The 72,089-nt window shown below is 33.2% G+C and overlaps 2 protein-coding genes and 1 long non-coding RNA gene across 3 annotated transcripts in view; 2 read left to right on the top strand and 1 right to left on the bottom strand.

Annotated features, from left to right (window-relative positions):
* Positions 1–26, bottom strand: part of LOC132742849 (uncharacterized) — a 6,258-nt gene extending 6,232 nt beyond the window's left edge. Inside the window, exon 1 of the mRNA XM_060731341.1 lies at positions 1–26. This exon is cut by the window's left edge and continues 147 nt beyond it. The gene's annotated coding sequence lies outside the window, so the exon portion shown is untranslated.
* Positions 27–27,603: 27,577 nt separating this feature from the next.
* LOC132742847 (uncharacterized) lies at positions 27,604–28,611 on the top strand. The gene is made up of 3 exons (XR_009627494.1): positions 27,604–27,725; positions 28,172–28,236; positions 28,531–28,611. It is a non-coding gene; the product is annotated as an uncharacterized LOC132742847 (long non-coding RNA).
* Positions 28,612–30,222: 1,611 nt separating this feature from the next.
* Positions 30,223–52,981, top strand: LOC132742846 (uncharacterized). Its single transcript, XM_060731340.1, has 5 exons — positions 30,223–30,338; positions 38,877–38,974; positions 39,420–39,493; positions 51,257–51,453; positions 51,679–52,981. The coding sequence occupies exons 2-5, from the start codon at positions 38,906–38,908 to the stop codon at positions 51,903–51,905; spliced, it is 567 nt and encodes a 188-aa protein (XP_060587323.1). The 5' UTR covers positions 30,223–30,338; positions 38,877–38,905; the 3' UTR covers positions 51,906–52,981.
* The last annotated feature ends 19,108 nt before the right edge of the window (positions 52,982–72,089 follow it).

Genomic DNA, 72,089 nt, shown 5'->3' with positions numbered 1-72,089 from the left:
CATCAATAACACTCTTTTGGGAAAACTGAAATTATATTTGCTTTTTTGTTTATTTTATTTTTATCGTCAACTTTTAACCATTACGAACCCTGCTGTTATAGAGAATATAAGATGTCCTTTGTGAAACAAGAAAGCTAAATGCAGCTTTGACGACTGAAGCATTCTTATTTATAAAGAATAAATATGCAGTCTAACCCTTTCAGGCCTGTCGGTCCCCAATCGGTCATTTAATTTGAAATTTACTCGCTGTCATGATCGGTTGTCATGCGTGATTTTATTTCTGTTTTTTTTTTGTGTAAACAGAAAGCAAACTCAAACGGGGTTGGATCAATGATAAAAATGCTGAAATACTATAGGTTTTTATAGTTTGTAAATCGGAGCTAAATCGGGCGTAACGCTGATAAATCGGTGTTTGATAGCTAGTCATCAGTGGTTGAACACTTTCCGTCAGATATGGCCGGTGATTCATATTTGGTTATCGTTGTCCGATCGGCGATATCGGTGATTAAGAACTTGCATATCTCATGACGTAGGTTGCTGTCGGTTATTTGTAGAAAAAATTCACCGATCGAGAATTTTAAACATGTTTAAAAATCCCAATCGGTAATTTTCTTCCACTTATCTTTCCCCAATAGCAGTTGATAGGTGGAAAACAGGTGACCAATAGGTGATATCGGTGTTAAATACGTTGTCATCGGTTCACTCCATAATTTGGCTAAAAAAAGCTATCGATCAATCACCGATGGCTCTGTGTAACTGGGGTGTTACATGTTGTCAAACGTGTATATTTGGTGAAAACGAGTATGCTATTAATGATTTCAGGTCAAAATCAAATAAGAAACAAGTCTTAATACTTCGATGATAAGCATCGTAAGAACACGTTTGCAGATGTTTCTAAATTCAAAATTTCACCAGTTTTATGTTGAAATCTTGAAGTCTGCTTAAACTGGAGAGGGGAAGGGGTTGTGGATGGTGGTGTGCAAATACCTTTGCCGTAAAAATCAAACTAACTTTGCAACATTTTTTAATTATGCCGTTTTGGGCGTTCTTTAGGGGTTCTGATTTTCTCAACTTGATCACATGTTATTGTTTATTTAGAAATTAAACATTAATATTGGAGCCGCGTTACCGCCGTAAACAGTTACCCGTTACCCGAGAGCTAGATATTCCGGTATGTACCAGCAGCCGGTGTAAGATTCTTATAATCTATCACATATATAAAATAAGAACGGTAAACTGTTATTAAGAGTCATTTTTCTTTGACGCGCCTGTAGTGTAACTCTAACTATGTTTATAACGCAAAATGACGTCATGTCAAAGTGTAAACTAGTGTAATATCATCAAGTGTAATATCGTTTTTTATTAAATGACTTTATTACACTCCTGCGCCGCGGTTTATGTGATTAAAAGGCGTAGTATTGCAAAAAGGCGGTATAACGAAAATCAAAAGGCGTAATTACGCGTATCAAAAGACGAAATAACGCGAAAAAGGCGTTATAACGCAAATCAAGAGGCGTAGTAACGCCTTTATTCGCATTATAACGCGAAACAAAAGGCGTTATAACGCGAATCAGTAGGCGTAGTAACGCGAATAAAGGCTTAGTAACGCGAACCAAAGGGCGTAATAACGCTAATTAAAACGCATTGTAATGCCAATTTAATACCATATTTATACTTATGAAATGGCCTAGTAACGTGAGGAAGAACAATATTGATCTAAATTTATTGCTCAAGATATAAACTCGTATAGAATAATATAATTTACTTTTACAATAGCTATTATTCCATTTGCGCAGTAATAATATTTGTCATACACTAATAAAGAATCTTTGATATTTGCCAATAAAAGGTGACTTGGTGACTTATAGGTCCATTGGGCGTGATGTAAATAAAGGATATTGAATGAGTGTAAGTTCAATACTGAATTTATTGCACGAGTAGAATAAAATTATATTATGCGAGCCTCTGGCTCTCCACAAAATTATGAACATAAAACAAGGCCATTATGCAAAAAGTACGGCCTTTATGAGAAAACTCGGCTTTTATGAGATGGGAGAATTTTGATTGGCTCTTCGACACAGCCATTATGAATCTGCTTTTTTTTTCATTACAAAAAAGTCGCCATTTTGAATTGCTGCAAGGTAGGTTTCCGAGACATTTTGAAACAAGAATCTCATTTGCAATACCTCACAACAACGGAATTTCAAATTAGTTACTTTGGTTCACTAAGTAATTAACTCTTTTACATTGTAAATAAAATCTAAAAAAGAGCGATGTAAAAGTTTACCATTGCTTAATGAACATCAAATGACTGCAATCTAGGTGGTATTTTCTTATCTTTGCAATATAAACCATACTGTATATATGTATGTATTTCCTTGTATAAGTTTATATTTATACACTATAATTCATAATGCAGGGCACCGAGATGCAGCGACTGCGATTAGATTTTTTACATTGATACATACGGAATGTTTGGATCATTAATGTTCATTTTTTATGACAGCCACACTTTATCCTTGCATATCGTGGCGGCTTCCTTAAAAAAAAAAAAACAAAAAAAAAAAACAACAACAACAAAAAACGGTTGCCTCGATTTGGATTTGAACCCCAGACGAGCGCATACCAAGAAAGCCTGAATAAAATCAAGTAATTCTAAATTTAAGATTTCCATTTAGGGTTTGTAATCCTTATTAATTTCGAGGTATTTTGTTCACGATAAATCTGTTGTTTAACACTGATGAAATAATTTAGCGAAAATTTTCTCGCCAAAACAGTCCGACATGTATATATCCACTACTCGACAGTCAGGTTTATTTGTGTTATACGCTCTGAAGTCTTCGGTAATCGACATCGCTAAAAATAGCATTTTGTTTACGTGGATTAAATTATCGGGTGTAGAAATTCATTATCAATCGTCAGCTGTCCTAAATTCGTCCCTGTGCTAAAGTCAACATAACGTCCTTTTTTATTTTTCAGAAAGTCTAAATACCAAATGTTCATTTAGTTTAATTCCGATCACAACAATCCGAAGCCTTACGGAAATAGCCGAGCAATCTTCATTGATTAAAATGATATTCATCTGCGTAATTTGTGATTGTGCATTTGTTGACAATTCTATAAGCCAAAGCTACTTTTAAACTTTGAATGCGTTGTAATTTGTTAGATACTTGTAACAAAATAAAAATATGTCTTTCTTTTACATTGCTAGGTGGATAGATCATTTTGAGTAGGAGCGCAGTGCACAAGAATAGCTCTACCCTGCATAATTTTTCAGTTATTGCCCTTGTTTTTTTTCATACTTAATTTTTCACCTGAGTGGAGCATTTCTCAAAACGTCTTTGAGATGGCAACATAAAACTTCATACGTGGATTTATCTAATTGAGAAAGAATGCTGTGCGCAAGAATGATAACTCTATCCTTCATAGTTTTTGAGTTATTGCCCTTTGTTATTTTACATTCTTTTTGTCCGGAGTTTATCTTAAAAAGTGTTAGAGGTATCAACTTGAAACTTCATAGATACATAGATCTCATTTAGGAAGAGTGTAGCACACAAGAATAGTAACTCTACCCTGCATTATCTTTTCAGTTATTGCCCTTTGTTATTTTCAGCCATCAGTATTCACATAGGTTTCATATCTGTAATCACTTCTGTCATCAGTTTTCATAACTAAAAGACCTCTTACAATTCAATTATTCTGCTCTTCTAGATATACATTCTTCCAATGAGCAAACACATTCGGCGAGGGATGGCTATGTTAACATGGCTCTTGTTTTAAAATGGTAAAAGTGTTTCAAACAAACCCTAAAACACTGCACAATGAGTCGTTTAATATGCTCAATTTATTGCTATCGTCCCTTTGTTTTTAATTACTAATTATGAACGCCCGAATGAAAATTTGTTTCAGTAATCCAAAAATGATCTGTCAATTAGAGAAGAGACCAATTTACGAAACTTCACCAACATGTTGTATCTTAATTTCCTTATTGTACTAGATAAACTCAAGGTAGGGGGAATTTTGACCCTTAGTGCATGATTTATAAATATATAATAGAGGACTACTAAGCATGCCAAATATAGCAATAAGCACTGTAGTTTTCCACAAAAAGATCCTTTTTGTTTTAAACTCAATCTACATAAAGTTTGACATCTCCAGTGCAGGGCAAATTTTGACATCAAGGTCATGGGTATTTAACCTTTGTAGAAGACTATTTATTGATGGTTCTGGCTTTTATAGTTTAGGAGTAAATGATTTTAGGACATGTTAATAAGTCCACATAAACTAACTGATCGGCAAGGAATGGGCTTATGGGAGTCATAATTTATGTAATTTTTTTTAAGGTCTACTAAGCAGTGCTACATGCCAAATATCTGAGCTCTGGGCATTGTTTCACTATATAAGGCTTATATGTGTTTTCCTATATAAAGCCTATGAAAATCAAGTGGCCCGGGGCGATGGCCAATAATGATCTGGACAGGCCAAACCTGAGTTCTGCACATCGTCTCTTTATTAGTAAAATGTCTTCACTGCAGTATTAATTTCCTTCAGTTCAAAGCGGATACGCTATAAATTTCAAACAGACGAGCGTAAAGACGGACTGCCAGGAACAACTAAAGAACCGACAGATTTATATCAAGCCCATTTAACCTACACAAGTCTGAATTAATCATGTACATTTGAAAAGCTTTATGAGATAAATCCTGCTAATTTGTGAAACAACAAAATTTTATCAATCGTTTCCCGAAATTTCTAGGTAGCTATGTTCATGCCGGAGAGTAAAAGCCAAAACCTGAAACATCAGTAGGAAAGAAAAGGACACAACAACAATTAAACACAAACTGCTTAGAGGAAAAAGCAAGGCATATCTTCATTGAAAAGTATTTACATTGTATTGTCTCATCGACAAGCAGTTATTCTTTTTCTGTTGTGGTATTGCTATGTTGACTGATTTTTGTTACATTATTGCCACCAAAATCCCCAAAATCAACAAGCCAAAATTTAGTTTTCCTTTATACGCGCGGCGTTCTTTCGCTGCCGTATAATAGAGTAAGTGAAAATCCCTGTAGACCTTTTTACGATACGATATTTCCAAAGGGCAAAAAGGCAATATCCAAAGAAAAGATATTTTTAGTTTTCATCCGCCACACTAAACATTTGATATAATCTTATGATAACCATTAGTTAGTTTAGAATAGCTTTTTTGATAAATAACAATACAATAGTGATTTTAAGTAATTTATTTGAACAGTTCTGCATTTACTCATTATTGCAGGGTCTTATATTTATGAATTCGATTCTGACAAAAAAAAAAAAAAAAAAAAAAAAAAAAAACAACAAAACAACAACACCAACAAAAAAAACAACAACAACAAAAAAAACAACAACAAAAAACAACAACAACAACAAAAAAGAACAACAACAAAAACAACAACAACAAACAAACACTTCGTATAGTACCAGAATTTAACCAGCTCTTGCATTCAAGTGTGCTGAAATCGGATATTTCTTCGGAAACGGTGTACGAAGGCTTGTTCATGTTATTATGACAGCGAACTACTTAATCAGATGTCGTAAATGCGAGATTAATGGTTAATTTTCTCTTTCTATTCTCGTATTTTAAAGGCTTTAATAAATGTTAATTCATGGAACGTCACCAGGCAAACAGTAATTTTGGCAAGCGGTTAGTACATACATGTATAAGTCTTGTCTTCTCCGTGCATTTATAACAAAATAATGACAATTTAATAATATTTCAATAATTTGACGTTGACGGTCAATGTCATTTAAAGGTCAAGGTCAAGATCAGTTCGACCTTTTAGAAGATCTCGTCCAAAAGGTTATTTTTGTCCAAATAATTATGAGGAAAATCCAATTAATTGCCAATATACAGTCAATTACAACAAAAAGCAGTGAAAAATCAATAACTTTACCTTTAAGGTCAAGTTATTAATGAGCCAAGGTCAATTTGTGTTTAAAGTATATGAAGGTCATATCCTAAAAATGATGTGTCTTAATATGAAGTAAATCCAGTCATAAATAACAAAGATAAAGCCAGTTACAGAAAAAACAAGAAAATTTCATTAACTTGACATTGACGGTCAAAGTCAATTTAAGGTTAAGCTGAATGTCACATCTTAATTATTCCATGTGTTTGTTTGGTAGAAAGTCTTGTTTTGTCCAAGGATAAATCGAATCCGTACAAATATAACAATATTATGACAAAAATTTAAAAAATGACACTGATGGTCAAATTACACTCAAGAACACGGTAGGTGCAACTTTATACAATGTCTGGTCAGTCTTTAGATAAAGGCTTTATAAGCCAATGTGTAAAAATCTATTTTAGCACCATTTACCTCAACCCACTGACCTCTAACTCAATTCAAAGGAAGAAGACCATGAAAGATACCTTCCTACCGAATTTGAAAGACTTATGTCAATAAAGGCTGTAAGGGCAATAGAGAAAAACAATCTTTTTTATGACTGGTGAAGTTGATCCAACTGACCCCTAACTCAATCCGAAGAATGCAAGTTATTATCCTTTCAAATATGAATAACATCAGTCAAAAAAGGCTTTTATGTAGAAATCTATTATTGGCACCCTTGACCTTGAGCCACTGACCCCAAACTCAATCGAAAGGAAAAATACCATTCAAGTTATCTTCGTACCAAATATGTAAGACATCTGTCCATAAATAAAAGCTGTATGGGCAACAGTGTAAAAATCTATTTTTAGCACTGGCGACATTAACCAAACTGATCCCTAACTCAATCCAAAGGAAGAAGACTACGCAACTTATCATCCTAACTAATATAAAACATTAAAGTAAAAAATGAAGGCTATATAAGCAAATGTGTAAAAACCTATTATTGGCACCCTTTAACTTGACCACCACTGACCCCAACTCAATCGAAAGATAGTATACCATGCACGTTATCTTCCTACCAAATATGAAAAACATCTGTCAATAAATATAGGCTGTTTGAGCCAAAGTGTAAAACTTTAATTTTTAACACTGGCGACCATGACCATAGACTCCATCCAAAGAAGAAGACCTCAATTTATGTTCGTACTAAATATAAAAGACATATGTCAATATAATAAGGCTAATACACCTGTAAAAGTGTAAAAATCTATTTTTGACAGTGGTGACCTTGATTTTGGACCCAAATGACCCCTAACTAAACACAAAGACAGAGGACCTTTCTTGTCACTTTGTATTAATTATGAAATACATCAATTAAAAAATAAAAGCTGTATGAGTAAAAAAAATTAAAAATCCTGTAATATTTCATACACGTTTAACCTTTTACCTCATAAAGACGTGTTTTGACGGCTTTTTGCACCCCCCTTATGAGGCCTCAAACAGTGAAAAACTGCCCTATTTAGGCTCCAAACACTGTTTTTCATTTGAAAACTTGTTAAAAAAGTGATTACTTTTCGGCGCCGCCCCCACCAGAATGGTACATCAAGGGGTTACAAGAAGGGGGATGTGCCCCCTTCTGTTTGGGGGACTTGAAGGGGGCGGTAGTCCCCCTCATCGCCAAGAAAAGTTTGGACATGTGACAGGCCAAAAATGGCCTCAGGTCGATCTTAAGATAACGTGTAACCAACGCTGAAAAGCGTTTTACTCTATCTCAATCCATTGAGAAGTTGCAGCACTTTGAAATCAGTATTGATGGAAAAAACAATACAAAATATTGACTTTTCGCAATTTTGAGACGTCCCCCGTTGCCATGGTAACATGTTGTTACAGAGGCTATTGTCCAGTTAACATTTGCGCCGTCTTTGACCATAAAATGATGACCACCTTTTTGAAATCATTTCACTCTAATTGTAAAAATAAATTGTACCTCTTTCTTTAAACTTTTCACATGCATGTAAAAAGCATGATAATAATCGAATTTACAAAATAGTATAAATCTCGCATAAAAAGATAAATGACTGAATAACTGGAAATTTTCTTACGTTTTCGCCGAAAGTTGCTTTTTCATCTTGTAAGGCTTTTGGAGAAGTGACTTTTCTACAAAACACAAAAAAACTCAGAAAACATTCTTGAAAAGTTTATTTTAGTATTTGTATATCTTTTTCTATATATAATCAGTTCATTAAAACAAACGCTTTTCTTAAGCTTTCGACGTTTAGTCTTCTTCAGAAAAAATTGACGTTTATAACATAACAAATGACAAATGACGCAACGTCCGTTTAACTATACGCTAAACAGAACGTGACGTTAACGCGGGAATAAAAACTTTGTCAAATAAATACAGAATCTTTCATGAATATAAATACAGCAATATACAATTAATTACACATTTAATGTGGATCTGCACATGTGATACAAAAATTCTCATAATTAATAATAATAAAAAAATAAAAAAACCTTGATATGAGAAAAAACATACTACATGCATATGTATACCGGCTCAATAATGACAAAGTTATATATTGTACACAACTTTTGCATTCATAACATTAGGAGATAATGTGTTAAGCTTATGAATCCAGTATGATTCTTGTAATAAGCGTTCCATATTATCGGAGACAATCTCTATGGGCATAAATTTAAAATCCTTAATACAATGATTAGTTTTATTGAAGTGTGTAGCGACATTGGTTGAAAATAACGGATCGGAAAAATTGTTGATATCAAACCTATGGCTATTCATGCGTTTAGACACTTTTTGCTTTGTTTGACCAACATATTGCTCTTTACATTTATCACAAGTGACAAGATATATAACATTTTTCGTAGAACAATCAGTATTGTTATTTACATGATAATTCTTACCAGGAATATTAGTACTACTAAATATATTGCTTTCAATAATAGAGCTGCAATGTGTACATCTACTTCTATTACATTTGGATGAACATTTCACATTTTTGTTACTAGACCTTACTTTAGAATTAACGAGAATGTCTTTTAGATTTTTAGGTCTTTTAAATGCAACCAAAGGTTTACTTTCATGAAGCTTTTGCACAGAACATTTACTTGAAAGTTTAAGTAAATCCCAATACTTTTTAATGATATTACTAATATTAGGTAAAGTTGGGTTATACTCAACAACAAAGGGAATTACACTGCCATCACTTGTTTTGTTGTTAGTTGTTAGTGTTTTTTTTTTTATTTTATTTTTTATCTTTTTCTATAATATGTGTTCCGAGACAAAAGGACCGTGTGAATATTATTCTCATATCAATATAAGTTAACAGCAAACAAAAGATATTATAGATTGTTTGACTAAACCAGCAAGAAAAAACAGCTGAAAACTCCATCTTCCTATTATTCCTGAAGGAAAAAATCTAATTAAAATATTTGGAATTTAAATTAAAATCAGTATTTGTTAAACGATTTACACGGCGAGGTTTAAACTACAATCAACTTGACTCTTAACCTTTATCATTAGCATTAAACTTATAATTAAAATCTGAAGTTGAGCATAGACACATCATTAAATGACATAACTGCACGTCCACTTCTGGAATGAGAATAGAGGGTTTATGCGCAAAAGATGCATGTTAGTACCCTAACACAATCAATAGAAGAAACTGTCAGACAAGTGCTTTTCGTGTGGATACCCTATGATCTCGTAGTGAAGACCTGTGTCCCAACTTTTAGCGAAAACTGGTAGTTCTCTTTAGTCAGGAAGGGCACTATGATACATCAATACGAGCTTTTATGCCTACTGTATCATTGTTTTGGATGTCTCATTTTGACGTCCCAATCATAGCGAAAGGACTTAGAAATACTAGGTCAATTTTCTCAATATGTTGACGACCTCAGTATGAACTGTTTTAAAATTATTTTACATTTTTCAGGTAAAAAATGATCGTTTATCTTGGAAGGTTGACAGGTGTGTGTGCAATGATTTATTTTTTTTGTTTAAGTCATGAAGAAAGAATATTTTAACAAACGGTCAATGAATGATCAGATTAAAATGTAACTAATGAGTGCGGTCAATGAAGGGGCTCTCGAAGGAGGAAGGGGGTGTAGGTCAACGTCTGATACTTTTTGCAAACGTTGATAAACAGCATCTTGTGCACTCACAAAATAAACAACGGAATAACTGTGCGAAAGGTTCAGAAAAAGAAATTATCTCTAATTAAAAGTTGTTATAAGTGCCCTAGCTGATCAGCGTACATAAAATTAGTCTTCGATAATTTTTAATATGATGAAGAACAAGTAACCAGATTTAACAAAACAATTACCAACTAAGGGCAAATGACATAACAGAGACGAGGAGAATCATAAAAGGTTGTTAAATGATATTCATAACTTGCAATGAAAAAATTTGGTCGTTAAATGCACTCAAAAGAGCTGCGAATTACGCAATGAACAACTCGCAGAGTGGGGATTTAGACATACATCTTGTCTCGGTGAGATAGATAATAGCCTTTTGAAATAAAATATCATATCTTGAACAAATGCAGAAGAAAAGCATATAAACCATGAAAAGTTTATTAACGTATAATGGCTATGTCGTTACGAGAATACTTAAAGTTTTTAATCCTCAAAACGCCAAAATACAAAAGATAGGTGATGCTGTTAATCATTTTCGTTTGGTTCATGATTAGGTGGTTTGAAATAAAAAAAATATTACTGTATTCATATGAAAACGATATAGGTGTCTCTAAAATTTATAATCCATTAACGTTGATATATGAATAAATTTGATTTAGGCAAATTCGTTCAATGTAAAGCTGAATTCATTGACTTAACAACATGAACCTATTAATCTGTAAGGACATACATGAAAAAGCGAGTCCCAATACGATTAAAGGGATACTCTGGCAAATATATGACAAAATATTAAATTTACCATATTTACTTTTCTTACGCTAAAATGAAGTTTTTAAAAGTGATTAAAACTCCCAGCATGTTTTTTTCTGTATAAATACTATATAATGTGAGTTTAAAACGTAAATAAGTCTACATATGTTGAACGAAATGACGACGCAGACAGACCTAACGAGTATTTTTAAAACAAGTCATTTAACAATTACAATCCCTAGAAGCTAAAAAAATATTGTGGATATTGTAAGATTAAAACAAGCTTAAGTCGCTCATTTGAAAGGTTCGTTTACGTTTTTATAGTTCACGGTGATAACAATGGTGAAATCTAAATGCTCTAACCTGACCTGCGTAGGTCAGGTTAGGAAAGTAACATTTCTTTCTTTATATGGAGAAAATTTTTCTTCCCTAGACTGCTTAGTCTATGCATTTCGATGACATTTATAGAATATTGGAAAGAAAATTAAAATTTAAAATATGAAAATTTTGCCTGTGTCTCCCTTTAAGATCAATCAAATACAAATTATTTTTAAAATTGGACGTTCGTATGAAATAGCAGACGTTGTCGTATTTCGAGCAAACCTAAAATATTTTTCGTGACTAACATACCAAAACAACAAAATAAATACTAGTTTTTAATATTACTTGTACCGTACTTAAGGTACTCAATATCGCTCTTATCTTTTAAAGTGAACAAGAATCGAAAACATAAATACTTAAAGCTAATAAAAGAGTTTTACTTAAAACCACAAAGTACTCCGTAGGTTATGATATCTTCTTTCGAAAACTTTACTAAAGTATTGAATCATATGACAATTATCAGCGTTCTAGATTTATTCTTTAATCGGATATTTGCGTTGGCGATGTTTATGAGGGGTACATAGGTTTTTTTCCCCAAATCGCTATAATTTCTTTCAAAGAATTAAGTGGTGAAATGATACATCCTATCATTTTGGTAAGAAATGTAAACATTTCGACTAACCACTGTTACAACAGTAAATAATTATTTAAGTAAATAATGTTTATATGAATATATATTCTTTCTCTATGAGCATCTCTTGCAATTAAGGTACTTACATAATAATCTTAACAGTTTTAAGAATAATTTTCATAATAAATCTTTTACTTCAGGTAGACAGAAATGACCTATTATGTTCTTATTATGGTTCCAATCCAAGAAGGCTGCTCATAATCGGATCAGTAAACTCGCAAGCGTATTGAAAGAATTATGTCAAATGGACAGCGTCTTAAATAAAATGTACCAAACGATGAGATTATGAACCAAAAAATTAAAACCAGTCGTGCGCCTAATAGCCTTGTTCAACCAGATAATGTCCTAGATAAAAATAGCCAATGAAACGGCGTTTCAACGGTAAAATTAGAATATCACAACAATAACAATAATGAAACAAGCATTTCCAATGATTGAATAAAAAATCCTTGAATTTGTATGACTAAAGTCATTATTTATGTCATAATTATGTTTTTAGAAAAGTTGTAAACTTGCAATAAATAGCACTGTCAGTGACGAAATATGACAGAAAGAACTGAAAAGAAATTAATTTACACAAATTGCATAGATCAATGTACTTCAATGAGCTTGCCACCACGTGATTTATACCTAGATTGGAAATGAATGATGCTCATTATTAATTCTAACACCCGCCCCAATAATAATCTTGAATACATCTTTACTAGATATATCTATTCTTCAATCATAACAATAAAAGAAAGTTCATTTAATGGTATATTTTAACTTCTATTTCCAATCAAGGGTCATGTTAAATGATATATAAATCACAATTATACTGAGGTCAATGATAAAATAAAGATGCTTATTAGGAAATAAGATTGATTCGTATTATAGCAATTTCAATGAGCTGAAAAAAAAACAACTTATAAACTAAGTTTTACTATCTAAACGTAACTATTTATCATCATATTAAACATATACAATGATACTTGAATACAAATAACTGTATTATTTTATCTAATTTGAAGCATTCTTTTAAATTACAAGTCTTTACAAAAAAGATAAAAAATATACCTTTAGTGTATCTCTATTGTAAAGAAGTAATTTCAAAATAAACTAACCAAAAATATACAGTAGTTTAATGACTCAATCCCAATTGCTGAAATTTAGCTCGTGGTTTGAGTTTCTTATGTTCTGCCCTGCTCATTATTGTTATCTGCCAATATGTATTTTGACAATCATAACTGGTTTTAGATGAAAATAGGGATTTTTTGCTTATTTCATAGCCTTTATTGGGTTATATACCAATTGAAAATTGTATATTATTTCCTAATCCACTGGAAAAAAAATCCAAATAAAAATATGGAATAAAAATTATAATCTTTGCAAATAAAGTCAAGATCTATAACTCTAACAAAACTGATAAAAAATCCACATGCAAAACTTCAGGTGCACAACTTCATTTGCTGAGAAACATTCCTGTGAAATTTCATGACTCTAGGTCAAATACTTTTCTAGTAATGTGCGACACAAGATGAAAATTGTAAATTGTTACTAAGTCAAAGGCAAAACTCTACAAATACTAAATAAATACCCAGGTGCACAACTTCACATGCTGATCAATATTCCTGTAACGTTTCATAACCCTAGGTAAAATTCTTTTTGAGCTAAATGCGACACATGTTGAAAATTGCAAAATTTTATTAAGTGAAGGGCAATAACTCTACAAATACTAAATAAATCCACAAGAAAATACCCAGGTGCACAACTACATATGCTGATCAATATTCCAGTAAAATTTAATGTCTCTTTGTCAAGTACTTTTGAGCTATGCACGAACAAGTTGAAAATTGAAAATTTTACTAAGTCAAGGACAATCACACTGTGACAAAACAGAAAAGAACTATAAGCAAAACCCTAGGTGCACAACTTCGTATGCTGAGCAGCATTCCTGTAAAGTTTCATGACCCTAGGTCAAATACTATTTGAGCTACGTGCAACACAAGTTAAAATTACAAATTTTCACTAAGTCAACAGCAATAACTCTGACAAAACAGAATAAATCCTCAAGCAAATCCCCTGTGCACAACCGCAACTACATATGCTGAGCAACATCCCTGGAAAATTTCATGACTCTACATCAAGTAAGTTTTGAGCTACGTGCGACACAAGCTTATAACTGCAAAGGTTTACTAAGTTAAGGACAATATCTCTACAAATACTGAATAAATCCACTCATAAATACCCAGGTGCACATCTACACATGCTGAGCAACATTCCTGTAAAGTGTCATGACTCTAGATCTTATACTTTTTGAGCAACGTACGACACAAAATGAGAACGAATGGACAAAGCTAAATCTAATTGCCCCTCTTAAAGTGGGGGTACAAAAAGAACTCTCGAACAGCAAATCAATACATTTTAACTGTTTCTACACCTTTTGAGAAAAATTAAAATGTTTTGACTTTTTTCTTTAATTGACAGATAATATGAGCATACATATTTTTAAATCTAAAAGAAATGTGACCGCCTCCGTTGTCGATGGGTTAGAGTCGATGACTTCTAACCAAGTTACCTCTCTGGCGTGGGTTCGATCCCCGGGAGATGCCTTGGTAGTTTAGCGCGGAGGAAGGTAGTCTAGTACTGGTGTAACTCTCCAGGAACGATGGTTAGGAGACTACCCGCCTATATGATTGAAATACTTTTGGGAAAAGGCGTAAAACAAACGAACAAACAAACAAACAAACAAACAAAACAAAAAACAAGTCATGTGTAACATAGTTCTTAAACTTTTAAACCCTTAGGATTTTTAGTGTTTACCACCTAAATAGAGGTTAACAGTTAACAACCAAGGTAATCCTACCCTAGAATTTGCAGACAAAGTCTCCTCTGTCGTTGAAGACATGTTCAAACAAGGATTCATCTCTGAGAGAGAGCAAAAAGTCCCTTAGCCTAAAGCTGGCAGATTTTACCTTCTTCCAAAATTATGCAAAGAAGCAACCCCAGGCCGTCCCATTGTATCTGCCAACGGTCACCTATCCGTTTCAGAATTTGTCGACCACCATCTCCGGTCATTTGTACAAGCTTTGCCTTCTCATTTTCAGGACCCCACTGATTTTCTAAGAAAATTAGAATCACAGAAAGATTTATCTGGCCAACTCCTGGTGTCTACCGATTTCATTGTATTTTACACTAACATCTCTCACGAAGATTGCATTACCGCGTGCAAAGAAGGGTGGGATTCTCGTACAATTAAAATTCCCCTACAGAAACACTGATCAAACTTCTCATGCTTTTCATGCTTATTCTGAAACGCAACAACTTTATCTTCACTTACATTTAGACACGAAAATGGTGAAAATTTTGAATTTGGAAACATTCGCAGATGTGTTCATACAGCGGTTATTATGGAACCTTCAATGTGATACTTGCTTACCATTCCATGAAAAGTGGCTTATAGTCCCCAAGTAAAAAAAGTATGCGTATGCCCTAAACAAGAAAACAATGGGCGAAACGAAACTAAACAAAATAGAATTTCGAAAGGGGATCAGAGGTTATAAAGCCTGCATATCACAGATAAGCTGTCAAACGACAAATTTAAAAAGCAGGCCACATATCGTCAGGGTGATTAAACAGTATTCAAGTGTGGAATACTGGAACCACCAATGTAGAAATGAGCCGAATAGAAAGAACTAAAAAAAACACGAGCATACAACAATAATGTCGTGCTGAACGATCTTTAAGGATCGGAAATATAGCACATCTTATTAAATTTGCGAGACGACTTTTTATAGCCTTCACACGGCAAAAACGATGTGGCGATAAAATAGAGCAAATGAAAACACTTGTAACTGTTTTGCATTTTTGTTTTTAAATTTCTGTCCTTTTTGTTACCATTTTTTGTTATAAAACTATTTAGATTAATTAACGCTAAATTTTGGGAGCTAAAACATAATTTAATGTAATAAAATTACCTTGGAATATTAATTAGCGTTGATAGTACGTCCCTCGGGCGCCCGGTGAATCAGTATCTTGCCCTGTCTGTCCATAAAGAAGACAAACATGTGCTTGCCAACAAATCGTGACACTCTGGCCCTCTAAGGAGGTGGCTTGACTGGTGTATTCCAAATGAACAACATTTTCCTTGTTCACGTCTTGGTCATTATGCAAAACCGCGGAACGGTTCCAAAATTCCAATGCGCTTGATCTTCTGGTCATCGATGAGACGTCAGGGTTCCAATCTAGCGCTCACCGTGCTCATGTTAAGATCTTTCAGCATCCAAAAAAACAACTGTATCCTGATACGAACCCAATCTTTAGGCTAAGCTTTTAACCTGTGGTTTATAGCAATCTGTTCTCTAATCTGCTTTACGAGTCCCAATTGCACACTAAAAGACAACCACCTCTCTGTTGGCCTTCTATAGATTGACAACCTTCCCTTCCCTAAACTCTTTCTGCCATCTAAACACAATTGAACAGCAGTGTTTATATTTGCAGGCATCCTAAGCCAAGTTATAGGTATGTGTTGGTGTATTCAAAAAACGCATGACAGAACAGAATAGCTTGACATCCACTGTTGACGTCATGATTTCTTTCACTACATAGACAATGACGAGTTCAATAGCGATGCCTTCTGTAAATGATATGGAAATTAACGTCACGATTTATGCACGCACAAACGTACCGTAATTACGTCTTTGCAAGGCTTTAAAAGGCAAATTTTCTCTCGGCGTCATATAATTTGATAAACAAGATCAACAAGGAAAGGCGGCGTTCAATGAACACAACCCCCTCACGACCCAGCAATAATAATATTGAGTGCGCCGCCCGTAACACATGTTACCTGGGAAACGATTCGATTATTTAGAGAGGTAGAAAGAATTTCGATGTAGAGCGTTTCAAAAGATGATATACATATTAAACTACCTGTATTTTAAGCAGAAGTATTAACTATACTGACTGTAAATAAAGCAGTTATAATAAAGTATCTTTACTTCTCTGACAACCCTTGTAAACGTCTTTTATATAAAACAATGAGCCCAAGATTTAAATAACTTACGATTACAACACAATATAAATTGCATCAAAATCAGGCACGCGAAATTATTTTGTTAACAACTCTAAAATACAGAATAAGTAACAAACATTCAACACAAATTATTAACTTAACAGCTTTTCATTAACATCACAAAACAATGCAAAAACAATCAATATTTACAAATATCATCAGAAACAAAGCATTAACTGTGAAACTATTGACAAGACAAAATCACCGAATACAACTCAACAAATATGTCTAATCCAACCGAACAAAATATGGATCAACTATCAAACATAATTCAACCACCAAATAATCAAATCAACCAATTAATCAAGATAAGTCAAGATCCCCACACTTTAACAAAACTAGACAAGTACAAAAATCTTCCTTCAAAACTACGATACTACGGCTTAAAAAAACAACAACAAAAAACAACGAAAACATACAAACAAAGAAACACACACACAAAAACAAGGAAAAGGGCAAAAAGACAGAAAGAAAATGATTAACACGCTTTCCTGAACAGACTTTTAAAATGCACTGAGAGTTTCTATAAACTGCGAGCAACTTTGTATCTGATTATAACCGTACATTGTAACTAATAAATATACTCCACAAAAACGTATCACCTTAGTAAAAATCAACAGATAAAACCGTTTTCTGACAGACAGTCAGATAAGAAGTCAATAAAATAGATTGAAAAAATAACTTGTAGCTTAAGAAAAAGAATAAGTTTTATAAGAAATTTTGGAATCCATTATATTTAAGGAAGTTTGACATGTTTTCATTAACACGAACAATAAAGTTAGAAATATTAGAAATATGATTGTCAGCAATGGCTTTTCCAGAAACAATGGTTTTAGACTATTTATTAATATTATAATTAGAGTGTTAGGTTAATTTAGAATTAAATAACGCATTCGTCATACGATATAAAGTGTTAATGACCGCCTGGTTTGCCGGAATAACACCCTTGAGAGTGGAAGATTTATATCCTTGAAAGTTGTTTTAAGAAAAGCCATGGTTGTTGAAGATGTCCATTCCTGGCATTAATTGAATATATGATTCAGTTATTGAAAAATATTATGCTTTCATGTATTTAGTGCATTATTGTCAACATTACAGACGGAATCAGAAGGAATCCTTTAAGAAATAAATTAATGACTCTCTTGTCGTTTATAACATTTTAAATTTGGCGTATTAGACTCAAAATGTAAATCGGAAAGAATTTTGTTGTAATTGAGTATAAAATAGTTTATTCGCTGCTATGTTTCGATTTTCTTAGAAATGTTTTTATAATTTTTTTTAGAGAACTTTCTGTTTTTCCTACATATTGAATGCTGGAACCGATGGCACTTCATGTTAAATATAATTATTTCTGTATCTGAGTTTCTTTCTTTAGCTGAATTAAAATGTTTATTTACTTCAAATGTTTTGCCATTAACTTTAGGATTAACACCACCTGTGTAAAAGAAAAAAATTCAAAATCCGCACCTCTTGGAAGTACACTTGTTAACAGAAGGATTAACTCTTGAGGTATGAGGAAATAGCCTGTAATTGTATTTCTACAATCGAAAGTTTAATAGTTGAACAAATAATGCGGTGTGAAATTAACCACTGATATTCAAGTCCTATTACTTACAATGAAAGTACCGTTAAGAAAATGCGCATGATATTACGTAAGAAGGTCTTTGATGAGTCAGTATATGTTTCTGTATGGTATATGCACCTTTACCAAACATTCATCACATTAACACACGGCTCGCTTTGTCATTTCTACTCTCTTGGGTGTGTTAAAAAGTCAAATTTTCATTCAAGACGAACATTACATTCATTATAAGGTGCCAATTGGCCCTTAAGCGGTCACCGAGGACTAGAGATATAAAGATTGAACGATTCAAGTCCCTGTGTAGCACTTTCCCTTTATAGCCCGCTGAATGTTTGATATATATATTAAGTCCTAGTGACCTTGACCAGAAGATATATGTGGTAGGTAGAACTCATCAAGATGTCTCCAAAAATGAAGTTTATACATGAAGTCCTATACAAGTCTATATAAATCAAGTACCCCTATCGGTAGGCCAAAAGTATAGGATTCCCTTTAAAGTGCATCATGTAAACTTCCATGTGCATGGTTTGTTTGTATAAAATGTACATGTGAAGCGGCATTATCCTCCAAAATAATGTTATATATCTTTACTTGCAAACTGCCGTAAACAACTGGTTTACAACTATTACATGAAAGCACTGTAGAATGTTTAAGGTGAAATCCTCTTTGAAGTCATTTTGCAAAGAAAGTAGGTTGGTTACCCCTATATAACCAGATTATTTTTATGTGTCAACCATTTCATTCATAGAAAAAATGATCTCTTTAACATGATAACTCAATTTAATGTAGAATTAGGGACCATTTCTCATAATGAAAGTCTATGGGAAAATCAGTTAGAGAGTCTGACCTCCTTCACGAAAAAATCGCGGGAACCCTATCTATCTATTGATCTATCATTGTAAACTGAATTTGTTCGAGGGTAAATATTACAAATTTACTGTTATTCGTTATTTCTACCACGAGAAATGATAAATTTGCTATTTATATTGAATATTCAACTGACTGATTGCTATATGAGAACCTTGGTGACATTCTTAATAAAATATATAACAGTACCATACCTATTGAAGATAATTTTCTTTGAGACTGAGTTTCTACCTTGTATTGTTCAGAGCAAATCTAAAAGCTTAAACTTGCAAGGTGTGATACTTATGTTCAAGCTTGGTTTGATAAAAATTGTAAGCTAAAAAACATAGTTGAGGGTCGGTACTAAATAAAGTTTTCTTAGTTATCACTGTTTTAAGGATAATTTGAGACTACAGCATGACTACACAAGTTTCATTTACCGAAAATAAAGATAAAATGGTATTAGACTTACATAAATTAGTAAATGTTGCAAACAATCCTAAGCCTTTTTTGAACAGAAATACCCAAGATTTCAAACAAGTCCATTGGCACCAAAATTTGTATAGATATTTGATATGCACATTTTAGTAAATTATTCACAGGGTTTGTTTCCGCATGATACCGACACCGAGACAAGCCTGAATTTAGAACATATTAAGGACACACTTTATAATGATCCATTTTTTGAAAACGAAGTTCAATAATCAACCTCATATTTGAACATTAATAAAACTAATGGTTTTTGCTTACGATATTGCATATGGTTCACATGTTTTAGTACCCTTGCTTTTATAATCGTTGAATTATCTATGCATATGTAATTTCATATGCGATAAAATAAATGCTTGGAGTTTGTTTGTTTGGATTTTTACGGCACGTCAACACATAACTGGCCATATCGTGCCGAATGCTATAATAGGCTTAAAATGTTATGCAAAACTTTGTAATTGACAATAGAAATGAACCAATTAGATCCTAGAATACAAGTTTATCTCTTTCAAATAATCAATTATGTTTTTTGATGGGATTGTATTAAAAAGATCTTTGAGTGAATTTACAGAATAAAATCTATTACGGGCCTGTGAAAAAACATGACATTCAAGAAGAAAATGCTTGACAGTAAAATTTTCATTACAACCTACACAGAAAGGAGCATTGTCATTTGTAAGGAGATAAGAATGGGTAATTTTAGTGTGTCCGATTCGGCATCGAAGAAGAACTGTTTGATCACGGCGGTTTGACAGAGACAGAGATGATGACACATCAAGAGATGTGTTTATATCGTGAAGTTTATTATAAACGGCATTGTCCCAATTTGCTTTCCATTCAGATGATACGAGTTTATTTATTGCCGGTCTAAAATCACAAGCAGGTAACAATAAGTCAGTTTTTTGAAAATTTAATGATTGTTTAGCTTAAGCATCTACTTTTTCATTTCCTCGTATTCCTACATGATTTGGAATCCAATATAATTTAACATATTTTGTTTTTAGTATATCATGAAATCGGTAATCGTTTCTTTACCATGATATTGTCAGATTTTTTATTTTTAATGGATATTAAAACAGAAAGCGAGTCAGAAAATATCACAAATTTATCGTGGGTATGCTGTGCTATGTATTACAATGCTAAATCGATAGCTTTTTCTTCAGCAGTAAAAATTGATGCATTATCTGGTAACCTTATACTAGATGTAAAATTATTTTCAAACACAGCCTTTGAACCTTTGCAACCTTCTTTTGAACCGTCCGTATAAATATGTATAAAATCTTCATGTTCTTCCTTAATTGCTAGAAACTTCTTTATGAAGTATTCAGGTGAATTTGATGACTTTTTTATATTTGAAAGGTTAATATTTATTTTCGGGGAATTATAAGTCCAAGGTGGAACATCCTCATCGTCATTTTGAAGGATACTGTCTGGATTAATTTTAAGATTATCTAAATCATCTTTTAAACGAAGTCCTAATGGTTTTATTTCCTTTGGTTTGTTAACAAATTCTTCAGTATAACTTGGTTTGAAAATAATATTTTAGCTGGATTTTTGCTATTAGATGAAATTCTAGATGCGTATTAAAGTGATAGCTTTTTTCGACGAAGATGAAGAGATGGTTCCCCAGCTTCCGCATATAGACTTTCTACAGGTGAAGTGCGAAAAGCAACTGAAGCTAAAAGTAAACCCTGGTGATGTATGGTATCTAGCATTTGAAGATATGATTTTCTTGCAGACCCATATACTACAGAACCATAATCTAATTTTGATCGGATAAGACTTCTGTATGATTTCAGTAATGTGGAAGAATTTGATCCCCAATTTGTACTTGATAAAACCTTAAGTAAATTTAAAGCTATAGGCATTTAGTTTTCAAATGTTTAATATGTGGTATAAAAGAGAGTTTTTATCAAATATAATTCCTAAAAACTTAGCTTCATGAACTACTGGAATTTTAGAACCAGATATGTAAAGTTCAGGGTCATTATGTTGTTTCCGCAATCTACAGAAATGAACACATTGAGTTTTTGACTTTGAAAATTTAAAACCATTTTCTATTGCCCACTTTTGAATTTTATCTAAATTTTGTTGAAGTTGCCGTTCAATTGTTCTCATACTTTTCGATCGATAGCAGATAAGAAAATCGTCTACATATAGAGAACAATCTATGCCTGGTGTAACAGCGCTAGCAATATTGTTTATTTTAAGGCCAAAAAGTGTAACAGAGAGTATGCTTCCTTGAGGAACACCTTGTTCTTGTTGGTGGTCCTGAGAAAAAGTTGAACCAAGTCTTACTTTAAAGTGCCTATCGTTTAAAAATCCAGAAATGAAAAGAGGAAGTCTGCCATTAAGTCCAGCATCCTTTAGATCTTTTAGGATACCATATTTCCAAGAAGTGTCGTAAGCCTTCTCAAGATCAAAGAAAATTGATACCAGGTGTTGTTTATTTACAAAGGTTTCTCTAATAAAAGTCTCAAGTCGTACAAGATGATCGTTTGTACTTCGCTGTTTACGAAAATCTGACTGAAAATTAGTGATAATTCCATTTTTTTCTAGATACCAAACTAACCGATTATTTATCATTCTCTCGAATGTTTTGCAGAGGCAACTTGTAAGTGAAATTGGACGATAATTTGTAGGGTCAGTTGAATCTTTTCCAGGTTTAGGGATAAGAATAACCAACGCATTTTTCCAAGTCTTGGGAAATTCACCAGATACCAAAATTTTGTTAAAAATTTTAAGAAGCAAGTCTAGGGATTGGGGTGGTAAATGTTTAAGAAACTGGTAGTAAATTTCGTCCGGGCCTGCAGCACTATCTTTTGCAGTTTTGATTGAATAAATTAAGTCATCAATAGAGAAAAGGGAATTATAATCTTCGTCGTTTGTTGAAGTAAAATTAATATGCACTTTCACAGCTTTACTTTTATGTTGTTGAAATTTATTTGAATAATAGCTTGAAGAAGAGTTCTTTTTAAACGTTTTAGCCAAAGTTTCTGCAATATCCGTTTTTGTTTTGGCATATTGGTCATCACCAGTTATTAAGTGAACAGTTGGACTCTTTCTATACTTACCACTTATTTTTCGTACTGCATCCCATACTTTCCTAATAGGAGTATTTGAATTTATATTTGAAACATAAGATTGCCACGATTGGCGTTTAGATTGACGCACTGATCTTCTAGCTTTGGCTCTAAATATTCTATAATGTTCAAGGTCTTCTGTTGTAGGGCTATGTTCAAACTTTTTGAGTGAAGCTTTACGTATACGAACGGCTTTTTTACATTCATCGTAAAACCATGGTTTTTTGATTTTGTTACTTTTATTATTTTTTTTAATGGAATAACTTTGCAGGCAATCGTATGTAATGGTGAAAAGAAAGTTTCAGCTATATCATCAGAGGTGAAATCAAATTCATTTTGTGTTAGATCAATAGAGCAGAGCCTAGTAAATGATTCCCAATCTGCTTTCTTAAATTTGAAAATTTGACGTCCTTCATCTGGTATAGGATCATTTGATGTTAGTAGCAATGGATAATGATCACTGCCGTACTGGTCATCTAAAACGTTCCAATCGAAGTCCAAGTATATAGCAGAGTGGACAATCGAACGTCGATGCAAGAAAACGTACCTGTAGCTGGATGTAAATATGTAGGTGACCGATTGTTTAATAAAGAAAGCTGAAAGTTATCTATAAATTTTTCAGTTATGTTACCCTTATTATTTGTAGATGTACTGCCCCACATAGGATTGTGAGCATTAAAGTCGCCTAACAAAGGAAAGTTGATGGTAATTGTCGAACAATTACTTCAAGTTTCATCACTTGTTACCGTTAAATTTGGAGGAAGGTATAAAGAACAAATTGTTAGTGGTCGATGTAAGGTCACCTGCACAGCTTAAGCTTGTAATCTTGTGTTAAGTTTTTAATTCTTTTTGAGGAATGCAATTTGCGATAGCAATGCTTGTACCACCTGATGTTCTGGCGTTACTAATGCATATATAATTATAAAGTGTATAATCTTTTATAGAGATATTATCTTTAGGAGATAAAAGTCTGAAGACATAATACATTTGGAGAGAAGTTTGATAATAGTAAAAGTAGATCATTATAATTTGACTTAAGACCTCGGCAATTCCATTGTAGGATAGAATGACTTCTATAATCCATATTAAAAAATATTTATATAAAGTAGGAAACTTTATTGGACTTCTGGCATTTGGAGTTCGAGGAAGGGAGAGGTATAAATCCTCATCCTCCATCAATTCGGTGTCGTGAAGTAGGTCGAACCGATTTTCTGTGTTGATCGGGTTCCGCATTGCTTTTTTTCACCCAATCTGTGATGACAATTCGCTCTTTAGGCGACTGTTTTTGATAAACTTTCTCAGACGATGCTATTTGATTGTTTGCAGTTTGCTTCTTTGTAGAAGTTTTTTATGTTGACTGAGTCTGCACAGAGGTAGACTGTTTACTTTGTGAAGCTGTTTGCTTTTTTGGTAATTGTAACTTAAGTGGCGTGCATTGGCATAAGCTTGGAGTAACTGTTTAATTTTATCATATGTAAAATGCCAAATGCGCAGTTTGATTGAGCCTGTTCAGAGGTAATAACAAGCTCCCGAAGACGTCCCCATCCCCAAGCACTAGCAGAATTCCATATCTAAACATGAATTTCTTTTAATATAAAAACACCAGTAGATGTTATTTACGGCAAATACCCTGCAATATTAATTGCTGCCGTTGAATATAAAGGAGAAATATATTTGTTCTAAATCAAAACATTAGGTTTTCATTTTCTCTTTGTGCGACAGACTGATACTTCTGCGATGGAAGAAACAGTATCTTGTTAAACGCATTAGTTTTGACCGAGACAAGGAGAATATTGCTTACGTCTTAAACAAGGGGGTCATACGATGCGCACGCATCCTCAAAACCCTGATCTCGCGAACCCTTTATCAACCGGTATTTTTAACAAAAAGGAACCATGTAAATTAATCAGATGCGATTTAAATTTAATTTCTTTTGGAAAGAAGATGTCCTTACTTCCAATTTTACTATACAAAATGCCTTGACACAACTCTTCACTTTCCCGTCAGTATTTTCCGTTGAATGCAATATGGATTCTGAATACTGCGTACACCCGACGTTGAAATGTTACAGAAATTGAGACATTGTCGAAACCTGAAAGTTTCAGACGACTGGAGGTGAGTTTATTATAGAACTTATTTTAAAAATATATTTCCAATCTTTGTTCTTTTCCTTTGTACGAAAAATGTATTAAAACGCACTATTTACAGAAAAAAGACATTTGATACTGCGTACACTCTAAAACATCATACTGCGTACACAGTTATGTGTTATTAATACTGAGTACACTTTCTCCGAATCAGTCTTTATTCATAACTTTATTTTAAGTTCAGTGTAGAACATTTTGGTATCTTCAGGCCCTTGATTAACAATTGCATACATTCGTCTTGTCGCAGATTATAATAACCACACACTTTCCTCCTATTTAGTCTATATCCCGTTTAGGTGAAAGGGTCGTTGACGATATTATTGACGTTTCTGCTCTGAGGGAGGACAGGATGTATTTATTTTTGTGTCGCCTCTACGGAGTAGTGGCGACATATAGGGATCACTTCTCCGTCGTCTGTCTGTCCGTCTGTCTGTCCGTCACAAAACTTGTCCGGACTACTCCTCATAGACTACTGGTGCAATTTCATCCAAACTTTACAGGAATGATCAGTACCAAGTCTAGTTGTGCATATTGTCAGCATGTTCCGATTCAATGATTTTTGGCAGAGTTATGGCCCTTTAATAATTTTTAATTTTAAAGTTTGTCCGGACTACTTCTCTTATACCACTTATGCAATTTCAATGAAAATTTACAGGATTGATCTGTAGCTCAAGTCCTTGCGCATATTGCAAGGGTTTTCCGGTTGAATGACTTTTGGCAGAGTTATGGCCCTTTGATAAAAAGGTGTTTTTTCTGTGTGTTGCCAGATACACAAAAGCTTGTCCGGACTACTCCTCATAAACTACTGGTGCAATTTCATCCACACTTTACAGGAATGATCAGTACCAAGTCTAGTTGTGCAAAATATCAGCATTTTCCGGTTCAATGATTTTTGTCAGAGTTATTGCCCTTTAATAATTTTTTTTTCAAAGGTTGTCCGGACTACTTCTCTTATACCACTAAAGCAATTTCAATGAAACTTTACAGGATTGATCTGTAGCTCAAGTCCTTGCGCATATTGCATGGGTTTTCCGGTTGAATGATTTTTTGCCGAGTTATGGCCCTTTGATAAAAAGGTGTTTTTTTCTGTGTGTTGCCAGATACGCAAAAGCTTGTCCGGACTACTCCTCATAAACTACTGGTGCAATTTTACAGGAATGATCAGTACCAAGTCTAGTTGTGCACTGTCCGTCTATCTGTCCGTCTGTAACAAACTTTGTCCCAATATGAAATTGGCTATCATGAGGCGACACATGTGATTACTGATCGCTCTTGTTTTTATATGGTTTGATTTTCTTTTGTGGCGGTACAAAGACACAGTTACTTCGGAAATTCAATTCGCTTGCATTTCCTTTACCGCGTCCTACATTTCCATTTATACAATCGAGAATTATTTGTTTATACACAGGTGCATTTATGATGAATCGAATATGCAGGAAAGAATTTTTACAGTTCAAGACGAAAACAAACCAGTTATAAATGCTCATTAATTATCATCATTACAGCAGATGAGGGGCGTGATTAAACATTAGAAAAGAACTCCCTCGGTACTTGTCATCGGTGATTATAATATTAAACGGAACTATAATTCTGTGCATGCAAACGACACTGATCATGATTACATGCATTTTGTGTTATATATGGATCACTTCTTCGTCGTCTGTCCGTCCGTCTGTTTGTTCATCCGTCGGCGCTTACATTACGAGTTAATGTAGCTATGTGAACAATAGACACGATTCTTATTTTGATCCTATTCATTAAAGTTTAATGTGGATTATTGGTTTTTTGTGGCTTTTTAGAACAATACAATATTCAAATAAAACCTAAACGTTAGAACGAGTGTCCGTTTTCCGTCTGTCAACAAACCTTTTCAGGATAATCCTTAATAACTTCTTATGTATTGTCACCCAAACGTTACTGGAATGATCAAGTCAAGTTGTGTATTTTGGGAAATAATCTTTAAAACTTTGCACTCAGCGTTATCAAGATATTTGGCTGCTCCGCACCGTAAAAAGCAATTTATTTAATGTATCTCGCAGAACCAGACAAGTGTTATGTGTTTTGTGAATGTTTCAAAATCTTACAGTGACTTTTTCAGGTCAACGGCAAAATACACTGCATCGCTAAGCAAGTTCTAAACAATTTATCACAGTCAAGTTTGTGTGCGGATGTGGGATACAGCATCAAAACATGAGTAAACAAGAATTTAAACATTGTTTTGTAAAGTCTAAAAAATAACGAATATTTTGAACCAGATATAACAGCAAATAGTAACAGCCACTGTTCACTTTCCTCATTCAGCGAATAGCGTGTGAATAGCGGTCTTATTTGCATATCATTATTTTCAAATTCGACAAAGAGGGTACAAGACGCAAAAAGGATTTTGGACATATTTCATCACCCTTTAGAAAAATACAACCAAGCGATTCAGAAGCAAATACAGGTGAAAGAAACCGTTAAGCAGCTTTTTAATGGAAGAGAATGATAATCAAGCCAATGAGCAAATGAAAATGGAAGATAACCCATTTGGTAACTGTCAACAGCACTAATAAATGGAGGGTAAGTTTGTTTTAGAGCCATCAGAATTGTGTACGACCTAGATAATATAATGTGTACCGGAACGGTGTAAACTTTAGCGATGCTGCTACTGGTTTTCACGCTTTGCAGAAATTACGTTCTCCGCCTTATTTTGCGGCAAATTAAATCTAATTTTTTCCCGCATCTCTTTGAGTTAGCGAGTAAGTTATGGCCTATTTTTGTATTATGTGATTGTTATAGTATATTTTCTTTCCTTTTCCATATAAAGATCACGTTAATTAAGCATGTAGAGTCCGTTGTGTGTGTAAAATCATAGGCGCTTTTTTGCCGTGCTAGCCGTTCCCATTCCGTACGGTTAGGTTAAGCACCACTATTTTCATTTGGGTAATATGCCACTAAATCATTGTGTGTGAAAGAAAAGATGGTTAAATAGATTTATGTTTTAACTGTTGATTTGTGACAATTTAAGTAATTTTTATACCAGTTGAGTGTTACGTTGGGCTATTTTGTAATGATGCTAATTGAGGTGTCATGCCCTTTTGTCTGAGACTAGAACCTTTTGAGATATTTGCAGTATTATTCACTGTATTGCTTTAAAACCTTTTGATATGTTAAGGTTGTTACAATTATAATTGTTTGTTTACAGAGATGAGTGTTAAGACAGGAAGCATACTGTCCAGTCATTTCAAGCCAAGTTAGACAGTGCATGACGTAGGTCATTTTTCATATGTAAAACAAATATGTTACTTACTACATTTTTGGATCATATATTTTGCTTACATACTTGAATAGACTTATAGACTATATTGGTTGTTGATAGAAAAATTCAATTCATACCTTTAACTTTCTAGTCAGTTGGTAAAACATTATTATTTTTGTGTAGCTTTATTAAATAATTTTAAGTACATCTTTTCTGGTCAACTAGTTATAACTTTGTCTCGACATATCAGAATGATAAATAACTCAAGACTTATTTACTTAATATGTATTTCTTGTTTGTTCCAGTTCTTACGAAATAAATCCATAAAGCAACTTGGGTCGTTTCGTTATCTATCTGTCAGCTAAGGACAGAACATAATGTTTTTGGACCAGGATGAAACTAATTTATTGTCTGTTAACAAAGTCCTTAAATGAGACGTATACGAAATGAAAAATACTTATTTTTGAACACTCACATATATGTATTCTATTTGTGCGCAATCCTTGGGTTCATTAATTTTTCCCCGTCATTCTGGGTCTCCACAACTTGAAATGTCTAGGGTAAATCTTTGTCAAATTCCATTCTCATTCTGACAATAATCCCTGGTAACTTAAGGTTAATAAAATAATACAATTTTAGAGTACATAACATTCATTCATATTATAAGATGAATAAGTATATATTTGTAGCATTTTAGTGAAATATCTGATACCTAATATTAACAGTTATTTATTTAATAAATTAAGCAAGATAGAAAATTTTTAAATTTAATGATTCTTGATAAAAATATCATTTGGCATATTATATATTCCCATGCCGATAAAAGTCGACAGATCTTTGTAAATTTTTGCGAAGCGATTTTCTTGAAATTCCATCGCGCAGTTTTGTATACAAGAGGTATTTATTTTTATAATTTTGCTACAACTACAATAAATCTACATGTACCTATTTTCATTGAATAGAGACACACAGTTCTACCATGAATGTGTCCTGTTTCCTTTGCAATAAAATGAAGTCTTTCCTTATATTTAATAACCCTATAATCATCCGTGTAGAGCCAAACTCTCAACATCAGAAAAAACTTAACTTGTATAACATGTGGCTCTAACATTTACTGGTTTTAGACACTCCTACTTTACGACACTTTACGACATTGTGCAGAACTAAAGAGGCATAGTTTTGCTCGTTGGTTCTTTTTATACGCTACCCATAGATTAACATCGCCTGGTTGCAACAATACATTTAACTTGATAAATAATAATAGTCTTACTTTTAAGTTTGTGAAAAAGTAATCTATCTTAAGAAGAAATACTTTTGCGCAATGTTCAAGAATGAAAGGGGCACATCTTTTATTGATAATATTAAGATTTTTACTGTACAATTTAGTTTGGAATGAGCATCACCGATATAAAAGTGATGAAAGAATTCAAATAAAACACGAAATGTTGACAATAAAGAGACTCGATTATATTCATGTACCATAAATTCATGACTATTCACAAGACTTAATATAAACGTTTAAACAAAGGTCTTATAGTGTTTCTTTTTCTAATGTTATAAAGTTACCAATGATAAGCAAACTCAACTTAAAGAGGTTATGTTAAACAATTTTTATGTAAATTAATATAATACATTGTATGGTTTTGATATTGTTGCCTTTAAACTGCACTTCGATTTACAGTAAGTGTGTTGAATATCTCTTCAAAAATACAACTGATTATCTTACAGCTGGTTATATTTGACATAATGCAAGTTTGGACATATTTGACCTTAATCTTGGATTACAGGTGATAGATCGCCTTAACAAACATGACCGAGTTTAAGAAATATATTTGAAATCCTCCATTACTACTTAATATCTCCTTAAAAATTACATAACAGGCACTAACTGCTTTAAAAATTGCAAAATTCATTCAAGTTGATTATCATTTGAAAGATATATAATCCATGGACTGTCTTACAATTTCATTTTCCGAACAGGTGAACATATTCTTGTAGTAAACAGTGTCAGTGATTAAGTGACACACATTTGATAAACTAAGTTGATATACATGCAATCACATAACATTATCTTCAAAGTGTTATTGTAGACGGAGTTAAAGTCAGGATTAAAGTAAGTTTTTTTTTCCAATGAACGTTTACCTTTCATAGCTGAGTCAATTAAATTGCACAAAGTTCTATAAGTGTATGTATTATTAAAAGAAAATTGCTTTTATGATAAAAGTTACGGACAATGTTCTGTAATGAAATACTTTAGATTGTTTTCTTTCAATTTTAAATTAAATGCTTATTGATCTTTGCAAATAGAGGGTAGAGTTTATCATAAATAGAAAATCTTAACATTCTGAATACATTTAATAAGCGAATTAAAGTGATTGAAAACTTTGTTTTTACCTGTCGAGAGTATTCGATCACTTTACCCCAACTCGTTTTATTAATTAAAAAAAAAACATGAGTGTGAGGTTGCTTTTATGAAATCAACCGAAAATACCGTTAGAAATATCCAGCATAAGTCCTATTGTAACAGAAAATGGGGTCAGTAAATTGAGCGTTACAGTTTATTATTTTGTCATTAATTAATATTTATCTAACTGTCTTAAAGGGACTCCACTGAGGTTTTTTGACACGACGGGACGAATAATTTTTTTAAGATTATTACTCCATCTGATGTAGGTCTATACCAACATTTTATGTGCAAAATGTCAGATCATTAGCTCGCTTTGTTTTTCCAAAATAATTGTTTTAATTGTCAAAAATGACCTAAAATTGAAAAGCGTTTAAACGCTTTTCACTCAAATCGGATCGAGAATAACACAAACATACAACTTTCAGTGTATTTCTCGGTAAATTTCTTAATTATCTTTTGTATATATTTCCGTTTTAGGTGCACCAGTTGATCTGTGTGAGATATTAAAATTTTATGGTTTAAATCTCTGTGGAGTTCCTTTAATATGAATCTGAGAACATTTACAAAACATTGCGATAATACGCAACAAAACAAAACAGAGGGCCATGATGGCCCTGAGCCGCTCACCAAAAACGACTGCTTTTCAGAGTTGGAAATTATCCATTGTCAATATTTTCTGATATTTAATTTGACCATAGAAAATGTTTAAACAATAATTTGAAGAAATGTCATGACCTGGGGCATTTAAGCTTTAGCTTAAACGGCGCCAATCCAATTAATATGCACAAACTTGATAAAAGACTACCTAATAATGCTACAAAGTTTGGTGATCATCTATAAATTATTTTAGTAGGAAATGTTTAAAGGTTTTTGGCTTTAGTGGCCCCTAAAAGGGGCCAATCACATTAATATGAGCAAACTTGATAAAAGCGTACCTAAGAATGCTACAGACAAAGTTTAGTGATCATCCATCAATTAGTTCTGTAGAAATAGACATTTGAAGGTATTTCTATTTTTAGCTTTAGCGGCCCCTACAAGGGGCCAATCAAATAAATCTGATCAAAATTGATAAAAGACTACCAAATAATGCTACAGACAAAGTTTAGTGATCATCCACCAAATATTTCTGTAGAAATAGACGTTTAAAGGTATTTCTATTTTTAGCTTTTAAATAGCTGCCCCTAAAAGGGGTCAATCACATTTATATGAGCAAACTTGATATCAGACTACACAAGAATGCTACAGACAAAGTTTGGTGATCATCCATCAATTATTTCTGTAGAAATAGACGTTTAAAGGTATTTCTATTTTTAGCTTCAGCTGCCCCTAAAAGAGGCCAATCACCTTTTTTATGAGCAAACTTGATATCAGACTACCCAAGAATGCTACTGACAAAGTTTGGTGATCATCCATCAATTAGTTCTGTAGAAGAAGACATTTATAGATTTTTTCTATTTTAAGCCCTAGAGACCCCTAAAAGGGACCAATCGAATTAATATGACCAAATTTGATGAAAGACTACCCAAGAATGCTACAGACAAAGTTTGGTGATCATCCATCAATTAGTTCTCTAGATATAGATGTTTAAAGGTTTTGTTTTGTTTGTTTGTTTGGATTTTTACGGCACGTCAACACATAACTGGCCATATCGTGCCGAATGCTATAATAGGCTGAAAATGGTATGTAAAACTTTGTAATGACAATAGAAATGAGCCAATTAGATCCTAAAATACAAGTTTATCTCTTTCAAATAATCAATTATGTCTTTTGATGGAATTGTATTAAAGAGTTCTTTGAGTGAATTTACAGAATAAAATCTATTACGGGCCTGTGAAAAATCATGACATTCAAGAAGAAAATGCTTGACAGTAAAATTTTCATTACAACCTACACAGAAAGGGGCATTGTCATTTGTGAGTAGATAAGAGTGGGTAATTTTAGTGTGTCCAATTCGGCATCGAAGAAGAACTGTTTGATCACGGCGGTTTGACAGAGATAGAGATGGTGACACATCAAGAGATGGGTAATTTTAGTGAAGTTTGTTAAAAACGGCATTTTCCCAATTTGCTTTCCATTCAGATGATACGAGTTTAATTATAGTCGGTCTAAAATCACAAGCAGGTAACAATAAGTCAGTTTTTTGAAAATTTAATGATTGTTTAGCTAAAGCATCTACTTTTTCATTTCCTCGTATACCTACATGACTTGGAATCCAATATAATTTAACATAGTTTGTTTTTAGTATATCATGGAATCGTAAAAGAAGTTTCTTTACCAAGATATTGTCAGATTTATTTATTTTTAATGGATATTAAAACAGAAAGCGAGTCAGAAAATAACACAAATTTATCGTGGGTATGCTGTGCTATGTATGGCAATGCTAAATCGATAGCATTTGCTTCAGCAGTAAAAATTGATGCATTATCTGGTAACCTCATACTAGATGTAAAATTATTTTCAAACACAGCCGCACCTACTTTGTAACATTCTCTTGAACCGTCCGTATAAATATGTATAAAATCTTCATGTTCTTCCTTAATTGCTAGAAACTTCTCTTTGAAATATTCAGATGAATTTGAAGACTTTTTATATTTGAAAGGTTAATATTTATTTTCGGGGAATTATAAGTACAAGGTGGAACTTCCTCATCGTCATTTTGAAGGATACTGTCTGGATTAATTTTAAGTTTATCTAAATCATCTTTTAAACGAAGGCCTAATAATTTAATTTCCTTTGGTTTGTTAACAAATTTTTCAGTATAACTTGGTTTGAAAATAATATTTTTAGCTGGATTTTTGCTATTAGATGAAATTGTAGTTGCATATTGAAGTGATAGCTTTTTTCGACGAAGATGAAGCGATGGTTTCCCAGCTTCTGCATATAGACTTTCTACAGGCGAAGTGCGAAAAGCACTTAAAGCTTAACGTAAACCCTGGTGATGTTTGGTATCTAGCATTTGAAGATATGATTTTCTTGCAGACCCATATACTACAGAACCATAATCTAATTTTGATTGGATAAGACTTCTGTATAATTTCAGTAATGTGGAAGAATTTGATCCCCAATTTGTAATTAATAAAACCTTAAGTAAATTTAAAGCTTTTAGGCATTTAGTTTACAAATGTTAAATATGTGGTATAAAAGAAAGTTTGTTATCAAATATAATTCCAGTATTTCTATTTTTAGCTTTAGCGGCCCCTAAAAGGGGCCAATCAAATAAATATGAGCAAACTTTATAAAAGACTACCCAAGAATGCTACAGACAAAGTTTGGTGATCATCCATCCATTATAGTTCTGTAGAAGAAGATGTCTTACGGTTTTTTCTATTTTTAGCCCTAGAGACCCCTAAAAGGGGCCAATCAAATAAATATGACCAAATTTGATAAAAGACTACACAAGAATGCTACAGACAAAGTTTGGTGATTATCTATCGATTAGTTCTGTAGTAGAAGATGTTGGAAGGTTTTTCTATTTTTAGCTCCGTCGACCCCTAAAAGGGGCCAATTGAAATAACTTGAGCAAATTCAAGTGTGATTGTCACAAGGATGCTACAGACCAAATTTGAAGTTAATCCGCCCAGCGGTTTCAGAGAAGAAGACGATGTTTGACGCATGACGACGGACGCCGGAGTATCCCCCTTTGATACTAATAGCTCACCCTGAGCCTTCGGTTCTGGTGAACTAAAAAGATAATGATAATTAAATAAAATTAAAGTACAACAAAAAAGAAACAACAAAAAACCCACACAACTTCAGAAATATAACCCAAAACCTAAACGCATAGCGGTTGTAATATGAATTTGAAATAAAACAACTGTACGATAAGCCTGACTCGCTGTTTGTTGCCTTCATTTTTGGTGCTCTTTCAATTAGCGATGTTTGCTGTATGGAGGCGTGCATTCAGTCGACGATGTCATATTTCTGAATTTCAACATCTTTTAGAAAGACATATGTGATTATAAAACGATATTTATTTGATATCCCTTTTTGTGGTTCCAGTTTTACGAATGAAATCCTGCATAATCACCCTCCGTAGGTTGTATGCTTTTATACCGCCACCAAAACTAAGCACATCATAGCAATATCATAATACGACTGATGATCGTTGCACAAAAAAAATAGAACAAAGATCAACAAGGCAAAGACAATGTTCACAGGACAACCCCCCCCCCTACACGCCCAGGTCATGTTTCACAACTCTTATAGTTCGTTTAAACTATTAAATTATACCCGGTCCCCTTATTAGAAAATATCCCAAACAGTGTACTTAAATGGCTAATTCATACTTGGACATAACGGGTATAACAATACGTTGGAATATTCCTTCATGATAATCAGATTGAAGTTTTGAAATAATTGTACTTCTTTTATCACGCAATATATCACAAAAATGTACCAAAGTGGCAAAAGCTTTGTTCTTTTTGAATGAATTCTCTTCATACTTACAATAATCACAACTAGACCTATCACTGAAGGTGATTAATACCCCCACCCGCAACTTTTTGAAAAATAAGTAGTCTGAAGAAAAATTTCAACACAAACTATCAACTGTGTACATTAATTGTAATCCCAACTGGGGTCTCCAAATAAGCTTGCTTTTCACAAAGTTTGATAACAATATCTCATTCCTAACTCTAGTTATTGTCCGGAAACCATTTTTCTATTTTTAGGAATGGTGACCTTGACCCCAGGGGGTCCAAATGCAATACCTACCCATGTCTTCATATAAGCTTGCTATACACCAAGTTTGATAACAATATCTCATTCCTAACTCTAGTTATTGTCCGGAAACCATTTTTCTATTTTTAGTAACGGTGACCTTGACCTTGAACCCAGGGGGTCCAAAAACAGTACCAACCCAGGTCTTCATATAAGCTTGCTATACACCAAGTTTGATTACAATATCTCATTCCTAACTCAAGTTATTGTCCGGAAACCATTTTTCTATTTTTAGTAACGGTGACCTTGACATTGACCCCAGGGGGTCCAAATGCAATACCAACCCAGGTCTTCATATAAGCTTGCTATACACCAAGTTTGATAACAATATCTCATTTCTAACTCTAGTTATTGTCCAGAAACCATTTTTCTATTTTTAGTAACGGTGACCTTGACCCCAGGGGGTCCAAATACAATACAAACCCAGGTCTTCATATAAGCTTGCTATACACCAAGTTTGATTACAATATCTCATTCCTAACTCAAGTTATTGTTCGGAAACCATTTTTCTATTTTTAGTAACCATGACCTTGACCCCAGGGGGCCTAAATGCAATAACAACCCAGGTCTTCATATAAGCTTGCTATACGCAAAGTTTGATAACAATATCTCATTCCTAACTCTAGTTATTGTCCGGAAACCATTTTTCTATTTTTAGTAACGGTGACCTTGACCTTTACCCCAGGGGGTCCAAATGCAATACCAACCGGAGTTTCCACATAAGGTTGCTATATTCCAAGTTTGATTACAATACCTCATTCCAAACTCTAGTTATCGTCCGGAAACCATGATGTGGACCGACGGACGGACGGACCGACCGACCGACCAACCGACCGACCGACAAGCTGACTCCTATATACCCCCCCCCTAAACTTCGTTTGTGGGGGAATAATAATCCTTGAGGATAAATCTTTAGGTTTATAAGAATTACATTGATCTTGAGTCATAATTGACATTTAATTTCAAAGTCAAGTATTTTTGTGTGCTGTACTGTAACCGACTTCCCCTCCCATCTTATGAAGTAGTTGACCAATTTTTACTTGAACTTGAAATATCAATGCAATAATACACTGAAACTGTGTGTTCAAAATTTGATAACACTGATAGGTAGTTCGACTTAATCTAATAACTTTATTCGATTTGGCTTTAGAATGCAATATTATTTTACTTTGATATCTACCCTTTTCCCTTTTGACAAAGTGGCTATAGCTTTGTTATTTATTAATGAATTCTCCTCATATATAGACACAACAGTCCTTGTGGATAGATCTTTAAATTGATTAATCTTACAATGATCTTGATTTATAAATGACATTTTCTCTCCCAGTCCAGTTATTGTTTTTCTTAACAATTTATGAGGTTACTGGCTACAACTTTATTATTATACACCTCATCATATCTCAAGAACCGGTAGATAAATTAACTTGAAATATTAATGCAAAATCACAACGCACGGTGTGTTTCAAGTTTGATAACTCTGATAGTTTGAATTGAATTAGCATTGTTAAATGCAAATTGACTTCAGAAGACTACTTGTTCTTACCCAATATACACGCCTTTTTCATCCCCCTTTTTTTATTGTCTTAAATGGTGACAAAATGCCTTATCATAGCCCCCAACACTTTCTTTTTTGTTAAAGAAATGTTGTTTAAAAATAGTAACCACTTTTTCGACACCGCCCCCTATCCAAAAATACATTAGGGGGTTGCCAGAAGGGGGATGTGCCCCCTTCTGTTAGGGGTTTGAAGGGGACGGCAGCCCCCTCATCAGAAAAGTTTGGACATGTTAGAGGCTAATAATAAGGTAACGTGTAACCAATGTGAAAAGCCTTTGACTCTATTCTATCTCAATCCATTGTTAAGTTGCAGCACTTTGAAATCAATTTTAATGGAAACAAAAACCAACGCAAATATTTTGGCATTTTTGTGATGTCCCCTCGTTGTCATGGTAACAGTAAATTTAAGACTGAGCATGTTGTTACAAAGGCAATGGCACAGTCAACATTTCAATGAAAACACCATTTTTCACAAAGTGCTCATGCAGTAATGGGTTAATAAGTTTCAAAACTTATAGTAAGCAGAATGATGTTTTACACTTTTTACATTGCAATTATTTACTTCTGACATTGTTATTAGTATTGTCACATATATGCAACATCATTAACTATAATTCAAGTGTTTAGGCTTCAGTGTTATTTGTGCCGTGTGGCGGCTGTAAAAAGTCTCCTCGTACATTTAATCAATGATGTTATATTTTCGATCCTTGAAGATCGTTCAGCACGACATTATTGTTGTGCTTCTGGTATTTTTAGTTTCAATTTTTCGGCATTTTCTAGTTGGGTGGTTCCAATATTCCTACTTGAATAATGTTGAATCACCCTTATGATATGTTGCCTGCTTTTTAACTTTGTCTTTTGACGTCTTATCTGTGATACGCAGGCTTCATAACCTCTGATCCCCTTTCAAAATTCCATTTTATTTAGTTCCGCTCATTGTTTTCTCGTTTAGGGCACACGCTTTTTATTTGGGGACCATACGCCGCTTTTCATGGAATGACACGGAAGTGTCACATTGAAGGTTCCATGATAACCGCCGTATGAACACATCTGCGGATGTTTCTAATTTTTACTATTTCATGTTTAAATGTTGAATTCTGCTTAAGCCGGTGCTAGGGGGCGTGGACGGTAACTTGCACTTTCAAGTACCGTCCATGAACAGGCTCAATCAAACCGAGCCTGCAACATTTTCAATTTTGCCGTGTTGGGCTTTCTTTAGGAATTCTGTTTTTATCTATTTCAGACAACTTCATTTAAAAATAAATAATATGGTCGGTTGGGGTTTGAATTTCTTAAGTTATAGTTCTAGTTAAATTTGTATTTCTTTCTGCCTGTCTTTGTATGCAGGTTTCTTAACCCCTGGTTTCCTTTCAAATTTCCATTTTAAGTAGTTCTGCACATTAATTATCCGGTTAAGGGACACCCGAATGTGTCACATTGAAGATTGCCTCATCACTGAACACATAGTATATAACAAATACACTTTATGTTTAAATGTTCAATGATGCGTAAGTCGGTTCTAGTTGTGTGTGTGTGTGTTGGTGTGTGTGTGTGTGTGGGGGGGGGGGGGGGTTAACAATGCCTTGCATTTACCACTGTCGTTGAACAGGCTCAATCAACGCAAACCTGAAGCATCTTAAAAATGCTTTTTGGCGTTCTCTACGTTTTATTTATAAAATGTTTTGTCTGCACTGATGTTTGTTTGATGGAGTGTATTAGTTAATTCTACCAATAGTGCTTCATTTTGCAAACTTTAGTTTTGTGTTTAACAGCGTAATAGCACTATGTGGCGTTGTCAATGCAATTATAACAGCTTTAGTTATAGTTCACTAGCGCACATGTTTACTGTTGTACACTTTATGCATTCGGCACGATATGGCCATTTATGTGTTGACGTGCCGTAAAATCCAAACAAACAAACAAGTACACTTTATGACATCAAATCGAAAAGTATTTTTATTTCATTGCAGGCATATGAAAAAGCACGTTTGAAACTACCATGGATTTGAACAGTAATATCTCTAATGGCATAGTATTTTTGACAAGATATCCGTGGCAATTCATCTGGGTATTTTTATCATTAACATTCTTGTAATGATAATAAATGTAAAGTTGTTCGTAACTGATAATGATTTTCACGTTACCGATTACGATTGCACCGCCTTAGATTGCGCCGTCTTAGACTGAAAAGAAACAATTCACAGATTACATAGAAAAATCAACAGAAAAATAACATGCGACTGTGTCTGGGCTTCAAATGTCCTCTCTAATATAAGGATGATAATACGAGAAATATTAAAGTTATAGAAGATGGAACTACTATTATACCCATCAACCAGGACAATGCAGATACAAGGCAAATATGCCTCACTCAAATTTAAGATCGGTCCTGAATAATGAAGATTTATTTTGATCATGGAGATATAATTTGGAAATGATTAAACTTTTAATGTTAAAGTTTTTATATGATATAAATATATTGATATCATTTGTCATATTGAATTTCATTTCAGCATTCTACTGCTCGTGTGTTGTATGGCTTTTATTGGGTCCTTTTTAAATGGTGGATCATACGACTTTTTTACAGGTATCATACCATAGAACCATATTTTATTATTGATCCAATTGCTATCAGAACAAATTTATATTCATACAGATAAAGATCTACGTCAAATATTATGGATGTAAATAGTTTGTATCTCTACATATATAATAGCTTATCAATTAAACGATCTTACTTTATAAGATAAACTTGATATGAAACCTGTTCAAACGTACGACAAAATGAGCATTGTATGCGACAAATGTCACATTAACTTTATTTTCGACAAGGTGCTCGGAAACGAGAGTTGCTCTTTCATTTTCTTAAAGCATTCGTCTAACGTTTCCCACCGTTCTTCATTATTTCTTAAACAATCCAAATCAACAAAGATGAGAACCAAACTTTAAATTGGTGATCCTCATGGCTCCCCGTTTCGATCTTCTGCACCATTATGTTTCTGGACTTAATCTTGTTTCTTATCTTAAACAGTACTTTTCCAAATAAAAGTGCCGAACGAACAAGAACAAGGGATTGCGAGAATGCCGTCACAAAGGGGCAAAACATCAGTCAAATCCTTGTCAATGTTTTATCTTAAAAGCTATGGTTAATGACATCGTAATATGTATAGCTAGCTAGACATTTTTTTTGAAAATTAATTTTGCACTAAAATTTTTCTTGTTTATAAAGGGTCATAATCTAATCAAACTCTATGCAAAACATGTCCTGGATTCTTATATTTTCGACGGTGTAAGAACATTTTGTGTGTCAAAAATGTAAAAAATGAAATAATGGCATATTTCAAATTTACCAATAACTTTAATCTCTTTCCTTTAAATTTGAAAATTTAAATACAAATTATAACAATTTACATTTTTACACTAGTTTTGTGGAGGCAGCCATTTTGGTTTCTTAGATTAATGCCATATTATTTGCTATATCCCTAAAGAATGTCCAACACAACAAAATTGAAAATGTTGCAGGCTCAGTTTGATTGAGCCTGTTCATGGACGGTACTAGAAAGTGCAAGTAACCGTCCACGCCCCCTAGCACCGGCTTAAGCAGAGTTCAACATTTAACACGAAAATGGTAAAATTTTGAATTTAGAAACATCCGCAGATGTGTTCATACGGGGGTTATCATGGAACCTTCAATGTGACACAGTAGTAACATTCCATGAAAAGCAGCATATGGTCCCCCCAAAAAAAGAATGTTTTTGCCCTAAACGAGAAAACAATGGGCGGAACTAAATAAAATGGAACTTTGAAAGGAGATCTGACATGAATTTCTTTTTCAGCAACAATGACATTGACCTTGCTCCCATATATCTAAGCGACATTTAAAAGCTGTCACACAAGTTTGGTCTCAAAAGGTCAAAACAAACTCAAGTTATTACGTAAAAACTGATTTGTTTTAAAGCAATAAAGACTTGAACTTGTTCACAGTTCACAGACACCTGAATTCCAAGTATTCCATCAAACAATCATCAGTGCAGACAAAACAATTTATAAATAAAACGTAAATAACGCCAAAAAAACATTTTTAAGATGCTTCAGGTTTGCATTGATTGAGCCTGTTCAACGACAGTGGTAAGTGCAAGGCATTGTTGACCCCCACACTAACACACACACACCACTTGCACCGACTTTCTCATAATTGAACATTTAAACATAAAATGTATTTGTTAAATGTTATGTATCCAAAGTATTGTTTTGATATAAGCTACCCACATACTAAATTTGGTGTCAATAGGTCTTAGCAAACTCAAGTTATTTTGACTGAATTTCTATTTTGAGCAGCATACACATAGACCTTCATCACATACACCTGGGTAGCAATCCCAAGTTTCGTCCTGATATAGGCTACCAATACACCAAATTTGCTGTCAATAGGTTACAACTTACTAAAGTTATTGAGCAAAAACTGAATGAATTTCTATGTTTAACAATTAAGTGATCTTAACCTTAATCAGTGTAACCGTATACCGTCAGTGATATACATCAAATATGATAAACAAGATCAACAAGGAAAGGCGGCGTTCAATGAACGCAACAAGTTTGGTCTTCGTAAATTCAAGTTATTGAGCTCAATGACCCAAGCTGCCACTTGATATAAGCTACCTACACACCAAGTTTGGTGTCATTAGGCCAAAGCAAACTCAAGTTATTGAGCGGTAACTGAATTTCTATTTTTAGTAATAGTGACCTTGTTTGTTTGTTTGTTTGGATTTTACGGCACGTCAACACATAAATGGCCATATCGTGCCGAATGCTATAATAAGCTTAAACTATTATGTAAAAAATTGTAAATGATAATAAAAGAGAGCCAATTAGATCCTTGAATACAAGTTTATCTCTTTCAAATAATCGATGATGTTTTTTGATGGAATTGTATTAAAGAGTTCTTTAAGTAAACTTACATTATAAAATCTATTACGGGCCTGTGAAAAATCATGACATTCCAGAAGAAAATGATTGACAGTAAAATTTTCATTGCAAGCTACACAGAAAGGGGCATTGTCATTCGTGAGGAGATAAGAATGGGTAACTTTAGTGTGTCCACTTCGGCATCGAAGAAGAACTGTTTGATCATGGCGGTTTGACAAAGACAGAGATGGTGACACATCAAAAGATGGGTTTGTATCATGAAGTTTATTAAAGACGGCATTGTCCCAATTTGCTTTCCATTCAGATGAAACGAGTTTATTTATAGCCGTTCTAAAATCACAAGCAGGTAACAATATGTCAGTTTTTTTAAAACTAAATGATTGTTTAGCTTAAGCATCTACTTTTTCATTTCCTCGTATACCTACATGACTTGGAATCCAATATAATTTAACAGATTTTATTTTAAGTATATCATGAAATCGTAAAAGAAGTTTCTTTATCATGATATTGTCAGATTTTTTATTTTTAATGGATATTAAAACAGAAAGCGAGTCAGAAAATATCACAAATTTATCATGGGTATGCTGTTCTATGTATGACAATGCTACATCTATAGCATTGGCTTCAGCAGAAAAAAAATGATGCATTATCTGGAAACCTCATACTAGATGTAAAATTACTTTGCAACCTTCCTTTGAACCGTCCGTATAAATATGTATAAAATCGTCATGTTCTTCCTTACTTGCTAGAAACTTCTCTTTGAAATGTTCATGTGAATTTGATGACTTTTTTTATTTGAAAGGTTAATATTTATTTCAGAGGGAATTATAAGTCCAAGGTGGAACATCCTCATCATCATTTTGAAGGATACTGTCTGGATTAATTTTAAGTTTATCTAAATCATCTTTTAAACGAAGGCCTAATGGTTTAATTTCCTTTGGTTTGTTAACAAATTTTTCAATATAACTTGGTTTGAAAATAATATTTTTGGCTGGATTTTTGCTATTTGGTGAAATTCTAGTTGCATATTGAAGTGATAGCTTTTTTCGACGAAGTTGAAGCGATAGTTCTCCAGCTTCCACATATAGACTTTCTACAGGTGAGGTGCGAAATGCACCTAAAGCTAACCGTAAACCCTGGTGATGTATGGTATCTAGCATTTGAAGATATGATTTTCTTGCAGACCCATATACAATAGAACCATAATCTAATTTTGATCGGATAAGACTTCTGTATAATTTCAGTAATGTGGAAGAATTTGATCCCCAATTTGTACTTAATAAAACCTTTAGTAAATTTAAAGCTTTAAGGCATTTAGTTTTCAAATATTTAATATGTGGTATAAAAGAAAGTTTTTTGTCAAATATAATTCCTTTAAACTTAGCTTCATCAACTATTGGAATTTTAGAACCAGATATGTAAATTTCAGGGTCATTATGGTGTTTCCGCAATCGACAAAAATGAACACATTGAGTTTTTGACTTTGAAAATTTAAAACCATTTTCTATTGCCCACTTTTGGATTTTATCTAAATTTTGTTGAAGTTGCCTTTCAATTGTTCTCATACTTTTCGATCGATAGCAAGAAAATCATCTACATATAGAGAACAATCTATGCCTGATGTAAGAGCGCTAGCAATATTGTTTATTTTAAGGCCGAAAAGTGTAACAGAAAGTATGCTTCCTTGTGGAACACCTTGTTCTTGTTGGTGATCCTCAGAAAAAGTTGAACCAAGTCTTACTTTAAAGTGCCTATCGTTTAAAAATCCAGAAATGAAAAGAGGAAGTCTGCCTTTAAGTCCAGCATCCTTTAGATCTTTTAGAATACCATATTTCCGAGTAGTTTCGTAAGCCTTCTCAAGATCGAAGAAAATTGATACCAGGTGTTGTTTATTTACAAAGGCTTCTCTAATAAAAGTTTCAAGGCGTACAAGATGATCGTTTGTACTTCGCTGTTTACGAAAACCTGACTGAAAATTAGTAATAATTCCATTATTTTCTAGATACCAAACTAATCGATTATTTATCATTCTCTCGAATGTTTTGCAGATGCAACTTGTTAGTGAAATTTGGCGATAATTTGTAGGGTCAGTTGAATCTTTTCCATGTTTAGGGATAGGAATAACCAACGCATTTTTCCAAGTGTTAGGAAATTCACCAGATTACCAAATTCTGTTAAAATAGTGACCTTGACCTGCATGACAGACACCTGAGTAACAATCCAAAGCTGCCTCTTGATATAAACTACCCACACATCAAGATTGGTGTCAATAGACCAAAGCAAACTCAAAACTTGAATACTGTTGAATCATCCTTAGGATATGTAGCCTGCTTTTTAAATTTGTCTTTTGACGTATTATCTGTGATATGCAGGCTTCATAACCTCTGATCCCCTTTCAACATTCCATTTTATTTAGTTCCGCACAGTGTTTTCTCGTTTAGGGCACACGCATTTTTTTAGTTTGGGACCATATGCCGCTTTCATGGAATGGCACTTACTGTCACATTGAAGGTTCCATGATAACCGCCATATGTACACATCTGCGGATCTTACAAAATTCAAAATTGTACTAATTCATTTTAAATGTTGAATTCTGCTTAAGCCGGTGCTAGGGGGCGTAGACGGTAGTTTGCACTTTACAGTACCGTCCATGAACAGGCTCAATCAAACCGAGCCTGCAACATTTTCAGAAATGTTGTGTTGGACTTTCTTTAGGAATTCTTGCTCTCTCGATTTCAAGTAATTAAGTTGAAACTGAATTTCTATTTTTAAAAACAGTGATCTTGACCTTAATTACAGACCTCAGTATAGCAACCCTAAGCTGCCTCTTGATTTAAGCTACCCACAATCGCAACTACTCGGCCCTTTCCGTCAGTCTTCGGATAAGGACCTCGAACACAATAAGTATGAATACACAGAACGGATGCGGTATTTCGGTCTAACCTACGCTAAGACTAACTAACATGTAAACAAATAGTAATTTTTATCCTGGGAGTTTTTTACAAGTTTATTTCCAATATATGTAGTAAAAGTTCACCTAAAATAAGATAAGATAAGATAAGTAAATTTTTTTATAGTGACATTGTGTTATGTACATACATAATAACGATACATTTTTTTTTTTTTAACAACTGCAACCCGGCCCCGTTGGGCCTACAAGTCACTTAATTATTTAATCATTTTCAAAAATATACAATTTATAACATAATTTAGATATTAACTAATTATATACATGCACGAACAAATAATGATTTAAATGTTCTTGGACATAATAACATCTGCATTATAAGAGAAATAGGAAGTATACAAGTTACTTTTTTTCAATTACTTTCGGTATCAAATCACATATATGATACATATAAAGTTGTCATTCATGTACATATCATAAGAGCAAATACATTTACAACATTTTTTTAATTAATTTCTGTACAGAGACATCCTTCTTCTGTTCATAGCTTCAACTAAAAAATTTAGCCACATGCACATAATGATAATTGACAGCATATACTAACTTATTTACTTCAGACATATGTTCAAAATCAGGATTTCTATCTTTACATTTGATAAAAGGTTCTCTCGTAAGTCATTATATTTAATGGAGTTTAAAAGAAAATGAGTCTCATCTTCTACATCATTAACTGGACAAAAGTGACAAAAATCTTTCGTTTTTTTACATTTAAACCGATCATATTCTTCCTGTTTCTATCTTAATGGAAGTATACCACATCGGAATTTGGGCTAAATGAGACCCGTTCATCTTAGTAATGACCAAAGCAAATCCTTTTCAGTATTATAATGTTGTTTTAATTCAATATATGTTCTAAGTTTGGCAAATTTCTAACATTATTACACCAATCCTTTTATATTTAACAAACAATGCATCTTCAACATCTTTTAGATTTACAGGTTTAACTTGTTTTCATAGTAATGTGACATTTGAATTTGTTGCAATATAGTCTTTTACATCATTGCACCATGTTTTCCGAAACAATTTGTATATGGGGGAAAACTTTTTTTTTTGGAACCTTCCGGGTTTTTGGCGTTCCCAAAAACCCGAAAAATTTTTAAACCCAACGTCTATTTTGGGGGAAAAACCCCAAACCCTATCCCCCATTTTTTTGCAAATTAAGGGTTTGAAAAATTTTGCACCCCCTTTAAAAATTTCTTATTGCCTTTTTGCGTCTTTATTTTTTTTTGTTATAAAAATTTAAAACCCCTATTGAGGCAGTAATCTTTTTAAGGAAACAACACATGTATCTTTTAGAAAAATTTTTTAAAAATCCCAACATCTTTATAATTATTTTTACTTTGGGAAAAAATTTTTGCACCAAGTCTCGGCCCCCAGATTTAGAAAAAAATTTGGGCGTTTGAGAAAATTTTAAGGGGCCTTTAAATTTAACCCCCAAAATTTTTTTCCCATATCCGTAAAACAAACCCAAACCCCAATCGCCTATTTTAAAATTGAAAATTTAACTTCTATTTTCACCCTTATTTTTGAATTGCACAACCTTTACTTTTCATTTTGATTTGAAGTCGCCATTTCCGCCACCATTCATTGAACATAATCTTAACAGTCTTTGATATTTGTTCATTCTCGACAACAACTAAATTTGTCGTCAAGCATAAAAAAACACAAATTATCATTATTAACTGGATTAAGAAGTCTTTAACCGTTCAGCTAGTCGTTTAAATAGTAAGCAAAAAATTGTTGGGATCCGCTGTCTCCTTGCTTTCACGCCCGACAGATCGGGAACCAGTCAGTTAACTTACCGTTTAAAATTAAACAAAAAGGCGATTGTATCGTCAAAATGGCCTTTAAATCTATTTATAAAATTTTCCCATTTTACTATTAGACAAAAGTTTATACAAAAGAATGGTCCCTTTGGGAAAAGTCAAATTGCCTTTTTTTATATCATTAAAGTTCAAATGTATCAAGTTTACTTAAAAGTCTTTTTCCCTTTAATGAATGGGGTTTAAAAACGGGTTTCCCTTTAAACCCCGCCCCCTTTTTGAACAAAATCCTTTTCTGTCTAAAACAAGTAACTCTTGTTTCTTCTAAATTTTCTTGTTATTATTTAACCCCGTTTAAAATTTTAATTTGCTAACCCCCGGAGGAAAATTTAAATTCCCTTTCTTTTAATTTTCAAGGTATCTTTTATTTTAGTAAAATTTTTTGGTAAGGGGCAATCATTCCCCCCCCCTTTTCCCCCGGGCCCCTTATAACTTGGAAATAATCCCCTTTATAAAAACCAAGAAAAAAAGTAATGGGGTAAAATTTTTTATTATAAAGGGAAAAATTTTAAACCCTTCGCAGGGAATTTTATCAAATCCCGTGCTTTTACAATTTTTGGCGGCTTTTAAAACAATTTCAATTTCGTAACGATTCAATGGCAAATTAAGAGCAGGATTTTCTTCGAATAATAAGTGATATCATAGGTACAAAAGCAAACAATTCATTATTTATATATTTATTAGTATGGTTGTAGAAACCGAAAGTACAAAAAACCAACCTGTTGACATTAGGTCGGATTTGTTTAAAATTGAACATCAGTGGGCATATTTAAATTACAAATTGTTGTCAGACATATTTTCAAGCGAAAGAGTAAGATGTCAAACATATACATTCGTTTTACATTATCTCTTTTTCTGTTTACATCTGAAACCACGTGAAAGAACTACTTTCAATCCGTATTGTTTCCGAGGTTAATATTATAGATAATAGCCGAGGCAGTTCCGAATGAGCTACCAATACACCAAGTTTGGCATCAACTCAAGTTTTTGAGCTAAAACTGAATTTCTAATGATCAATATTAAATCAAACTAAACTTATTTGATTTCAACGTTTTAAACTTGAATATGCCGTATTTTATGATTAAAAGGAGTGTCTTGAACCCTGATTGCTTTCATTTGCTGAATAATGGTTTTTAATTTATTTATATAGTTTGAAATGAAGAATATTCAATTCAATGTTAATATAGTTGAAATATCAGAGTTTATCACGGAATAAGATTAATTGTTTAGTAGGAAAAAGAGGTATGCAATAGTTTCATTAGTGTTTAGTAAATCATGCTACCCTTTAAGGCTGTCTTTAAAACCAAGTCTCAGGATCATGTTCTTCGACTGTTTCGTGTACAGTCAGAACCAAATTCTCTTTTTGTAGTAATGTTTGTTGCCAATTTCTGTTATTAATAAAAATAATTGGTCTTTTGTTTACCTAAATTTAACCGAAGAAAAGATAGTAACACCCTACTTTTTAGTAACTCGTGTACAATACTTTGACACATGCGTAATCGTATTCACACTTTTTTCGCAAATGAAGGAAGTTCTAACATAATCATATATCAAATTAATAAGACATTTAACATAAAATACCACAGTATAGATTGCTTGATATTTTTGGGCTACATATGCCACAAGTTCAAAACTATAAATCTCTTACTAAGTAAAGGACAAGAACTTTACAAGTACTGAATAAATCCACGAGCAAACCCCAAGGTGCATAAGTACACATGCTGACCAATATTCTTGTATTTTTAAGGCCTACTGATCAAATACGTTTGAGCTATGCATGAACAAGTTGAAAATTGCAAATTTATACTAAGTCAAGGGTAATAACTCTAACAAAACTGAAACAAAACGACATGCAAAACCTTAGGTCCATAGCTTAACACTGATGTTGAACATTATTCCTGTAAAGTTGATTGATTCTAACTCAAGCACTCACGGAACAAAAAATACAATATAATGGAACCCCCCCCCCTAAAGTAGGTGTACAAAAATCGAATATTTTAGCACTTTTGCATTCTAAAGTTATGTCATATTGTTTGACTTGAATGTTTGCACATTACTTCGATTTTATGATGATTTATCATCCGAATTTTTAATGATCTTGGATTTTTTTCATTCTCTGTTGTTCTAAAATTCCATCAGTAGTTATTGCATAACTCCATACGCGCATGTGTGCGCGACCGTCGCGAAAACCGAATTATGTTAGAGACCACAATAACTTTACCTTTGTAGCTTTGTCGTTCTCTAATTTAATTTTTGAATAATGGTACTGATGTTATATGTCTTCTTCCCTGTGGCAACATTTTTTACAGGAACGTAAATATAAGAAACACATTTGACTTTATTATCTGAACTAATATCTGGCATTAAATTTGCTAATGCATTAGTTAATTAAGTTAAACAAACCAAGCTCTAGTGTAAAATATCTTGTCTTCCTGACTTTCTTTTTTAGCTCACCTGAGCATATGCTCAGGGTAAGCTATTAGGATCACTCTTCGTCCGTCGTCCGTTCACACTTTTTAAACGACATCACCTCTGAAACCATAACGCAGCTCATAATGAAACTTCACAGGGATATTCCTTGTGTGAAGCCTTAACAAATTTGTTCAAAGAATTACATTCTATGCAGAACTCTGGTTGCCATGGCAGCTGAAAGAAAAATCTTTAAATATCTTCTTTTAAAAAACCCTAAGAGCTAGAGCTTAGATATTTGGCATGAAACATCTTCTAGTGAGTGTCTACCAAGTTTGTTAACATAAAAGCCCTTGGGTCAAAATTGGCCCCGCCCAAGGGGTCATTGATTTTCCCTATTTGCATATTGTAAAAACTTAAAAAATCTTCTTTTAAAGAACTCAAAGAGCTAGAGCTAAGATATTTAGCATGAAGCATCTTCGAATGAGTGTCTACCAAGTTTGTTCAAATAAAAGCCCTGGGTCAAAATTGGCCCGCCCCAGGGGGTCATTGATTTTCCCTATATGCATAAAGTAAAAACTTTAAAAATCTTCTTTTAAAAACTCAAAGAGCTAGAGTTTAGATATTAAGCATGAAACATCTTCTAGTGAGTGTCTACAAAGTTTTTTTCAAATAAAAGCCCTGGGGTCAAAATTGGCTCCGCCCTGAGGGTCATTGATTTTCCTTATATGTGTATAGCAAAAACTTAAAAATCTTCTTTGAAAAAACCCAAATAGCTAGAGTTTAGATATTAAGCATGAAACATCTTCTAGTAAGTGTCTACAAAGTTTGTTCAAATAAAAGCCCTGTGGTCAAAACTGGCCCCGCCCCAGGGGTGTCATTGTTTTTAACTATATGTGTAAAGTAAAAACTTAAAAAATCTACTTTTAAAAAACCCAATGAGCTAGAGCTTAGATGTTTAGCATGAAACATCTTCTTATGTGTGTAGTAAAAACTTAACATCGTGAAACATATTCTAATGGGTGTCTTCCAAGTTTGTTCAAATAAAAGCCCTGGAGTTTAAACTGGCCCCGCTCTGGGGGCCTATATACAGTTGAGCAACCTCAGGGCTATCATGGCTCTCTTGTTTATAAAGACTCTCGAATGGTATTTTATCTTTAAAAGATACTACGGAAACAACATAAGAAGTTAAACATAAATTTACTTAAAACACAATGTTATTGTTAATTTATATTAAGTTTAGTCAGTAGATGAAGCATATCTGATGAATAGTAAAATTTAAAGGATTGTTTTAAAACTGTTTATTAAAATATTGATAATAAATTTGGCTCCAATAGTAAAGCCAACAATTGACTGAATTTCGAAAAGTTTAACATTTTACCCCATTAGCATACAATGTATTGTAAAAAAATGGCCGTTTTCATTGAAAAGCCTTCTGGTACAAGTTCAAATTGCTATGAAACTATGATAAATGCTTCAATACTGATGAAAATTGGCACAAATTTTTAATGGACCATAACCTATGAAATAGCATGCTCAATTGTAAATTTCATGTTACCATGGCAACGGGGGACGTCTCAAAATTGCGAAAAAATACTATTTTGCATTGTTTTTTTTTCCATCAAAACTGATTTCAAAGTGCTGCAACTTCTCAATGAATTAAAATAGAGTAAGAGGCTTTTCAGCGCCGGTTACTATTTATCCTAAGATAGAGCTGAGGCCATTTTTAGCTTGTCATAATTTGCAAAATTTTCTTAGCGATGAGGGGGACTGCCGACCCTTTCATACCCCGCCCCCAAACAGAATTAGGGCACATCCTCCTTTTGTCAACCCCCTGATGTACAATTCTGATAGGGGCCGGACCGAAAAAGTGGTCAATTTTTAAACAAAATTTCTTAATCGTAAATCAGTATTTTTGGCCTAAATATGGCATTTTTTTCACTGTTTGAGGCTTCAAAAAAAAGGGAGAGGGGCAAAAAGCCGTGAAAACACATCTATATGAGGTAAAAGGTTAATCTATTAAATCTGCATTGAATACGAAATGTAAGCAGAAACAATATATATTCAATCTATCAAATTTCTACATCCTTTTTACTTTGGTTTATAAAATTTCTTATGTCTTTGTTGATTTAAAAAAATAACTATATATTAAACATGTATGGACATTGATTTAATGTTGCAGATGATCTGTAATGGTTTATAATATTTTTTATCTCTTAATTAGAAAAGTGTTTGTCAAAATCAAAACGGATGACCTGAATCGATTTGTTTATGATTTACTAAAAGAAATTGGACTAAAACCTGTGCCTTTTGGATTGGACAAAATGTCAGAAAATGACAAAAAGCGAACAATTATTACAGTCAGACACAGTGGAAGCCGTGTAGACTCAGATGTATTAGGATGTTGCAAAAACATGCCAGGTTTGTTTCATAAAAATAATCTTCTTACCACGATTTCAGTTAACGATGAATTTTGGCATCTCTTTTGTTGTCTTAATCAACAATACACGACACGAAGAACTTACCATAATAAACTATTAAACAGACATGTTTTTATAACGATGGAAATATTTTTATATTAATTTAAAAGATACTTTTATTTTTTTTAATTTTCAAATGAAAAGCAAGATGTTGTTTCTTTTTCAGATTCAGATATCAAACGAACAGTTGTTGTTATTATAAATGAATTCGGAAATAATAACAAGGGCCATCACGGGGAGGAAATAATGCCCAGCAGCTATGAAATTGGGAATTTGAAGACTTTAAAGGGCATTGTTACAATAAATTACAGATGCTGCATACAAAATACCAAGTGCAGCACCTGTAAATATGCTTTAGACGTGTTAAAAAGGCAAGCAATTTCACCAAATTAGAACTAAAATGTTCTAATGTAAGATATTCCTTGACAGGATATTTATTTGAGACATCAAACAAAATTTACAAAATAATGTTTTCGGATTTAATGTAATTATACACTTTTCAGTTCAAAAATATCTGAATAAGCTTGGTCAATTATATGATCAAAGCATAACTCATCTTGATATTTTTTTTTCATTCCATTTGTAATTTCTTAGTTGTGTGTAATTCATACTGTACTTAGTTTAGCACACTATCATCATAAATAGATATTTACTTAAGTTGAGGTGTGCTGTACATGGCTTACAAAGTTTAAATATTTTTGATTTGAATATGGTTGATTCTGATATGAATAATCTACTATCAATTTGATAATCTAACTTGGAGTGATAAAATGAGTAGGAAACATGTATCGACTAATACGTATGTTTGAGGTACGTAAGTGATAACTGTAAAATTAGATAACATATTTATTAAATACTATTGTTGAGTGGTTGTCTAAAACGGGGTCGTTAGCGATTAAGTGTTATTGGAGAGCAAAATATAGAGAGTGTTCAGAAAGTAAAACAAAATGTACGCAGAATAATTATTGTGAAAACTTTATGAATATTCTAGTTTATAAAGAAATTCATATTGAACTATTTTAAAAACTAGAATAAATTAGAGACTTTACTTTATTATTAAGAAAATGAAGCATTTGTACATAAATAGAACACATTTAAAACATTTGCAAGAACTAAAGTTTTAAATGTAAAAAAAATAGGAAAAAAAATATCTTCAACAACTTAAGAATATGAATCATTTAAAGTAAAAAGGACGCCTTTAAGTAAGCACATATATACATAACACGACAGTGTTAAGCGTATTTATTTATTTTATATTTTTTACAATACTGTATACCAAAAATAATTTGTAAAAAATTTGCCCATGTTCAATAACTTCAAAATTGTTTTATTACTTCAGTATGAAACAAAGTTAAAGTGTAGCTTAATGATGACTCAATAAAAATTATGTTTGAAAATTAATAACGGATTATTCAGAAGTATGTGTTTTAATTGTTAGATAGAAAAATAGAAAATTCGAGTAAATTATCACGGACTGTGAACCATACACGTTTAAACTGTCAGCGCGGTTGAATGATAAAGTTTTAGGACAGACCTGCTTATTTAAGATTTGTCAACAAGTAGTGGTGGGCTTTTAGTAATAAAACAACAGTCGATGATATTTTATACTTATTATACTGATTCAGGTACTAGAATCCTATAATAAAGATTACAGTACAAATAAAAAAAGAAATATTTTACAATAGACAGTTCATTGATTCATATTTCACAATGGCAATAATTGCAACATATGCATAATAAACATTTCACATTTACAATTAAAATAAATTTAAACATACCAGGTTTGATAGAAAAGATTCTCCAAAACAATGATTATAAATATGAATAAATCTATTAATATCTCTATAAAGAAATAGTAAATATTAAAAAAGAATCAGACAAAAGATGTGATTGCCTTGAATGCAATGAAAGAAGTGGTCAGAGTTACTAAAAAATGTTATATCCCATAACCAAATCAGGTAAAATAACTTCCATACAAAAACAGTCATCCATTACTCAACATGTAAAACCAGTTCAATCATCCATAACAAAAGGACAGAAGACAAATATGATCAAATAACACCACCAACTGGTCTGGCCTTTGAAAAGAACTTATATACATGCCATTGTCTAGATAAAAATGACACCGGCTTTTTTCTATTAAACGATTAGTAATGAAACCTGGCTTCATAAAAAGCAACCTTATAATCAATTGGAAAAACAGAAATGAAATTTCCTTTTCATTCATATGACGACAAAAATATATCATATTATTAAAGATATACTGCCCTCCTATAACTATTTTGCAAAATAAAAAAATGTAATACAGTAGCGTTGCCAATTCTACTTGAAAATAATGAACACATAGTATGCTTATAAAATATGATAAACAAGATCAACAAGGAAAGGCGGCGTTCAATGAACGCAACCCCCATATATGACCCAGCAACAAGAACCAATAGCAAGGAGCCCAGGCGGACCCCAAACAAAAACAGGACTAGGCAAAGACAGAGCACGGACAGGTTAATCATTAAATGATAAATAATTTTGTAACTGATTAGGAATTCAAAGAAAATAATAATAGGCCCACAAAGGGGAAGGGGGCGGGAAGGGGGGGGGGGGTAATCAAAGAAATAAAAACTAGAGGCAATGGGGAAGATACTTACCGTAGACGAGAAAACAACAAGGGACACAAGCAAAAGTGTCACCAAAACAGTATGAAACAACATAGACATACATCTTAGGAACACAGTGGGGCGTCGCCTTGGAACGGTCAGCAGCATAATAATAACTGCTTGGGAGTTTAAACCGGTTAATAGTGCACCAAACCTCGCTCTTAGCCCCACCATGTTTCTATAAACGAGACAGTGTAAATAAAATGAATCCCCGCCAAGTGAAATTCTAACAGTTGTCATGGTTACAAAAGGTTAAATAAGTAAAACACTAAAATGATCATGTAGAAACATATAAAAGTAAACCCAATGACCATAACAACAGTACTCAATGTCCTAAAGGAAGACAGAGCAACAAGAAAATCACCTACAAGGGCCCGACGAAGCAAGGCAGAAGACGAACATTAAGACAGTTCAGTCCCAAAGGGCTTTACGAACTATCCATCATAGAGTCTCCCACTTGGTCCGTCAGATGCAATCAAAAGAGGAAAGCGTAGTGTCCAACTATAAAAGGGTTGAACACTAAACATGCAGTATGTCTTAAAATAGTAGGGTCATAACCTCTTTTAATAAAACGTTTAATGATTTTAGTAAAAACAGCAGAAAAATTACCATGACCCAAAATCTTACGAAGTTTGTAAATCACATCGCCATAAAAACCAGGCTGGCTAATCCCTTGTCGCAGAAGAGTTTTTAAATCACTATTGAATTTAGAAATTAAATCAAAGTTACGATTGTAAAATTTAGTAAAATATTTCCGTAATTTATGATAGCGGTATCCCTGTTTTAGAAGCTTGCTGGTAATAAAAATATTCCGCTCGTTGAAATCCTTTACGTTGCTACAAGCTCTAGCGAATCTAATTAACTGAGAAACATAACCCCCGTAAGATGTTGCATGGGGTACGTCTCCATCTAAATGTGGATAATTAACTATACAAAAGTCAAAGTCATCTCTTTTATCATAGATTTTCGTGTGAATAGAATTGTTGTAGATAGTAACATAAAGATCTAAAAATGATGTACTAAAATTTCAAGAGTTCGTTTTATTAAGTTGTAGTTCATGCGGATAAATGACAGACACCATTTGATCAAAATAAGGATTATCTAAATTAAAAATATCATCAAGGTATCTGGAAGTATTATTAAATGCGACTATAACATCTTGTTGTTTATCTTCAGAGAGACTCAACATAAAGTCTCTTTCATAGCAGTACAAAAACAAATCGGCGACCAGGGGTGCACAATAAGTACCCATAGGAATTCCTATGATCTGTTTAAATAGGGTATTACCAAACCTGACATTAATGTTGTCTAAAAGAAAAGAGAGTGCTCTACAAACTTCGTCACAGGTCCACATAGTATAATGTTTAACAATACCGTTAGTAAAAAAAGCTTTGTTAGAATTACATGCTAGAAACGTAACTTTTTCCCGTGCAAAAGTTTTCTGAATTAGGGAAATTAGTTTTTCATTGATTAACTTATGTGGCAAAGTTGTATAAAGTGTAGAAAAATCGTATGTACTGACAGTTGAAGCTTAAAAGTTATTAATTTTGAATTTATCCAAGATTTCACCAGAATTTTTAATTGACCAAAAGAGGTGTTTGCCTGTGTTTTCATAGACTTTATCACAATATCTAATTACATGTGTTTTAATGGCAGTCAAACAAGACGTCAATAAAAAAAAGAAAGTTTACTTGTAGTGCAAGATGTAGAATTAGCAATGAATCTGGCTTTGTAAGGTTTTTTATGTAATTTAGGAATCCAATACATAATAGGAAGTTTGAGTTCTTTTTTCATTAATTTGGACTTTAATATTAGTAATATGATTGTTTACAATGTCTTTTTCGGAGGCAGAGGTTTTAGAATACGCATTAGTACTATTTAGTCCCTTATGCAAAACGTTAATGTAATGGATTCGTCATACAATTATAATATTATTAGCCGCCTTGTCCGCTGGCACCAAAACAAATTTTGAATGAAAAGCTAGAATATCTTTTTTCAGTTGTCTTAAAGTAAGTCTTGGTTTAGGTGGCAAAAGATGTTCATTTCCACGATAAAAATTAATACGTGAATCAATAATTTTAAAGATGTTACGTTTCCATGTAACTAGAGCATTACTATCCGCATTTTTACGGCGACACCATTTGACCGAAAAATCCTCTATAGATTCAGCAAGCTGACCACGACAAGCATTAAAATCAATCTCAGAAGGAATTCTGTATTTAGGTCCTTTCAAGAATAAGTTACGAATTCTTTTGTCTGCAATTATATCAAAATTACATATTTTTGTCTGAAGGTACAAGGCATAGAGCTTTGATGTTTGATATATAATATCATTTATAGGTCCTCTACCAAAGTTGTTCAAATTTTTCCCCTGGTGTCAAAATTGGCCCTGCCCGGGGGCAGTGATTCTCTTTATGTACACATAGTAAAAACAGAAAATAAAACAAATGTTTTCTGAATGGGAGAAAGCTATAGCTTAGATATTTGACTTGAAATGTTGTTTGGTGGACCTGTATCAAAATTGTTTTGAATTAAACCCTTGGGTCAAAATTATATGCCTTGCCCAAGGGGACAGTGACTTATTTTCTTGTCCTTTGATGTACAGCAATGACATTTTGACCATGTGCACAGTTTTAGTTGTAAAATTGAACTTTGATATCAGGTGACCTAGACTTTGATGATGTGACCTACTTTCTTGTCCTTTGATGTACAGCTATGAAATTTGAACCATGCGGTGGCATAGCATTTTTCTCAAATGCAATCTTGTTTGATCTTCAGCCAGAGTACCTAACATTCTGAGAAGTGTCCGATTAAATCGTTTGGCTGATGGATTAACCATAGGGTGGAAAAAGAGTTGTTCTTGTCTTCCGAAAAATTCAATCTTGCAATGTCTCTTGATGACTCGCCTTTTGAAATCCCCCCTGATCAGAATGCAGCTGCTTTGGAAAATAATAGTGGTCAATAAAATGTTCATATAAGGCACAAACAGTAGTAGTCGCCCTTTGATCTCGACAAGGAATAGCCTTGGCATATCTGGTTAAATGATCGGTAATGACCAGGACGTCCGCATTCACTCCAGTGGACTTCTCCAGTTTCAAAAAACCATACACACAAGTTGCATGGGTCTTGAAGTCTGGATTTGAACCAATTCTGTAGCAGGTACTACCGGTGTCTTTCTGCAAATACAACTTTTGCAACCTGAAATCTGCCGCCATGCCATGCTCATAAAAAAGAGAAGAAAGACGTTAACGAGCTAATCAAATATATTTATCACGTCCGGGATGGTATGAATGCCTGCAAAATTTATAGTGATTAACCTGTCCGTGCTCTGTCTTGTGTCCTGTCCTGTTTTTGTTTGGAATTCGCCTGGGCTCCTTGCCACTGGTTCTTGTTCTGGATTGTATGGGGGTTGCGTTCAATGAACGCCGCCTTTCCTAATTGATCTAGTTTATCGAAATTTATATACATCATTCGCGCACTTAGTTTTTCCAGAATAATTATTCAAATTGTAAAAAAATGACCCAAAAAGAAAAGCGTTTAAACGCTTTTCACTCAAATCAGGCTAAGAAAAGCATAAAAATACGAATTTCAATGTTTTCTAAGTATCATATTTCATAATATGACCTCAAAATCATAGGCAGACAAAACAATCCAATGATGACCTGTCGGGTCCAACTAAGCAGAGCGCAAGATATAAATTATAGGGTTGTTATCAGTTGAAAGAAGAAATTGGTTGCAATGCAGATAGGTGTTTAACTTATCACAGCCAGCCAATTTCAAAGCTAAAAAAATCAAGTTTATTAGCAAGGTAACTACGATCTCGCTGTCTCAAGTCTCTGCTGGAATAAGCTATGACATGGTCTGGGCCATCTTGTTCATTTAGTAAAAACGCCCCTTATCCGGACCCACTCGCGTCAATATGGACTTTACTATAATTCGGCAAACAAAACCAACAAGAAAGGCGACAACCAATGAATGCAACAGGAGGAGAAGAAGTAAAGCTTTCCTTAAGACTATCAAAAAGAAGGCTGATGGACATCACCAAATACCCATGTAGCATTCTTTAAAGACCGCTTAGACTAAGAGTTTGGAGCATTAACATGACCTTCACGTAAATCACTGAGGGGCTAGACTTACTTGGAACTATCCTTAATATCTCCTGTAAAATCTGCAGTTCCAAGAAATGTGCTTAATTTAGGAATATTTTTTTTAGAAATAGCATAAGTTTTCTCAAGATCAGAAGAGGTAACATTTCAGAGATATTCATGTCCTAAATAAGAAACAAATGTTTAAAAAAATTAAAACAAAAAAACATTTAAGTTTAAGACAATGAGAAGATAAGCGTTAAAACACTTTCAAGCCTAACAATATGTTCCTTCATGTACTTCAAGATAGACCAAAATGTCATCAACTAAAACAAGACATTCGCGTAAATAAGATCACTCCTGGCACGGTCCAAATCTCTTTGGAAAAGTTTCACCAGAGTTTGTGTTTATGTCAACTCTGTCAATCAAGTTTAGAGAAAATTGTAGACCTCACTAAAAGGCCAATGGTATCATCATAACGAGGAAACATATAACCATCATTTCTTGTTCTTGAATTAAGCATTCTAAAACCTATATAGAACCTAAGAGAACCGTCCTATTTCCGAACAAGAACAACATTGGAAAAAGAGTCACCGCAATGAAGCATATCCTTAAGTTGCTGCCTCACTTTTTCATACATTCCAGGAAGGATATTTCCGTAAGGCTGCCTGAAAGCGGTGTCATCATTTGAAACAATTATATGGCATGCCAGATCTATACAACCAATATCACTTGATCCCCTGGTAATATATGATTGCAATCTCCTCAAATTTGGCGAACACACAGTAGTTTCTAAGGTCAAAGATTCTCAGTATTAATATTCAAACCAAGAGAAGATAAATCTGACTATGAAGAGGTAGAATCCATGCCATTAGAAACAGGATGAAGAGAAAAGTGTTCTAGCACCGTGACCTCATTTACAACACAAATGTTAGATAGTTAATGTCCTCGCAGTCAAATTACAGATGCAATTGTAATGGGATGATCATTGGTATTGAGCATTCTAAAACCAATACAGAACCTAAGATTACCGTCCTATTTCCGAACAAGAACAACATTGGAAGAAATCGAACCAAGTCTGCAATTCTCTTGTAATTTTGTTGTGATAGATGCTTCATAGGGATCACTTTGTTTCCAGATTTTTTGACTGTGTGAGATTGACAGACCAAAGTGTCAAATGCTGATTGCCAAAAAACCAAGCCTGCAACATTTTCAATTTTTTACGTGCTGGGCTCTCTTTGGGGATAGGCACATGCAACTGAAGATTTTATTTAGTAACTTCAATTGCTATTTATATCTACAGATTGCCAATTTGTAACTGAAATGTCTAATTAGATTTTGAAATCTGTAAAATTCAACAGTGGCTGACTGTTTGACAGTAACAAATAGAATGAGTTTGATACTGTTGAAACCATTGAGCCAGTACCTACTAGAAATATGGCTGAAACACCATGAATTTAATATATCCCTTATTTGAACATCCAATATTTCTACTGCTGAGTTACTATTTCTAAATAACCGCTTCCGATTGGCCAACAACAGAGGCCCACCCCTGCTTTGGATGAACATCAGAATATCCCCGTTGCTCAGCAACATTATCAATCTGTTTCATTCACTTACAAAAGCCACGTCAACTGCAATTGGTAATGTAAGACGTATAAATGAATGATGCGTTATTAGGTGCTGTTTGAGGTGGTGTCTGATATCTATTTGTCTGTACTGGAGGTGTTGCTGTGTGCTATTGAGGTAAAGGAGTAGGCTGTGTTGGCAATGAGAGATCAAGTTTCTGTAAAATGGCACTGAATCTTCTATCAACATCAGATTGAACACTACGTATTTGTTCAGTGAAACGGTGCCCCATGTCCTTCATAGATTAATCCACATAGGAGACAGAAGCCATTTCACTAGACAACTGAGAATTAACAGAAACGTTAAACTTGAGCTGGACAAACGGACTAGTGCATTTCTCAATTCTACGGATTTCATTAAAAAAATCCTCATAGTTAGAAGCAGAATCAAGCTTATGTCGACTGTTTGCCCTTGAAGAATCCGACCTGATACCTTGCAATTACCTTTCACATAATAACTCATTCCTAGCAGATTTGGTACAGAACCACCCTCAAAACTCTCTGAAATGTACACTCTAAACGACACCCATATGCTGCCACAGAATCACCAGCGCCCTGAGATGCATTGAAGAATTCCTTCATAGTAATACCTGACCTTGAAGATTCAGAATTATTCAAAGTCTACTTTAGTAAATTATCATCTTTTGACCCAGATTCACCAAACGAAACTACCAAACGTTTAGCTGTGATACAAGGATACCAGAGTTATCGGCATATAATAAAGCTTATAGCCTATGATTGCAGACATGTCCTTGACATATATAAGAAATTAAAGAGGACCTAGAATGGACCCCTGGGTGACACCACAGGGAGCAGTAGTAAAATGAGTACAAGCCACAACCACCAGCTGCTGTCTATCAGATAGATAAGGTTTGACAATTTACGAATGTTATTACCTATGTCAGATGCTTGAATGTGCAGTATGGTGTGGTCAACTGTATCAATTGCATTTTGTTGATCTAACAGTATCATGCCTACAATATTGCCTTTGTCCATTTCAAATCTAATACAATCTGTTACATGAATCCAACATGTATCAGTTGAGAAACCCTTTAAAACCCTGACTTAAACTGCCCGGCCATGACTCGAGCCTATGACTTTCAAATACAGACTGCAGCTCTACCAACTAAGCTATCAGGTCGCCTACATATTGTCTCTTAAATAGTGAACAATTCTAATCTATAACATATGTGCTCGTTTTATTGATATTTGTCCTCGAATTTCTTGTGTTTACAGAGCATGTGAATTGCACTCTGTGTAATATGCAGTAACAGAATGAAAAAAGTTGCAGCCTGACCAGTACTCGAACCCGTGACCCTCAGAATAACGTACCGCGGCTGTAGCGATTGAGCGATCTCCTCTAAATAGTGAACAGTTCTAAACCGTGACTGATAGTTTTACATATTATAATTAACAGGTAGATTTATTTTCAATTGACAAAAATACGAAAAAGAAAAAAATTACATACTTATTGTCTTAATTCAAATAACAATTTATAAATTTTTACAATTATCTTAACCACAGGTAATTTTACTGTTCTTAAGGCCTGTACTTTATATAATTCTTTGTACAGATAAAAAAGACAGAGAAATAAAGAATCCCTGAAGACGCTCAAAACGACAAAATTGAAAATGTTGCAAGCTTGGTTTGATTGAAATGATTCAAAATGGTGAAAATTTGAATTGAGAAATATCAACAGATGTGTTCATACGGCGGTTATAATGGAACCCTTAACATGACACTTTGTGAAATTCAAGTTGAAGTCCCAGTATACGGGTGCATTATTAAATTCCAAAAACTAATCCAATAGCGTCAAAACTACTGGTCCGTTTAAAATGAAACTTTAAATGGTGTGAAATTATTCAATTGAATTCAATTATTTTATTAATTAAAAAACACATGTTCCTATGAATAATAACAGCTAATAAAACAACAAAAACTGCATCAAACATAGGTAGTAAACAATTTCAAGTACAAAAACAAGATTAACACTATATAAACACTTATAATGAATAATGCTATATGCAATTGTTGTTATACCATTGTAAAATAGAAAAAAAAACAAAATTAGAGAATGACAAGTTACCAAAAAAAGACCTCATTTAACAACTAATAGGATTTTCTCACAATGTAAAGCTTATTTTGTTAATTTAACATGATCTTTACTATTCATTAGTTCATTCAATTTATAGGCATTTGTTTGACAATAATATTTCCTCAACATTTTTGTTCTGATGTCTTTAAAAGTATCACATATTTACACAGGATTTAACCTTTTGATACATATCATATATAATTTAAAAACATTAACCGTCAATATTATGTGCCAGTAACTTTTGCCAAAGATATGTTCGATTTACTGAATCAAAAGCTTTCCTATAATCAACAAGTGCACAATAAAATTTCTTCGTAGAACCTAAATAGAAGTCTATAAGGAATTTTAATGTGAGCATATGATCAAAATCAAGATTTACAAAAGCCAGCTTGTTCTTCATTTAACAAATTGTGACATTCTAAATAGGAAGTTGATCTAGTATTCAACAGATTTGTAAAAAGTCTAAACAACTCAAAATAGTGATCCTCTATAATTATTTGGATCCTCCTTATCTCCTTAAATTTTGGATAAAGGTAATGTAATTCCCCGGCTCCATATTTCAGGAAATATACCAGAATCGAAAACAATGTTAAAAATTAACAAATGAGTGATAAAAATTCATCATTGTCAGCATGCTTAAAATATTCATTCAAAATCTTATCAAATGCCTATGAACTTCTATTGTTTTTCAAGTTTTTTACAATTTTCTTAAATTCTATGATACTTAGTTCTGAATTTAACAGTTCATTGTTGAAAGAAATATAGTTCAAATCAATGTCATCAGTAACAGTTGACTTGTTAAGTTGTTCAAAATGTTCATAAAATACTTGATTTGATATGTTTGAAACTTATGTCCTTTTTGTAGCCAGAATATTTGTTAAGAAGACCCCAATACGACTTGGGATCGGTTGATCGCAAGCTTTTGAAATGTTTGTTCACATCTTTCCGATATTGACTGAATTTAAGTGTTTGTCTATATAGTTTGCAACTCTCCATCTTATTTTTATAGTTGACAACAGTTTTTACTCTTCTATAGTGGTTTTTGTCACGATTATATTTGTTCTTGTTTACACTCTACATCAAATCATTCATGATGACTAAACTTACAAATTGAATCCTACTTTGTACACAACTTTACCGTCATTGCTAATGACGTCATAAACCGTAAATGACGTAACGTTGCGGGCGTCCGTTCGAAAATGGCGTCACACAGCACAGCGTCAACGAACAGCGCAGCGTTACAAAGTTTTACCCAAAGTCGGAAATAGAGTGAAATAAGAATCCTTGAAGAAAGTCCAACACGTCAAAATTGAAAATGTTGCAGGCTCGGTTTGATTTAGCCCGTTCATGGACGGTACTGGATATTTCATCTGGATACCGTCCGATATTCGATTCGTGAAGATTGCAAACAGTTTACGGAGAGGCTGCTCTGTCAAAAAGTGCCATTTCAAAATGAATACAGATGAAGAAACAGTGGCTGCCATTCAGGAGTACATACTCCGAGATAGACGATTAAGTATGGAGCACAAAAGTTCGCTATTTCATATGGTACAGCTCAGGGCATTATGATTGATTAGGATTGTGCCGCTTTTCAGCAAGATGGGTGCCTCGTTTGTTGACGTCGGAGCAGATGGGGATAAGGGTGAAAATGTGTCCGCAGTATCACAGGAGGTATCGTGAAGAAGGTGATAACTTTCTAAATCGAGTGATAACATGTGATGAAACGTGGATTCACTTTTCTGCACCAGAAAACAAACGTCATATTTCTGTCTGGAAGCATCCTCCTTCGACTTCCCCTACAAAGGCGATAATTTCCAAGTCAGCCGGGAAGGTTGTGGCCATTATATTCTGTGATACATACGGTGTAGTGCTTAAATACTTTGTTCCTCCGTAAACGACTGTCACATGGAACTATTATGCAACATTACTTAGAACGGAACTCATGGCGGCAATAAGGAGAAAGGGCCAAAATCTACTTAGGTCCGGATTCATATTACATCACGACAACGCGCCGAACTATTTAAGCCACGTTGTCATGGATACACTAGAAAAACTCGCCGTCCAACTGTTACCGCACGCACCCTAGCAATTTGTGAATTTTGGCTGATTCCAATTTTAAAAAACAGTCTTCGTTGTACGAAATTTGAGTCAAGAGAGAACCTGAGATGTGCTGTTGACAGACAGCTGCGGAAGATGTCATGTGACGGTAAGCAGCACGTGTTCGAGTCATGGGTCGAGAGATTAGACAAGTGCAAATCATGCATAGGACTTTACTTCGAAAATGATCAATCATTTTAGGTACTTGAATTAAATCATGTCCCCGCTGAATAAGTTAACGAAATTATGCACCCTAGTATAACGAGTTGGTCTTTGGTCAACGACACGATATGAACGTATCTGTTGAAAACAAGAATGCATTAATTTATTCTTGTGTTAGTTATTAATAATATGCTCATTAAGTTTTTTTTATCTTTGAAAACGATATTTATAAAGGAAGTCATTTTTCCACATTAATTTTAACTATGTATTTCATTTGCTACTGTTTATATTTGACTGCCTATAATCGATTTACTACTGCATGAACGTTTACTGTCATGATCATCGGGTTATTTGATTTATCACATACTACTTAAGTTGAATGTACGCAGCATGTTTTTCATGAAAAATGTTTCACCTGGAGTGTATAAACATCCAGTAGTAAGGTACAAATTGCAAACACGATTTTATCTTGTCTGAAATTGAAACAAGACATTGTTCAATCATTTCAAGAAGTTTATGCTAGATTCTGTTCTGCCATTTTTATTAAATGCGGATATAATTCAAGAATTGTGATTTTAGTTTTGTCATTAACCTTTTGTTTGTCTGTTTGTTTTTGTTTAAAGATACAACAATACCGAACATTAGTTGTTATCATTAGAACAAGGCTATAAAATGAGTTGTTAAATTTTAGAATATAGGTTTGCTTATTTTTAGGTAGTCGATTAATGATTTAGAATAAACCGAATGAAAAAGTTCTGAATATGAATATACTTGGTATTTGTGCAAGAATCTGTGCAAGATCAAATCTTAAAATATTTGGCAGTGAAATTTTAATTGCAACCTATAAAAAGGTATATCATCGCCTATTAAAAGGATATGAATGTCTAACGGTAGTGTGTCACGCTATCCAAGAAGCGCTATCTGGTCATGTCGGTTTATAAACGATCGAGATGGCGAGACATTTAGGAATGTTTCTTATATCATGAAGTTTGTTATACATGACTTTGTCCCAATTTGATTTCCATTCCGATTATATAAGTTTCCTTAACTAAGGTTTAAAATCAGCCTTGGTTATGGTATTTCAATGGTTGAGAGAGTTTTAAAAAGACATTCACTTTTTCATGTTCTCCGTGGCATGGGATCCAACATAATTTCACTGACTTGATCTCATCAAAAATGAGAGTATACTTAGATATTTTTCTTCAGTTTTGTAAAAGAATTGTATTGGCATTGTGTTTAAACTTTCCTAGGTTTACACTATTTTCGGATTGTGTTACCTAAGTAATTTTTGTGAACTAATGAATTGCTGGCTTGTATGATAGAGTCTTTGAAATGTTTTTAATATCTTTTTATTTTTGCCATACCAACAAAAAAGGGTACTCTGTTTCAATTCGTTGTTAATTGCAGTTTATACATAATTCGTGTGTACCTACATGTACCTGTTTCTATTACTAGATTGTTTTAAAACGTTAACACCATACTTAATTTTTAGCATGTTATTACGTGACTGTATATTATATCGTTATCATATTATCATAAATATAAAATTGCAAACAACTAAAATTGCTTAAAGTAATTTACAAAATATTGATTGACACCGCTGATGTTTCTTGATTTAACCAAATTGTATACAGACCATTATTGACTTATTATTTTTCATGTTAATATTTTATTACAGGTTTTAATACTAATTCTAATGCAGAATTTCTAGCTTATGACACATAAGATTTTCCTGCAGTATTTTGGGTGTACAGTCACTAGCTTTTTAATATCCTTTCAGAGGTGGTAGCCGAATACTTTGCTCCGTAATTGAGAACTTTGGACAAATTACAAATAGGGAGAGGAGATATAAATAAAATTAATATGTTAACAGATCCTGTGTTCTTACGCTGTTTTGGGCAACATGAAATGTTTTAAATAATTCATCAGTTGAAAATGGCGCATTGTGTTGTTGTTTGGTTCAGTGTTTTGTGTACAGTCAATCATCTTTCTGATATTTTGTGTATTCGTATCGTTTATTGTGCCATAAAATGTGTTAAAATCTTTGAAACGTTGTTAGTGTCACTTTTTAGGATTATTTTATGCGACTTATTTTTATTTCCGACCTTATGCTTATTTTATGATAAAATTTGTCTTTGTTTTCAAGCTTGTTGTTATGTCTTTGTTGTTCTTAGGTAAGGTATATTCGTGTTAGTTTGTCAATGGTCTTAAAAAATCTATTTTTGTGAATTATTTTTTCCGTTTTTATTTCAACATTAAATCAACATTTGTTCATTGTTAGTTAACATAAAGCTAGTTTGTTGCCTGCCTTTAGTGTATTGTTTTAAAATGGTAAAGGACAGATTTGTGAATGAGAGCGATTTAATTTTTTGTTGTTTGTTGTTTTATTTGGTAAACTTTATTTTAATTTCTTTAAATAATCTTAAAGATCTTTATTATCTCTCGCTTCCTTTTTGTATTCATATGCGCCTTAAATAAAATAGGGAAAGTTCAAAAAATTATGTGATATCTTATTTTTCAAAATGTTTTACAAGTTCACAATTTGACAATTCTAACATCAGATAATATGCATAACATCTTTACCGCCCGCTACCTATCATTATATAACAAGAATAACAAAAAATGAAAAAAATGCTCTACTTTGAGAATCTTATGAACGGTTCTTATTAAATGTAAACAGTATATCACAGACATTTGTTACAAAGTTGTCTTCATTATTATCCAAACAAAATGATCAAACTTCATCCAATATGTGAATGCTGCTGTTCAAACTGCGAAAAACAATTTCATTTCTATTTGGTTTTTTTTTAATTCGGTTGTATATATATATATATATATATAATATATATATATATATATATATATATATATATATATATATATATATAATATACATATATATATATAACATCTTCATTTAAGCAAAAAATGATCAACGTGACGGTCGATTAATCAATTTTAATACGAGAGGTATAAAACAAAAATATCAATAAAAACATCTGAAATTAAATTATCTGAATTAGATTTTTTAATTTTGCTCTTTTTCATCTTACTACAACGGATCATACTTTCGAGAATTGAATTTGGTCTAAAAAAACGATATCTTCTTTTCGTCGAAGAGCGAATATTTTAAAAGATGCATGCTCGGAGTGTCCTAGATGTTTAATTTGACCTTATACATCAATAGTATGTCTGTTTCTATCGGTCATACACGTTGGAAAACTTGTACTGAAAAAAGTAAGAACTTAATTTCATAGAATAAAGGCGAAAAACTACTCAAAGTCTTATACTCTCCTCATGCTTTCACTTCATCTTTTTTTCTCTTTTTTTTTGGTGTTCTCTTGCGTTTTGACAATTATTACAGATATTTTTATTCAGTATGTTGAATTGAATTAAAATTAACATACTTTATTTACATTTTACTATGTTTAAGACAATTAATTCACTTAACGAGCTATATTCTTAGATCGATGTTAGGTATTAGCCCCCCCCCCCCCCCTAATGGATACTATACAAAACTATAAAATTGACAACATAAGTCTGTTATATACCTTTTATAAATAAATAATAAGGTACTTAAGGACATGGACAGATACAAGAACAAGTATTTTGAGTTAATTATGAAGTTTAATGACGGGTTTTATTGTCCAGTAATTACGGCTGTAAGATTATAATAATAATCCCACAAGACGGGTGTTACATGACAAACAACCGCATTTAAAATTGCCATACATAACCTGTTGAACTGAATTGACTTTAGTCTTTTTTTTCCCATAACATTTAAATATTATGCCTATTTATGTAAGGAATGATCTCAATGAGATCTATTAACCTACAAAATTTCATGTTAATATCTTTCACAGTTTTAGAGTTATAATCCATACAAAGTTCAAAGTGTAAAAGTGAACAAAGGGAAATGATTTCAAAATAAGCCAAGACAGAGTTATGATAATTTTGCACTGCACGTCTACTAAATTAGATCTATCTAACTACAAAGTTTCATATTTTTATATTATGCTGTTTCAAAGTTATGTTCCGGACAAGAACAGCGGGCGGACGCCTGGGCAGACGGACGAACAAAGCGGCAACTATATGCTCACCCTTCGGGGAGCATAAAAATGTGAACAAGGTCAAACAAGGCAATGGCAATGTCCACAGGATAGATGCAGCCCAAGACAAATCCAGCCACCACAGCAGGGCATCCACAATACACCAAACCAAAACAAGAAGAGAGCACAAGGGCAGCCAAAGGAGGGAAGGGACACCCAATAAGTGAAATGATAAGAACTAAAAGGGGCCAATACAGGAAATTGCGATAATTTGAAAAGTTTAAACAACAGTAAATTTTATAACTTACTATATTTGATTTTTCTCCTCTTCTAGGAAAAATATATACTTCCTCCACCTCTTTAAGTGGAGCATTCTCTGGAGCCAAAAACTATAAAAAACAATCATTCACATAATGTAACATTTTACTTTGCATTGTGCCGGAATTTTTAATTGTGCGAGAGTTTGACTTTGCATTGTGCCGGAATTTGTAATTGTGCAAGAATTTGACTTCGCATTGTGCTGAAATTTGTAATTGTGCGAGAATTGACTTTGCATTGTTCTTGAATTTGTAATTATGCCAGAATTTGACTGCATTGTGCAAGGATTTGTTATCGTGTCAAAATTTGACTGCAATGTGTCAGAATTTTTAACGTGCCAGCAGTGACTTTGAGATTTTGTGCTCGATTGTGTGCACATTATACATGTAATACACCCCTGATGAAGGCATTTTACGCCGAAAGTACTTGGGTATTTATACTTTAGCACTGTATGAACGTTTATTTTCTCCAAATTTATATATATATATATATATATCAATACAGGGGGAATAGAGCGTGACAACTATGGTGCCAGACGTCGTAAATGGAGCTGGAAAGATCAAGTCACCCACGTACATGCCCCGCCCTTCCAGCCTATATGTATAGGTATAAATAGACATATGGGAATACGTGTTATGAGCCAGGATAATATATCCCTGACATTCAGCGCTAGCAAGAGAAGTTGTAGATTTAACATGGGATCTAGGTTGAAGGTATGTTATGTGTATCATAATGATATAATAAAAAGCAAATGAATGTGTTGTTTTTGAAACTTATATTTACATAATTGTGGTGATCAATGTATGAAATTATTCTGATTTCGAGGAAGAAAAAAAGAGAGATAAATATTAAGTTGTTTTACTGTCTGAAAGTGTACTTGCCTAACTTGCTTGCTGAGTAAAAAAATTGAAAAGATAATGCACCACAAAACTTGCAAACTCTGGTACATTTACACATTCTTATTCTAGTACAATACAAAAGTGAAACAAGAACAAATTCAAATTATGGTACAATGCAAAGTCACTGCTGGCACGATAAAAATTCTGACACATTGCAGTCAAATTTTGACACGATAACAAATCCTTGCACAATGCAGTCAAATTCTGGCATAATTACAAATTCAAGAACAATGCAAAGTCAATTCTCGCACAATTACAAATTTCAGCACAATGCGAAGTCAAATTCTTGCACAATTACAAATTCCGGCACAATGCAAAGTCAAACTCTCGCACAATTACAAATTCCGGCACAATGCAAAGTAAAATGTTACATTATGTGAATGATTGTTTATTATAGTTTTTGGCTCCAGAGAATGCTCCACTTAAAGAGGTGGAGGAAGTATATATTTTTCCTAGAAGAGAAGAAAAATCAAATAGAGTAAGTTATAAAATTTACTGTTGTTTAAACTTTTCAAATTATCGCAATTTCCTGTATTGGCCCCTTTTAGTTCTTATCATTTCACTTATTGGGTGTCCCTTCCCTCCTTTGGCTGCCCTTGTGCTCTCTTCTTGTTTTGGTTTGGTGTATTGTGGATGCCCTGCTGTGGTGGCTGGATTTTGTCTTGGGCTGCATCTATCCTGTGGACATTGCCATTGCCTTGTTTGACCTTGTTCACATTTTTTATGCTCCCCGAAGGGTGAGCATATAGTTGCCGCTTTGTTCGTCCGTCTGCCCAGGCGTCCGCCCGCTGTTCTTGTCCGGAACATAACTTTGAAACAGCATAATATAAAAATATGAAACTTTGTAGTTAGATAGATCTAATTTAGTAGACGTGCAGTGCAAAATTATCATAACTCTGTCTTGGCTTATTTTGAAATCATTTCCCTTTGTTCACTTTTACACTTTGAACTTTGTATGGATTATAACTCTAAAACTGTGAAAGATATCAACATGAAATTTTGTAGGTTAATAGATCTCATTGAGAAGATGTGCAGTGCAAAAGAACCATAACTCTGTCTGGCCTAATTTTTAAGTTATTTCCCTTTGTTCATTTTTACACCTTGAACTTTGTCCAGGCATAAATCTTAAACTATAAGAGATATAAACATGACACTTTGTAGGTAGATAGGTCTTACTGGGTAAAAGTACAGTGCAAAAGAACCATAACTCTGTCTTGCTTAATTTTGGTTTTAGATATTGCCCTTTGTTCATTTTTACACTTTGAACTTTGTCTGTGACATAACTCTGACACTACATGAGGTATTCTTACCTGCATCCAAAACCTATTTGGGGAGCATCACCCGGTTCAACCGGTTCTTGTTATTGTATAAATTATTGATAACATATCTGTATATCTTACATGTGATGATTGTTCAATTTATTTAGTTACATGTAGCTTGAACCGGTTTGAAATGATATACACATTTGACAAAGCACATACATGAAGTTTGTTATCTTGTGAAAGTTTAATTGGTATGATTTTATTTATGATGGTTATAAACTGTATCAGTCCCTTATTGATGAAGAACAACAGCTGTAAAGTTTTTGAAACAGCTATATAACTATATAATACAATCCTGCAATATATCTTGTAGAGTAGTTATTTGTTTGTGTATGAAATCTATTAAAAAAAGACCAACTGAAATTTTCTTTAGCAAGTAAATGTAGGACTTTCATAAAGGTAAAGATCTTCCAAATTATTGTAAAGTGTAATGCTCAGACTATAAACTGTGATCACTGTTGATTTTTACTTATATAAAGACCTTGAATGATTAAATTGATGATCTATTTAATGGGTTAATATATGGTTAAAAATGAGGGTCATATGTGGCCTTAATCAATTATTAATTTTGCACATTTATAAAATTGCTCCCAGTGTTAATATCTTTCTTTGCTTATTTTAACTGGATCGAGTGGACCATAATAAGAAAAGATTAGGGAAGAAGAGTGACTTACTTACTTAGTTGTTTTCAAATTTTTCATGATATTGCAATATAAAACTATGTTGAATAATTTTTTTTGTTTATTTATGGGAAATAAACAGTCAGAAAGTTTCAAATTTAGGCTTCCTCATTTGACAGAAAAGGTCAAAAATCAAATTGTCATAATTATTTATATAAAATTTATTTGTTATTTTCAGTGCTTTATTAAACAAGGTGGCTAACCTACTGAACTTCCTTTACAACCCATAACTGGAGGAAATGTTGCCACCTCTGCATATAACGTCCAAACAGACGAAGACAGAGACAATGAAGAAAGATCGTCAACTGTACCTGGCGATACAATCTGCTCGAGAAACAGCCGTACATTACTGTAAATTCATAAGGAATTTGTTACATTGGAATATTTACATTTTAAATTTACATATACTTTGACACGATTGATTGTTTGATTGCAAATATTTTTTTTTTCATTTTTTTTTGTTAATTTGTTCGGACCTGTTCATTGTTATGGAATAATAAAATCGTTGATTTAGTTGTCAGTTTATTGGCGACGCCGGTGAGCGGCGTCGTCTTTTATGGAATGCTTTTTATTTAGGCCTATGGAAGG

Source organism: Ruditapes philippinarum, unplaced genomic scaffold (genome assembly GCF_026571515.1).
Source record: "Ruditapes philippinarum isolate M1 unplaced genomic scaffold, ASM2657151v2 ctg1334_1_1_1_1, whole genome shotgun sequence".
Classification (NCBI taxonomy): Eukaryota; Metazoa; Mollusca; class Bivalvia; order Venerida; family Veneridae; genus Ruditapes; species Ruditapes philippinarum.
Note: the sequence above shows the minus strand (reverse complement) of the source record. Positions and strands in the feature narration are given on the sequence as shown.

Bases quoted from the DNA above. Each gene is read 5' to 3' on its own strand.
- LOC132742846 (XM_060731340.1), top strand. From the start codon at position 38,906: ATGGATTTGAACAGTAATATCTCTAATGGCATAGTATTTTTGACAAGA. The intron at 39,494-51,256 runs GTATCATACCAT...TCTCTTAATTAG, and splicing joins ATCATACGACTTTTTTACAG to AAAAGTGTTTGTCAAAATCA. The intron at 51,454-51,678 runs GTTTGTTTCATA...TTTCTTTTTCAG, and splicing joins ATGTTGCAAAAACATGCCAG to ATTCAGATATCAAACGAACA.